Genomic DNA, 72,089 nt, shown 5'->3' with positions numbered 1-72,089 from the left:
GAGAACAATTTTGACTGTACTATATATCAGCTAAAAAGATGATATTTCTCAAGTTTAAATACCCTGAATGGGTGCTCGAAATTTGTCCGAAATCCTGTGCGGACTCAATGACGCAGCCAAAATTTTCATATGAGGTTGTTATGACTGAAAGTGGATACCATACCCAGGGCCATTGTAAGCCAAAATCCACAGCAGGCCTTAGGATTAGACCAGAAGCCTCGAGAAGCAAACGAAGGGTCGTTCGAGATAAAAATCGATATTTTGGAACTAAAAACGCTATCAGAATTTTCATCGATTGTTGACTAAAGTCAACTATAGGCCAAATTTCAAAGACAAAACTACCAAATGATCCAAAACTCATGTTGATTGCCTCGATACTCATGCAGACCACACTACTAGCCTAATTTGGCCATTTTGGAGCAGATGGATCCACTAAAATTCCATTCTAAGCTCGTTTTCCTAAATTTATGACCGAAGTCAACTTTTCAAGTTATAAACACTCCAAAATAGGGAAACTGGCCTAAAACCCAAATGAATGACTAGGCGACCAAACAGTCAGTGCCAGTAAGTCATAAATAACTTGGGCTCACTAAAGGAATGCTCTAAACAACGGAATGAATGCTTAAATTCAAAAATGGCCTAAAGGTCATTACAACATCTACTACTTAAAGAACTTTCATCTGTGAAAGTAAGAGTTAAAAAGTACCTGAAGGCTCAAATATGTCGGGGAATTGCGCCCGCATCTCATGCTCGGTCTCCCAAGTAGATTTCTCGATTGGATAATGCTTCCAACGGATCTTAACCACAGGAATGGCTTTGGAATGCAATTGCCTGACATCTCTGAACAAAATATCAACTGGCTCCTCAATATATCTCAAACGATCATGCAAGCCAACTGTGTCATACCGAAGCATAAGGGACTCATCTGGAACATATTGGTACAGCATTGAAACATGGAAAACTGGATAAGTAGATGAAAAGGCCAGGGAAAATTTAACTCACATGCGAACTCGCCAAGTGTCCTTAATATCTCGAAAGGGCCAATATACCTGGGGCTAAGCTTACCTCACCTCTCAAATCTCATCACGCCCTTAATGGGCGATACATAAAGGAATACTCTATCACCAATGGCAAACCTCAATGGTTGACGCCTATGATCTGCATAGCTCCGGTGTCTACTCTGAGCTATCTTGAGCCTATCTTGAATCACCCTCACATAATCTAAGGCCTTCTGCATCAAGTCTGTACTGCACGGCCTGGGCTCCATAGACTCAAACCAACCAACTATAGAGCAACAACGCCTACCATATAAGGCATCAAACAGGGCTATTTGAATACTGGAGTGTTGTTATATGCAAACTCTGCCAAGGGCAAGAACTAATCCTACAGACCTCCAAAATCTATGATATAAGCCCACAACATATCCTCAAGAAACTGTATAGTACACTCCGACTGACCATCTGTCTATGGGTGGAAAATGTGCTAAGGTGGACACAGGTACCCAGCTCCTCCTAAAAAGTCCTCAAAAAGCTAGATTTGAACTATGAGCCTCGGTTTGAAATAATAGAAATAGGCATGCCATGAAGGTAAACCACCTCCCGAATGTAGATACGAGCTAGCCTCTCAGCACTGTAGGAAGTATGAACGGGAAGGAAGTATGCTGACTTGGTTAATTGATCCACAATGACCCAAATGCTATCAAGATCGTAGAAAGTGAGAGGCAACTCCACAATGAAGTCCATCGTGATCCGTTCCTTTTTTCACTCAAGAATGGGTAATCTCTGAAGCTCTCCACTTGACCTTAAATGCTTGGCCTTAACTTGCTGACAACTCAAACAACGCAACACATAATCCATAATATCTCTCCTCATGCCACCCTACCAGTAATATTGCCTCAAGTCATGATACATATTAGCGGTGCCCTGATGGATAGAATATCTGGAGTCATGGGCCTCTCTAAGGATCATCTGAATCAAACCCCCAACTCTCAGAACACAGAGACGGCCACCAAATCTTAAAACCCAATCTAAATCTAAGGTAGCCAGACCGGCGTCACCTCTCAAAACCCAATCTCTCCAGTGCAACTAACTCTTCATCCTAAAATTGATGGCTACGAATCCGGTCCAACAGAGATGAATGAGCTCCCATGTAACTTAACATACACCGAGAATCAGAGATATTAAGTCAAAATATCCTGTTAGATCAGGAATGGATGTCCAAAGCTAATGGTCACTCCATAGTATAAAGCTAATGGTCACTTACCACCTTCTGACTCAAGGCGTTCTCTACTACATTCGCCTTTCCAGAATAGTAGAAATTAGAGAGGTCATAGTCCTTCAGGAACTCAATCCAGCAGCGTTGCCTTGAATTAATATCCCTCTGGCTCATAATGTACTAAAGGCTCTTGTGATCAATGTAAATCTCACATCGAACTCTATAAAAGTAGTGCCTCTAAATTTTATGTGCAAAAACTACTGCCGCCAACTCCAATTCATGAGTGGGGTAGTTGCGCTCATGCAACTTAAGCTACCTCAATGTATAAGCAATAACCCGGCCCTGTTGCATCATTACACAACCCAAACTAACATCGGATGTGTCACAATAAATGTTGAATCCCTCGCCCTCATCTGAAAGAGTTAATATAGGAGCGGTGGTAAGAAACTCCTTGAGCCTAAGAAAGCTCCTCTCACACTTCTCTGACCACACAAATGGGACATCCTGGCGAGTTAATATTTTAGAGGTGCCTCTATAGTAGAAAATCCCTCAACAAACCACCTATAATACCTTGCCAATCAATTGAAGCAACAAATCTCAATCACAGAGATGGGTCTGGCCCAATCATGAATAGCCTCAATCTTCACCGGATCCATCATAATGTCATCCTTTGACACCATATGCCCCAAGAATTCTATGGACTCAAGCCAAAACTTGCACTTTGAGAACTTGGCATAAACCCACTAATCTCTCAAAATCTGGAGCACTACTCTCAATTGTTACTCATGCTCCACCCGGCTCTGCGAGTATACCAGAATGTCATCGATGAAGACTATGAAAAATGAGTCTAAGTACAACCTAAACACCTGGGTCATCAAGACCATGAACACGCAACGGACATAACAATTCCTAAATACAATCTTAGGGACATTGGCTTCCTTAATCCTCAACTGGTGGTAGCCGAATATCAAATTAATCTTAGAAAATACCATGACACCCTGAAGCTGGTCGAAGAGGTCATTAATCCTACGCATGGGGTAACAATTCTTCACTTTCACCTTGTTCAACTACATATAGTCAATGCACCTCCGCACAATACCGTCCTTCTTCTTAACAAATAAGATTGGGTCACCCCAAGGCGATATACTACATCGAATGAATCCCTTATCCAAGAGATCCCAAAGCTGGACACTGAGCTCCTTGAGCTCTGTGGGGGACATACAGTATGATGGGATGGAAATAGGATGAGTACCCAACTCTAGATCAATAGTGAAGTCAATATCATGGTTAAGAGGAAAGCCACGCAGATCGGCAGGAAACACATCTATAAACTCTCAGACTGTAGGTACTAAACCAACTATAGGGCCCTCCCTACTCATGTCTCTAACAGAAGCCAAGTATGCCAAACACCCATTGAATAAAAGAGATCACACTAACCGGCTTACGACTATAAGAGTCCTGCCACACCATCGGTGAAATACAAGGCATGGCTAAGGTAACAGTCTTAGCATAGCAATCCAAGATCGCACGGTGAGGGGATAACCACTCCATGCCCAGAATCAAATCAAAATCCACCATATCAAGCAAAATAAGATCAACCCTAGTATCATACCCCCAAATAGTCACCACAGAGGATCTGAAGACCTGATCCACTACTAAAAAATTACCTATCGGGGTCGAAACACGCAACAGATCAACTAAAGGCTCTATGCTCATACTCATTCAAGGGGCATAATATATAGATACATAAGAATATGTAGAGCCGGGATCAATTAATGCAAATGCAGGATGATGGCATAATAAAATTGTACTTGTGATCACATCGTTTGAGGCCTCATCCTCTGCTCTAGTTAGAGCTGCTTAGAAGTGGGTCTGGGCTCCTCCACCCTGTGCATCAACTCTGTCTCCTGACCTACCTACTCGTAGACCTCCCTATGCTTTTTGATGACCATACATGCAGTTTTGGCCTAGGCCTCCACCTCAAATTGGAGGTATTGGTGCTAGCGCAGGTCTACCTGCCTATGAAACTGGTAAGGCTAGCCTAAGGGAGGGCACTCGCAAGACCAATGATCTAGCTTCCCACACTCATAGCACCCCCATGAATATAGGCTAAAAGCTAGAGGTTGGCCACCTTGGCCAGAAGAACCTATCTTTGAACTACTTCGGCCCGACTCGGACCGACACTAGAGCCAACCTAATGGTGTTGACCACTCTCTGAAGTCTAAAGAGAGTCATGGAAGGGGTGGATGGACTGACCTGACTAAAATCTCTGGCGAGATCTATCATAGAACCCCCGAGGTCTAAAGTGATGCCCATCATGGCTATCCTCCTAGCTAGATCTCTTATTGCTGACCCCTTGGTCCTTGTGATGGAGCTTTTCAAGTGTGCGGGCATGGTCTACCACCTCCAAAAATGAGTGGCCTACTAAGACTAAAGACTTGAGTCTCGATCCATAACTGGAGACTCAATCCTTTGATAAGGCACCAAACTCTCTCCTTCTCTATGGGTAAGATCATGGTGGCATGTTTAGAGAGCTCATGAAAGCAGGCCTCGTACTCTAATACGGTTATGAAGCCTTGCTCCAATCATGAAAACTAATTTTACAGCTGATCTCTAACGCTTCTAGATAAATTAGGCCAAGAAGGCCTTTGATAAATCAGCCAACATCACCGATGGGGACCTAGCTGGCCTGGTCTATACGTATGTATGCCACCACTACCAGGAGAGACCGTCTAGCTAATAAGAATTGAAGTCGGCTCCTCTCGACCCTACTAGACCTAAGGTCTGCAGCCATTCTCGGCAAGTGAGTAGAAACTCGTGGTTATCCTCACCCACAGCCCTAGAAAACCTTGACGGTGATAGTCTAAGGAATACCCTGAGCATTTTCTGCTCCCTAAATGGCATGACGCCCTTTAAATCATTCGACTGAGTGGTAGGTGATGATGGCAGCTGAACAACTGGTGCATCTATTGTAGGGTGGTCCTGTGGCCTGAAGCTACTGGAGCTGGGGCCTACTTCATACCCCTAATAGTAGTTAAAATCTGGGCGAACATTGCCTGTAATTTCGGAGCTGCACCTGGCTTGGGTGTGGCTGGATTAGTCTTGGGTCCACCGGCTGCTGATGTACTGGAGCTACTAGTGGCTCCATCTCCAGCTCTGTAGTCTGATATCGATCTTGGGCTAATGTTGTAGCCCTGGCACGACCATAAGGTCAGCCTCTCCTCCTAAGTACATGCGAGCCACCCTGTAAAAGAGTAGAACAAGTAAGATTCCCAGAAACCAACAAGATAGACACTGCACAATAGTAATACAAAAGAGACACATTCCTAAAGATATCCTGTAGCCTCCCAAAGATAAGTCATGGAGGTCTTCACGCCGATCTGCAGGACTCTACTAGACGTTAGCTCTGCACAAGTGAGATCGGTGAACCTGGGGCTTTGATACCAACTTGTCACGACCCTATTTCTCATATCATGATAGTGCCTACTACGACCTACCAGTAAGCAAGCCTACCCATATCCTATAATTGTGAGTAATGGGATATCAGGGTAGAAAACTAGCAATATAATCTAAAACAGTAAACTAATAACAAGAGCATAGATGAACGAGTGAAAGCAACTAAATATATACAAATAAAAAGGATCCCTCCTAGAACTTGGAAATCAGATGTATAGTGATACTAGTAAAAGAGTACAACTTCCAAAAGTGGACCACAGAAACAAAGATGTCTCAAAAGACAAAAGACAGAAAAATTGTATATATAAAGGGAGATGGGTAAATCAATGATGCAATGTGCTTACCCTCGCCTCCGATCACGACCGCATCTAGCTCGAATCAATACCGGTAGCTAGTACTCAAACCTGCATTAGAACACAGATATAGAGTGTAGTATGAGTACCAAAACAACAGTTACACAGTAGGCATCATAGTCCGACTGAGCAAGATAAGCAATAGTAAATTGAAATGCAAGTAAAAGATCACCACCAAAGATAGGGCAAGAAGTAAATGTAGGTATGTACATAAGCATACTAACAACAAACAGAAAGTATCTAACTAAATCCACCCAGATCCCATAAACTTAACGGGTACGCTTATGCATAAGTAAAAAGTAACTATCTGCACGGACTCTCATAAGCCCGAAAGATGCAAGAATAGCTAAAGGAAAATGAACGGATTCAAAAGGATTCTAATAGTATCTCCATCTCCCAGACTTGAACTGAACCTTTCCCAACTCTAATACCTCAACCTAAAGTTGAGAGTAGATGAAGACATTGGATCGAAGATCCATTGGGAATTGAACTACGTGTAAGCTGGACAACAGACTTAGACCGAGTAACTGTAGCTAATGAGTCCATAGAGTAAGATAGACCATGAACTTCGACCAGGTAACTATATCCAAGAGTCGAACACGGGTAAGCTAGACTACGTACTTCAATCGGGTAACTGTAGCTAAGGAGCCTAATCACAAGTAAACTAGACCACATAATTCAACTGGGTAACTATAGCAAAGGGAGTAAACCGAATTAGAATTAGCGACCAACCATGCATCATGGAGAGTACTCCCAAATTGAGTGTCATTAATACACCACTCTAGCCCGAACCAAATTTAACCTGAATCGTCGAGAAGACTGCTAAGAATCAAGAATCAAGCGATACAGAACCGATAGGAGAATAGCGCATTATAGAGGTAAGGTCACAAGCTTTGTTACGGCCTAGCTAAAGCTCATACTATCAGACTCAAGTCTTCTATATCATTTTATAGGGAGCTAACAGTCTGAAACTACACCAGAGAAGTTCTAAGTCCCAATGGCACCAACTCACACAAGTCTAAGGCAATCACTAGTCTAAGCCTAGACTAAGGCCCAACATGCTTCCAAACATATAACCACAGGCACGGCATTTACCACAAGGCATGGATGATCAACATTAAGAGAATTCATGCTTGCACAGTCCAATAATTTCTCAAAAATAACATCTAGGGAATGGAATCTAGGAATTTAGCATGCTCAACACCAAAACCCCTCCAAACTCATACAATACAATATACAATTGCATAAACATGCTTAGTCTAATGAGGGGAAAAATGTAGCCTACTTGTAGGCCGACCATGTGTGTTCCAACTCACAATACAATCACAATTCTAATACGGTCCTTTTAACAATAAAATTATCGAATTCAGAGATGGGTCAATTTCGGGGTCTAAAATGCGAAATATGGGACCCACAACAAGAATTTCGAAATTGACCCCAAAACTAGTCCAAAGAAACACCCCAAGCTCATAAATCAATTTGATAAATAGTACGAGGTTGGAAACAACATGAAATGGGTATGCAACGAAAATCCCACAATCAAGCTAAAAGAGCATCTATGGCACTTCTAAAAGCAGAAAGTTTAGGAAAACCAAAACCCCCAAAACCCAAACCAATCAAACTATGACATTCCTTATGGAAAAACTTGCAAGTTAGCCTCAAGAATCACTAAAAATGGAGCTAAGATGATCAAGTTACAATCCCCCAAAGTTCAACAAAAATTCACTCCGAAAATGACTAGAATAATAGCTAATTACGTAAATTTACCTCACACGAAACTTCCCCTAAAGTTTTCAAGCTCACCACTAGATTCTCCACGAAATTCTCTTGCATTTAGACCCTTAAATCATCAATTTTGGTTAAGAAATGGAGGAGAAATCGAAGTTGGAATTTTAGAAGTGATGTTGAAATCGTCCTTGGTCTTTTAATAAAAGATCAGGACTTTGGCCTTCGTGAACACAGAGGTCAGCAAGCTTGGCCTTCACAAATACGGCTAGAGGCCCGCGAATGCGAAGGAAAAAGACTTACACATCCACAAATATGGCAAGGGTCCACAAATGAGGAGGCAAAAGAGACATACCTTCGCAAACTCGGCCATGGCTCTGTGAACGCGCAGAAAAATTTCCTGGACCTCCACAAACGCGTTCAGAGGCCCGCAATCATGGAGAACATTTTTGGTTGCACCATATATCAGCTAAAAAGCTGATATTTCTCAAGTTAAAATATTCTGATGGGGTGTTTGGAATTCGTCTGAAATCCCCTGCGCGCAAATGAGATTTGCTACCCCACCAAATTTGACATTTTAAACTTAATGCCGCAGTCAAAATTTCCATACAAGGTCGTTATGATTGAAAGTGGTTCCCACACCCAAGGTCTATTTTGAGCGAAAATCCACAATGAAACTTGGGATTAGACTGGAGCCTCGAAAAATGAATGAAGAGTCATTCTAGACCTAACTCGACATTCTGGAACTAACTGTACTGTTAGAATTTTATTCGGGCACATGAATATTGATCAAAGTCAACTATAGGCTAAATTTCAAAGGCAAAAGCGTCAAATTGTCCTAAATTCGTGTCGGCTACGCTAATAGCCTAATTTGGTCATTCCAAAGCTGATGGAACTGTCAAAATTCCGTTGAGGTTGTTTTCCTGAAGTTATGACTGAAGTCAAATTTTCAAGTTATAAAAGCTCCAAAACATGGAAACGGGCCTAAAATCTAAGCAAACAACCAAAAAATGTAACAGTTAGTGCCAGCAAGTCATAAATGACTTGGGGTCTCTACAGGAATGCTCTAAACAATGGAATGAATGCTTAAATTTAAAAATGATCTGGAGGGTCATTACAACTCCACTCTCGAAGCATGCTCAACCTAACAGATGAACACTAGACACTATTCCCAAAACCAGAACAATACAAACGAAGCCATGTGTTCCTGAACCCAACTTTCCACTTAACTACGTTACTCATCAAGTGGTAGTTAGATACTCGCAAGTCATCATAATCATATTGGATCCCCTTAACCAAAATCCATTACCACATAGTTGAATCCTACTCAGATTCCATCTTGAACTATAATTACCATGCTCAGCCACCCTTGCCATGATCACGGAATTAACCTTATTATCCACGTGATACCTCAAACTTGCTATACTTTTTAATCTCGTGAATTAACCAATTTCCATATATATTTTATTGATGGTACACTCACTTGCCTTCACGCAAGTATACTTTGACAGAACTTTCTCCACCTATAAGCTTATCTTTTCAATGTCAATCTACTCCTTTTGGCTTATAACGAACTCACCAATCCCCAATTAGATCCTCAAAATACATGTCACCATTCAAACATATTAATTCCCTACAAAAGATCCAAGACTATAATTTTCCTTATAAATCATACCTAACTCTAACATCTGTAGTAACAACCAGTTAGCTTTTCAAATGTAAATGCAACATCGAACTTCATTGCCTGAGTAGGTGTAAAAATTGATAACACCTTAATAGCTAGTATTCCGCTTGCCAACCAAAGTCTCTGTTCCGATATATCACTAGTACCATACCATAAGAGCCCGACAGATCCACCACTAAGATACTTCATTCTCATTAGAGAAATCATTACCAGAGGGTCTACATCTTTCTACCCATTACGTAACCGCCATACATAACCAAAACATTTCAGTCTCCAGCCAAAAATGATATGCACTTTTTTGTAGGCTAGGTCGATAGCAGAAGCAACACAGCCCATAACCTCACCCAAGTAAACACAAGTATCATGGCAATAGACTTATCATAACCCTTCCTGATATACACCTACTCTATTAAATCACCGTAGAAATTCTAATCTCGGTTTGCGCAATGTTATTATCATAATACAATACATAACACGTTCTTTTATGATAAATTTTGTAGTTTGTAGTCCCCAAAGTCACAGTGCTCACCGCATACTCATTCCCCTAATTATACCATTCTTCATTTTCAAACCACTTCAAATGCTGAATAAGCCACACCAATGCTATTTTTTGTAGCTGAATAACTAACCAGACAGGATGAGATGTTCATAAAGTTTCTTAACAATTGTTCATCTTTCAATGTCATAACCTTGAAACATATCATTGAACCACAACCATACTCATCCCTTTCGATTCGTAGAGCATTCCATGTCTGACTACACATTATTCCCATAATTATATCACTTTCGTCTCAATGTCAGATCCGACACTAACACCAAGTGACAACACCTCAATGGCTCACATGCAGGATAAATCATGAGTCATCGCTATAAGAGAGAGAATAGAGTAAAATGATAGGAATTAGATCGGATCAAGGACACACGATAGAGAATTAAGAAGTGAAGGTATTTCCTAATAATTTTTATAGTCTCTCGAAGATAAGTACAGACGTCACCATACCAATCCTCAAGACTCTACTTAGACTTGGCTTGTACATATGAGACCTATGAACCTGGGGCACTTATGCCAATTTTCATGACTCGAAATTAGCCGTGATGGCATTTATCCTTTTCCACCAAAAAAATCAGCCTAAACCCACTAAATGCGGAAGATAAAAGCAAAAGATAGTTTAGATAAATAAATATAGATAAATCGATAACTTAGTCAACTACAAAACCACATGGACTAGTTATCACATGTATGAGCCTTCTAATTACAAGATATGAAATAAATACAAGTATTAATCTTTGTCTCTCAAATAGAACAAAGTAATAAGTAAAGAGGAGTAGAAAAGATGGTCGGCGTCAACAACTACCTCTCAAATCACCTGAGAAAGCCTTGGATGAAAGTAAGAAAAGTTGGGTCACTATCCGGGCTCTTAACCTACACAAGTGTAGTTAGCAAGGAGTGAGTACCAACAACGCGATACCCAGCAAGTAAACAACTAATACTAAGCAAAGCTAGTAAAATACACGTACTCCTGCCACACCATCCAACCCCTAAACTACAACCTACATAGAAATCAGTCCAACCTAACAGTTCTAGCAGCACGGTATTCTTATACAACAATAACAGTACAATTCAATTCACAAGCAATTTAGCACAATCAATAATACAAATCAAGAGAATATCAGGGATAAAATAGTCCACAAGGGCATAAGATGTATGATGCAATGCAATGTCTGACATCATGATGTATGTCTACCCAAATGATACACATCCACTGATAACCTCCGACTAGAACCCATGGGGCTCACATTGACCATGTATCTATCGGAAGAGATCCCGACTATAACATTTGCCAGAAAAGACCTCAGCTGCAGAAAAAGACCTTGGCCATAATATCCATTGAAAAAGACCTCGATCACCGAAAAAACCTTGGCAAATCACCTCGAATGATAGAAACCTCGATCCCAATATCTAGTATCTCACTCATATCACTTCCTCAGCCATCACAGATAAGTGTATGCACAAGTAATAAGTGAAAACAAAATAGATTTTCACATATAATGCCATATAGTCTACAATCACCCAATTAATCAATATTATATCAACAACATATAAATATTTGCAACAAGCCCAAGGCTCTATCACATCAAATATCACATGTAATATCATCTTAATTTTTCTATTTATTACCCCACTCATTATCATCACGTTCATTTGAATATAAATAGTTCCTAACACCACTTTTTATTAATCCTCAACACATAAGAAACGAATACATGATCCTACAAACTTAAGAATAGGTTTAGAAATTTACTTGCCTCGAATTCGATCCCACTAGTCCAAAATTTGAACCTTTCCCTTACGTTGGCGCTCCAAATCAAGATGGTTTATTCAAATAGACAATCACAATAAGAACACGACTCTAACAATACCCAAATTAATATTTTTGAAAACCGGGTCGAATTTAACCCGAAAAACTCAATTTCGTAAACAAAAATAAAATCCAAAAAAAATTACATGAAAATGATCATTGAAATATTTAGAAACTAATGTTGAAAATCAATTTAAATTTGGAGTTGAAATCAGCCCTCAAACACCAACTTTATTAAATTTCATGTTGTTGAGAAAACCCTAATATTCGGATCTGAAACCCTAACTCATATCTGAAATATTTCTTGCAAAAATATCTTATCCATATTTAGATAAGTTTAAATATGAAATTTCATCAAAAATAGAGTTACAATCGACCTTGAAATCCTCAATTTAGCAAGCTTTAACTTTACTGGAAAAATTTAAATTATACGCGGTTAATATGACAAAAATAATCGATGAATCAATAAATTTATGTCAAAATCAGGTTACCCATAACACAAGGATTCTAAATATATATTTTTCATCAAAAATGAGTCCAAATCGATAAAACCTCAATTTTTCTCAAGAAATTTATGAATAAGAAAAGAAAACCTGATGAAGCAATAATGAGAAAATGTTGAATTGAGAATTATATACTAACCCCCATATTATATCGAGAAGAAATCTACAAGAATCACTCCATTCCGAGCTATGGAACTCCTGATATGCTCAAAATACCAAATGAACATAGTCTGAAATTTATATACCTATTCAACTCTATTTTCATCAGAAAATCTGCAACTTATATTTTCATAAAAGAGCCATAAATCCCTCATAAGATTGAGAAATGACCTGATTCTTTTTTCTAAATGTCTTAAATAATGATACGGACATGCTCCATCAATCGAAACTCAATTTTGAACTCGTTTGTCCAGTCAAATATCATTTCTGCTTGGTAAACAATTATTTATTATTTTACGATAAATGTCCAATTTTGGCTTAGCAAAAATGTACCAAACTTTGTAGATAAATCCTATAATTCATGCTCAAAATTTTAGAAGTTTCAGAATAATTTTTTGATCTTTAAAACTAATAATTAACCTTTAATTGCCACAATTTGCTGAAACAGCTCCAAAGCACTGAAGAAGCTTAAATACCTACGTAAGCTATCAACTTAGAGGTCTTACATACTTGATCTACTTGAGGACATACTAAGCTTTCGTTCAGAACTTCCCGAACACAAACCAAATATGCTAATAGCTTGAAAATGATATTTTAAACTCAATGGAACTGACGGAATTCGAATTCGAGATCTCCTTGACCCAAAACTCAAAAAGTCACAACTAAATTAATTTAGGTGTCCAAAATACCAAAATGAGCTCGGAACTTCAAAAAATTACAAAGAACCCTTTTAGAGAGTTAGAATCACCTTCCAAAACCATTGGAATCATCAAAAATCCAATTCAAACACCCGAACCCCAAATGTTGACCAAAGTCAAACTTGAATCAAACTTTAACTCAATTTCCAACTTCAGACCTAAATTCCTTGTTTCAACTCCAACTTTGATTCTGATAACTCTCCTAGACCAATTTCAACATTTCAAAACTGATGGAATCAACAGAATTCCATTTTGAGACTCCAAATTCCAAATGACTCTAAAACTCAAAATTTGACAACTTAAGCCTTAAAACTCATTTCTCTAGCAAAACCTCAAATTTCCATAAGATTTCAAAAAATTAACGTTCAAACCTAATCTAAAATGACTCGGGAAACTGACAGGAGGGGTAAAATGGTAATTTTATTAAAAATATCAAAAATGACCTTCAGGGTCATTACAATGGTGTGGCATGAAGAGGGACATTATTGATTTTGTGGGTAGGTGTCTAAATTTCCAACAAGTGAAGCATGAGCATCAGAAACTAGGTGGTCCTATGTATAGGATACCCCTTCCTAAGTAGAAGTAGGAGCGTATTACTATAGACTTTGTGTCTGGATTACCTATGGCATTGGGTAAGTATGCTTCTATTTGGGTGATTGTGGACTGATTGACCAAATCAGCCCATTTTTTTCGGTGAAGACTAGCTACAATGCGGACAGTTAGCTAGGATCAATCTTTATGAGATTGTTAGTTTACATGGGGTGCCTATCTCTATTGTGTCGGATCGGGGTTCAGTATTCACCTATCACTTTGGAGAGGCCTTGTAGCGTGGTTTAGGTACGCGACTAGAAATGAGTTCAGCATTTCATCCCAGACCGATAGCTAGTTTGAGAGGACTATTCAAGTGTTGGAGCATATGCTTAGAGCCTATATGATTGATGTTGGTGCCCGATGGAACCAAAACTTGACTTTAGCAGAGTTTACCTATAATAACAGTTATCACTCCAGCATTCAGATGGCATTATTGGAGGCATTGTATGGTCATAGGTGTTGATCACCCATTGGGTGGTTTGATTCGTAGTGGTTAATGCATTATATATTGACTTACTCAAGGATGCTATGGAGAAGTACGTTTGATCCAGGGTCTACTATTGACAACTTAGAGTCTTTAGAAGAGTTATGCTGATAGGAGGGTTAGGAGGGTTCGTCCCTTAGATTTCATAATGGGTGATTGTGTGTGGCTTAAAATATTTCCTATAAGGGTGTGATGAGGTTCAGGAAAAAGGACAAGCTTAGCCTAAGGTTTGTTGGTCCATTCGAGATTCTGAGGAGAGTGGGTGGGGTGGCTTATGAGTTGGCCTTATGCTCTATACTGTCAGCTGTCCATCTGGTGTTTCATGTCTCTATGCTTCGCACGTATATACCGGACGATTCCCATGTGATCTCTTATGATGCGGTAGAGTTGGATGTGAATTTGACTTATGAAGAGGAGCTGGTAGCTATCCTAGACAGATAGATTCGAGGATCATAACCAAGGAGATTGCTTCAATCAAGGTGTATTGGCGATATCGACCTGTTGAAGAGGCAACTTGGGATTTAGAGTCTTATATGCGGCTCGATACCCTCAGCCTTTTGAGACTCCAGGTACTTTCCTTTATCTTATGTTCGAGGATGAACATTCCTTTTAGTGGTGGATGTTGTAATGAGCTTGAGGGTCATTTTTAAAAATTCATACAAAATTACCATTTTAACCCTATTAGTAGTGCCCCGTGTATTATTTGTTCAATTTCTATGGTTGAATGTATTAACGCCTTAATAGTTAGTGAATTGGGCAATTCTTGAGTTTTAAAGAGTTAAGATGAGAAAAAGTGGTTTTCGGTACCTAAAAGAGCTATGGATCTCAGAAAGGGATTCCGTCAGTTCCATCAGCTCCAAAATATAGAAATTGTTGTAGGAGAGTCATCGGAAATAGATCTGGGGTTGATATGTGAATTTGAGGTCTTAAGTAGATAAGTGAGGTTTAAAATGAGTTAGTTTGACTTTGGTCAACGTTTTGAGATTCGAGCGTCGGATGAGAATTATGTCAGTTCCATTGTGTTTAGAACATTGAGTTTGGTCTAGTTAGACATTGATTTAGAGCCCCGGGACCTTAATCGTAGTTTCGCATTTTTAGGAAAATAGTTGAGTGTTTAAGGCCAATAAGGGATATGGGAGGGTATTTTGGTCAAAACAACTTCTTTTTGTAAATCTGATAATTCCATTGAGTTCAAAATGTCGAATTTAGTATAGTAACATATCCAATTTCTTTTTATTGGACCCTAAATGATTTCTGAGTGTCCTACTGAGAGAATTTTGGATTGTGTTTCACCTATTGTTTCTGGTTCTAGTGTAGCTCTCCATTGTTCATCACGATCACGACCTTAGGCCACGCGATCGTGATGTGCCAAGGCTTTTGTCGTCACAATCATGAGAGGGGTCCACGCTTTTCGCGATCGCGATGGGTTGTTTCTTTCCACGCTTTTCGCGATCGCGAGCTTTAATAGATCGCTATCGCGAAGGTCTTTTTTGACCTGAACAGTGTTTAATCAGGAAAAACCCCATTTCCACCATTTTTGAGTTTCTTGAGCTTCTTGAGAGATTTTGCAGAGAATTCTTCAGGTAAATTCATGGGTTTAAGTGTAATTTCACTAAAATCTTCCATATTCCATTATCTATATCATGATTTCAACTCCTAAATGTTAGTTTCAAACCCCATAACTTTTTGTTTCTTCCCTAATCCGAATTTATGGAAATTGGTGATTTCTAACTTATTTTGTACTCTATTTTTATGGGTTTTTCAACCATGAGTTCCTTATTACTAGTAGAACGTGAATTTTCAATAAAATACAAAATTTGACCCTTTTCAGAATTAATCAATTTTTGGATTATTTTATCCTCGATTTTGAAATCTATTAATATGGGCATCAATTGACTCCTTATGACTCGTATGTTTCATTCTTGATAGTGGGTTATCCTTTCAAGCGTTGAATTCAAAGGTCGTTCATCTAGTAGAGCGTTCGAGTGCGGTTTTGGCAATTCAGGTTGGTTTGGATATCCTTCTTAGGGCTGAGTTGGGGTAATTAGTCAAATTCTATATTCTAGACTTTGGGATGGAGTCGTAGTGTAGTTTAGGACTAATAATAATATTATAATGCCCGTATGGGGGCTTATATATATTGCGTAGCCCGTGTGGGGGCTTATATGTATTATGTAGCCCGTGTGGGGGCCTTATGTGATATTCTATCTATGATTACGACTGTATAACCTATGACTTAACTGAGTAAACATGTAAAGAGGTTATTTGACTTATAATACCCACCTGAGAGGTAGAGTTGAGGGTTTTGAGCATGCCTAAGCATTGAGATATTTTTTAGAAAGAGGTAAACGCTTAATTTGATGTATTTCCTTCCCATTACTGTCTATTGAGGGTAAATATCATGCTTAGGTTAAGTTTTGAGAAAATTGAACCTTGTACAACATGTTGAGTTGAATATTACCTCCATGCCTTATATATTGTGATTGCATTCATCCTCACTCCTACTATCATTAATCATTGGGAAGTTGAGAACTGTGGAAATCCTTTTGAGAAAGAAAATGTGACATCTTTTGTATCCTTGACCACAAGATCGATGGCAAGCGAATGAGGCACTAGTATCATGAGTCCTTGGTCAAGATCTAGGTGGCGAGGTAGTTGATACATTGAGATTGTGATAACATATATGGTCTGCGAGACCCCCATGGGTCCTGCTTGGTAGCATAGCTTGGTAGGTGTATACGTCAGGTTGTGAGACAGCCTTGATCCCACCATACCATCATATCATTACATCATCATAATGCATTGCATTGCATTGATAATTGTTCTATCTTTTAATTCTGATATTGAGTTGTATTTATGTGTTTACCTTATTCGCGTCGTTCTATATAAATTGATGGCAACGTAGCCGGAGTGGGACTTTTCTGCGTGCAGGTGGAACCGTTCCTTATCTTATTTCATAGCTTTTGGTTAATTTCTTATACTCATTCGGTTAAACCTACTAAGTACATGTGGATTGTACTCACCCCTACTTCAGTGCCCTTTTTTTATGTAGATACTAGTCAGGGTATCCTGCATGGTAGTTGATCCTCTTCTCTCGCATCCATTTTATCATTCAGATTAGTGGTAAGGTTGTCACGCCTCAGGAGGGTACCCTAGACGTGGCTGACACTCGAAAGCCATTTCTGGCCTTCAAGCGAACCACCTAGTACAGTCACACTTCCATTCATTCACATTTTATCAGCGGAAGACTCAATCATAAGGGTACTATTCATAATTTAGGGCCAAAGGCCAAACAAATACCCAATCAATAACAAACTAGAATAAAACTAGTCAAAACAGACAATTCAACACTTCCACACTCTAGTCTATGAAGCCTCTATCAATAATCCATGAGGTTCCAATGAAAAGTCCATGTCTACCAACAATCAAAATAAAGGAAACAAAACAGAGCTATAAATATAATCTCGGAATCCTCCGGAAACTGAGAGGACTCACCAACTAGCTGGAAGTGAGAAGATCTTCAACGGTGCGTTGGTTGATGATCTTTAGTACCTGTCTCTGCATCATGAAATGATGCAGGCCAAAAGGCGTCAGTACATGGAATATACGAGTATGTAAAATGGCTGGATGAAACAAATATCAAAGAAGAATCAAATCAACTCGAAATCTCAACTCAAGAGAAAGAACAACTCAATCAAGTGTCCTAAGTCTAAACAGGGATATGATTTAGACTGGACCAATCACATACAATTCAACCCAAACCGACTCAGAGTACTATCAAGACCTATATGGGAGTTTCTCTTATCCGACAACCATCACTTATGAGCCAATGATAGTACAACAAGCCGACGTTGTTGCCACATCCGTTCATACCTTGCCAGGGTATGAACGAATCAACCAATCATGGATTCATATCCAACCAAGTCCTATTATGTCAGGATAATAATTTGGGAAGCATCCGACTTTAACGGTTCAATCCCCTCCTACATTTGGCGACGTAATTATTGGATTCGAGTTATTATTTACTCTTACCCAATTCGGTGCTCGATACTCCTCTCAAGACTCAATGCTCATAAAACTCCATCCAATCAACTCAATCTAATCATATCGACAAGTCTCATTTAGAACCTTGTCAAATCATCAACTCTATCACAATCAAACCTATTCCAATCATACTATTCGATCAATCCCAATTGTATCTTTCAAGAGTATTTTAAATATGCATTTATAACATCATACAATCCTATCAAATCATTCCTCTAATCATTTAGTAAATCTTTCCGAGACTCATCAAGACTCCAAGGTTCTAAATAGATAATTTGAGATAATCAACATATTTAAGAAAATTAACATATTTAAGATCATCAATAAAATATGTTTAACAACTCATATCAATCAACTCATACCAATATGAAGAATTTAGAAATTTCTTGACTCAACAACATCAACATAACAAAAATTAAGATAATAGATGAAAAGACTCATTTGGACATAAGCCTATCAAGAAACTCCATTCTTATGAACATTTAACCTCAAAGAAGGTGTAGGGCACAAGGGTGGACTCAACCCATGCTTTGAGTAGCCTTACATACCTTGGTGAAGATTTTGAAGGAACCTTGATGTTAGGTCTTCAATGGAAAGCTTGAACCTTAGAAATTCTTGAAAGCAATTTCTTATTGGAGATGGATTGAGAGAGAAGAGAGGATGTCTAGGGATTTTTGAGAGAGGCAATGGACTAAACATTAAGGTCCATATTGTGACCAAATCAATGTATATATAATTAGGTAAAATGTCCAATTTGCCCTTCCTCAAAAATCTGGAAAAATGGGCTAAAATCCTCCTGGCGCGATAGTGGTGCGCTGCGCCACTACAGCAGCAAGTCGAATATAGGCTTAAAACCTATACATCTGATAGTGGCACGTTGCGCTAGGACCAAACTACTAAGACTTGTTCCTGGTGCTATAGTGGCGCATCGCGCCCTTGCAGCGCCAAGCCTAAATTTCCTGGGTTCTAAAAAATAGGCTTAAAAACCCTTCACATCTAATAGTGGCGCGTCACGCCAAGGAACAAACTACTGAGGCTTGTTCCAAGCGCTATAGTGGCGCGTCGCGCCACTACGGTGCCAAGCCCAGGTTTTCCTGAGTTATGGTCCAAGCCTGAAATTCCTGCAGCACTAGTTCGTCATAAGATAGTCATAAGATCCTCAAAAAATTAATTTCTCCACAAGACTTTGACCGAGGCAATCTCCTTATTCCTCAATTTGCGAACCTGGCGATCAAGGATTTAGACCAGAACCTCTTCATATGACAAGCTATCCTTAACTCCAATACTATCAATGGGGACTCCTAATGAGGGATCGCCCAAGCACGTCTTCAACATCAAAACATAAAATATCGGATGAATAGCAGCTAGCTCCTAGGGTAACTCCAACTCATAAGCGACACTCCCAATCCTCCTCACAACCTGGTAAGGACCAATGTATCGAGGGCTAAGCTTTCCCTTCCTTCCAAACCTCATGACGCCTTTCATAGGTGACACTTTCAAGTACACCCAACCATCCACCTCAAACTCTAAGTCTCTCCTCCTCACATTGGTGTAAGATTTTTGATGGCTTTGGCCTGTCTTTAGCCTATCTTGAATAACTCTCACCTTCTCCATAGCTTGGTGAACAAAATTAGGCCCAATCAACTCAACTTTATCGACCTCAAACCACCCAATTGGTGATCTGTACCTCCTCCCATACAAAGCTTCATAGGGAGCCATTTGAATACTTGCATGATAACTACTATTATATGAAAACTCTATGAGAGGTAAGTGATCATCCCAATTGCCTTTGAATTCAAGTACGCATGCCCTCAACATATCCTCCAATATCTGGATAGTGTGCTCCGCTTAGCCATCTGTCTGGGGATGAAAGGTCGTACTAAGATTCACCTTTGAACCCAGTCCCTTCTGAAAGGATCTCCAAAATTAAGAAGTGAATTGAGCTCCTCTGTCTGAGATGATAGACAAGGGGACCCCATGCAACCTGATGATCTCCTGTATGTATAATTTTGCATAATCTTCTACGTTGTCGGTAGTCTTAACTTCTAAGAAGTAAGCCAATTTCATCATCCTATCCACAATTACCCAAATTGAATCATGTTGTTTTTGGGACCTCGGCAAACCTGTAATAAAGTCCATATTAATCATCTCCCACTTCCATTCTGGAATTTCTATGTTTTGAGCTAACCCACATGGCCTTTGATGCTCAACTTTAACCTGTTGGCAATTCAGGCACTTGGAAACAAATTCCGTGATATCTCTCTTCATTCTACTCCACCAATAAACTTCCCTCAAGTCATGATACATCTTTGTAGAGCCATGATGAATAGAGTATCTGGAACTATGCACTTTGGCCATAATCCCTCCTCGAACGTCATCAACATCTGGGACATACAATCTATTTTGGTACCTCAACACACCATCTCCCCCTTTGGTAAAAACCATCACCTTTTGCTTGTGAACAACTTCCTTCAATTGGAGAAGGACGGGATCTTGGTCTTGGTTCTCTTTTACCTCTACCATGAATGAGGATGCAGACCCATTTTGAACATTAACTTCGCCTTCATTATCCTCTTTAAGCCGAACTCCCAATCGAGCTAGTCTATGCACCTCTTTAGCCAATTCTTTCCTCTCCTTCTCTATATGGGCAGTTCTACCCATAGACAATCTGCTAAGAACATCAGCAACAACATTAGCTTTACCTAGATGGTAGAGGATGCTCATATCATAATCCTTGAGTAGCTCAAGCTATCTCCTTTGTCTCAAGTTGAGTTCCTTCTGGCTGAAGATGTATTATAAACTCTTATGATCGGTGAACACATCAACGTGCACTCCATATAAGTAGTGGCGCCAAATTTTAAGAGCAAATACCACAGCTGCCAGCTCAAAGTCATGAGTTGGGTAATTTCTCTCATGAATCTTAAGTTGTATTGAAGCATAGGCTATCACTTTTCCCCTTTGCATCAACACACAGCCCAAACCAACTCTAGACGCATCACAATAGATTACAAAATCCTCTGTTCCATCGGGCAAAGTTAGAACAAGAGTAGTGGTCAATTTGGTCTTCAATTTCTGGAAACTCTCCTTGCAAGCATCGGACCATTGGAACTTGGCCTTCTTTTGGGTCAGCTTGATCAATGGTGATGATATGGATGAGAATCCCTCTACAAACCTTTGATTATAGCCAGCCAAACCTAAGAAGCTTCTTATATCTGTTGAGGATGTGGGTCTGGGCCAATTTTTCACTGCCTCAATCTTCTGAGCATCAACTTGAATACCATCTCCAGATATAATGTGGCTGAGAAACGCCACTGATGCAAGCCAAATTTCACATTTGGAGAACTTTGCATACAATACCTGGTCTTTCAAAGTTTGCAAGACGACTCTAAGATGATAGGCGTGCTCCTCTTCATTCTTGGAGTAAACCAAAATATCATCAATGAATACAACCACAAACATATCAAGACATGGCTTAAATACTCAATTCATGAGGTCCATAAAAGCTGCAGGGGAATTAGTCAACCCAAAGGACATAACCAAGAACTAAAATGGCCATAACGGGTCTGAAAAGCTGTCTTTGGAATGTCACACTCCCTCACCTTTAACTGATGGTAACCCGATCTTAGGTCTATCTTTGAGAAATAAGTGGCACCCTAAAGTTGATCAAATAAATCATCTATTCTGGGAAGAGGGTATTTGTTTTTTATGGTGACCTTGTTTAGTTTTCTATAATCAATACACATTCTAAGGGACCTATCTTTCTTTCGCACGAATAGGACGGGAGCACCCCATGGTGAGATACTCGGCCTAATGAATCCCTTATCTAACAAGTCCACTGTTCTTTCAACTCAGCATGAGCCATTCTATATGGAGGGATAGAGATAGGTTGGGTACCAGGAAGGACATCGATGCCAAAGTCGATCTCCCTATCAGGAGGGACTCCAGGCAGATCTTCAGGAAAGACTTCAAGAAACTCTTTGACAATTGGGACCGATTCAAGGGATGGAGACTCAACACTGTCATCTTTCACTCAGATGAGTGATAAATACACCCTTTAGAGATTAGTTTTCTGGCCCTAAGGTAGGAAATAAACTTACCCTTAGGTACGACAAGACTACCCTTCCACTCTATGACAGCCTCATTCGGGAATTTGAACTTGACAATCTGAGTCCTACAATCAATAGAGGCATAACAGATATAAATCTAGTCCATGCCAAGGATCACATCAAAATCGACCATGTCCAACTCAACTAAGTCGGCCAAGGTATCCCTGTGATGGATTGACACAGTGCAATCTCTATAGACTTTCTCAGCTAAGACAGAATCACTGACAAGAGTAGCTACACTGAAAGTCTTAAGAAGATATTTAGGAATTTTATTGAATTTACTAGCCACGTAAGGAGTCACAAAAGATAGTGTGGCACCCGGATCCATCAAAACATAACAGTCAAGAAAAGAGACTCGAATCATACCCATCACGATATTTGGAGAGTTCTTCTGATCTTGGCGACTACCCATGGCATATAGACGATTTGTACCTCCGCTCGTACCTAAAGTAGTGCCCCTCTGATTATCTCTAGCTGGTGGTGCAGTGGTAGAATACTGGGCCCTGTTGCCCCATGTTGGACACTCCCTCTGAAAATGGCTCACCTGGCCACATTTATAACAACCCTTATCCCCCTCTCTGCTCTCTCCCAAGTGGAGATTACTGCACTTACTGCATGGTGGCTTTCCTTTTGAACCTCAACCCACGCTAGCCTAGGATTGAGAACCCTGGATCTAAAATTCTGGTGAATCTGTCCCTGCAGATCATACCTACTATGCGGCATAGGTGTACTTGCAGTGGACGAGGCATAGTTGGAAGACCTCTTCTGGAAGAAGGACCTGTTGCCCTTATTCTGCCTCTATTCATTCTCATGTCCCGCTAATTTTGCCTTCTTGCTCAGATGCTCTTCCCTATCTTTCCTTTTCTCATCCTCCACCTGTTGAGCATACACCATTAATCTTGAAATATCCATGTCGAAGATCAACAATGCCACTTTGCATTCTTTCTTCACATGTCTTCCCAATCCGGAGACAAATTTTCTCATTTTTGACCTCATGACTAGGATCATCTCTGGAGCATATTTGGACAGCTGGATGAACTTTAGACTATACTCCTTAACGGTCACACCCTTTTGTTTCAAATTCACAAACTCTTCCACCTTTGCTTTTCTCAATTCTCTGGGAAAGAAGTGGTCAAGGAAGGCTCCCTCAAATTCATCCCAAATAGTAGGCTCAGCATCTTCACCTCTACTTTATTCCCACTGGTTATACCAGATGTTTGCCAAATCCTTGAGCTGATAAGACACCAACTCAACCCCCTCGATCTCCGTAGCATGCATAGCTTTCAGAATCTTCCACATCCCATCAATAAAATTCTAGGGGTCTTCATCAACCTTAGAACCCGTGAATGCCGGCGGATTCATTCTGAGAAAGTCTCTAATTCTTGTGGCAGCAGACAGCTCTTAGGAACTAGAGCTAAGAGTTGGCGAACTCTGGTTACCATTGCGGGCAGCCACTAATTGAGTGAGCATGGCAATAGCTCCTCGAAAATCTGCCTCTGAGGTTGGTGCAAGCGGAGTAGTAGACACTTGAGGTGCCTCAGCATACCTTGCAGGTCGGCCCCTATTTCTCGATGGGCGCATTTTTGACTGTGGAATCTCTGTGTTATCGGCATTTCTCTAGCTAGCAGTACATTTAGGAGGCATTATCTGTAACGTATAAATGCACAAATTAGAAAGGAAGTTTTATAGAGTTTAACTCTATCGCACGAGTTTAGAGTATGAAAGAAGTGAAACAATTCTTAATGTCTTATAGCCTCCTGATTATAAATGTGGTGCACAACACACCCATAAGCAAGACTCTCTAGACACGGCTTCATAGACTCCCTAGGACTCTTGAACTCTGTGCTCTGATACCATGTTTGTCACTCCCCGGGAGGGTACCCTAGACGTGGTCGGCACTCAAAAGTCATTTCTGGCCTTCAAGCGAACCACCTGGTACAGTCACACTTCCATTCATTCACATTCTATCAGCGGAAGACTCAATCATAAGGGTACTATTCATAATTTATGGCCAAAGGCCAAACAAATACCCAATCAATAACTAACTAGAATAAAACTAGTCAAAACGGACAATTCAACACTTCCATACTCTAGTCTATGAAGCCTCTATCAATAATTCAGGAGGTGCCAATGACAAGTCCATGCCTACCAACAATCAAAATAAAGGAAATAAAAAAAAGCTATAAAGATAATCTCGGTATCCTCCGGAAACTAAGAGGACTCACCAACTAGCTGGAAGTGAGAAGATCTTCAATGGTGCGTCGATTGATGATCTCTAGTACCTGTCTTTGCATCATGAAATGATGCAGGCCAAATGACGTCAGTACATGGAATGTACGAGTATGTAAAATGGCCGGATGAAACAAACATCAAGGAAGAATCAAATAAACTTGAAATCTCAACTCAAGAGAAAGAACAACTCAATCAAGTGTCCTAAGTCTAAATAGGGATATGATTTAGACTAGACCAATCACATACAATTCAACCCAATCTGACTCAGAGTACTATCAAGACCTATATGGGAGAAACCATCACTTATGAGCCAGTGATAGTACAACAAGCCAACGTTGTTGCCACATCCATTCATATCTTGCCAGGGTATGAACGAATCAACCAATCATGGATCCATATCCAACCAAGTCCTATTATGTCAGGATAATAATTTGGGAAGCATCTGACTTTAACGGTTCAATCCCCTCCTATGTTTAGCAACGTAGTTATTGGATTATAGTTATTACTTACTCTTACCCAATTCGGTGCTCGATACTCCTCCTAAGACTCAATGCTCATAAAACTCCATCCAATCAACTCAATCTAATCATATCGACAAGTCTCATTTAGAACCTTGTCAAATCATCAACTCTATCACAATCAAACCTCTTCCAATCATACCATCCGATCAATCCCAATTGTATCTTTCAAGAGTAGTTTAAATATGCATTTATAACATCATACAATACTATCAAATCATTCCTCTATTCATTTAGTAAATCTTTCTGAGACTCATCAAGACTCCAAGGTTCTAAATAGACAATTTGAGATAATCAACATATTTAAGGAAATTAACATATTTAAGATCATCAACAAAATATGTTTAACAACTCATATCAATCAACTCATACCAACATGAAGAATTTAGAAATTTCTTGACTCAACAACATCAACATAACAAAAATTAAGATAATAGATGAAAAGACTCATTTGGACATAAGCCTATCAAGAAACTCCATTCTTATGAACATTTAACCTCAAAGAAGGTGTAGGGCACATGGGTGGACTCAACCCATGCTTTGAGTAGCCTTACATACCTTGGTGAAGATTTTGAAGGAACCTTGATGTTAGGTCTTCAATGGAAAGCTTGAACCTTAGAAATTCTTGAAGGCAATTTCTTGTTGGAGATGGATTGAGAGAGAAGAGAGGATGTCTAGGGATTTTTGGGAGAGGCAATGGACTTAAAATTATGGTCCAAATAGTGACCAAATCAGTGTATATGTAATTAGGGAAATGTCCAATTTGCCCTTCCTCAAAAATCTGGAAAAATGGGCTAAAATCCTCCTGGCGGTATAGTGGTGCGCTGCACCACTGCAGCGCCAAGTCGAATATAGGCTTAAAACCTGCACATTTGATAGTGGCGCATCGCGCCAAGGACCAAACTACTGAGACTTGTTCCTGGTGCTATAGTGGCGCGTTGCGCCCTTGGAGCGCCAAGCCTAAATTTCCTGGGTTCTGGAAAATGGGCTTAAAAACCCTGCACATCTAATAGTGGTGCGTCGCGCCAAGGACCAAACTACTGAGGCTTGTTCCTAGCGCTATAGTGGCGCGTCGTGCCACTGCGGCGCCAAGCCTAGGTTTTCCTCAGTTATGGTCCAGGCCTGAAATTCCTGCAGTACTAGTCCGTCGTAAGATAGTCATAACTTTTGACTCCGAACTCCAAAAAATGCAATCTTGGTGGCGTTGGAAAGAAGACTCAAAGACCTTTAATTTAATAGGTCATGGGCCACCCAGTTTGTTATATTCAAAAGGATAAGGTCGTTGGAGGTCGACCCTTATACAAACTCATTTGAAAACTTAGCCAAGACGAGTTCTTTGGACTTGGATTGGTTTTAGGGATCCCTTATGACCCTAAATCACATCCAAAACTCTCCAATTTCTTAGGAATTGATCCTAACTCATGCATGCACTTTACAATCGTCTAGTACGATCCTATACATACACGAAGAATGGTCCGAATCTTAGTGAAAAATTTTGGGGGTGTTACAAAGGTCTTGGGATTCAAACCGCCATTAGTTCTAACTTTCATTTTTAGTTTTTACTATTATTCGAAGACTTATGATGTATATCAAACTCAATCATTGTACTAGATGCTCTTTACACTTATGATATCAGGTTTTGGGAATAATTTCGTTGTTGTTGTCCTTTTATTGTATTTAATTGTGTCATGTCTTCCCATTGGGAGTATCGTATGGTTTTACTTTTTAGCTTACACATCGGGATGGGATTTGAGATGTGTGTCATCATGACCCCGATCTTTGGTTCGTGAAAAGAGGTTAGCCCGTGGGTTGTGAATTTTTTAAATATATATATATATATATATATATATATATTAAGTAGTGTTTATTTTGCCAAATCTTCAATAACTAGACAATTGAATTTATTATAACTATGAATATTTGACCTCTTTTAATTTTGCGTTTATGTCTAATTTTTCATTTCTCTTTTCTTGTCTAGTTTATGAAAAACATAATCATGTAATCTATGTTGTATTGATAAATCCTATAAATATTGATTGTTGTATCTTGCCTATTCTGTTATTTTATAAGTATTTCACTAAAATATATGCAACTCATAGACATGTGAATTTTCAACATATTGATGTTGTGTTTATCAATGTTCGATAGTATTTATCTTTTGGTTGAAGGATCAACCCATTCCAACCTGTAGCCCGCTTAGGACTTGGTTGGATTGCTATTTTATAGGCCTTTTAGTTAAAAGGGTCAGCCCGTCCTAACCCATTTAACTCGTTATCCCTTTAGGGTTGGATTGGGTTGAGTCAGCCCATTTTGACAGCTCTACCTATTTGGCATTTCTGTTAGAAGGTCAAAAACACTTATTTTTAAAAAAAAAAATGGAAAATCAAGGTGTTTGATCAATCTGTAAAACTATTTTTAAATGGAAGCAGAAACAATTTTTCTGTTATTGAAAAGAAGCTAAAAATTTATGCTTCTAAAAAAAATAGAAGCAAAAGTAGAAAATTTATTATTTTCAAAACTAAAATATCCTTATATATACATATTTACCAATATATCTCTAATATTTATTTATTTTTGCTGAAAATGTTTCATCTGTAGTGATTTAATTTGTGGAATAATTTTTAAATTTATTTTTCTTGATATTTTTAATTATATTTAAATCATCATGTTAATATTATATCAATATTAATATATTATTTATTTATTTATATATAATATTAATTGAAAATTTGAATATGTACATTTTAATTTGATAAAAAAAATTAAATAAAATTTTATAGTATACATTTAAAATAATCTCTCTATATGAAAAAATATTAATATTAAAAGTGCATTGATAAGCACTTTTTAGAAAAGATTGATCAAACACAATCTGCTTATCAAAAACACTTTTCAAAATAATTAGCCAAACACAAATTGCTTTTATTCAAAAGCTATTTTTAAAAAAGCGCTTCTAAAAATAAACAGTTTTTAGCAGCAATGCCAAATACCGAAAGAATTTGGGTGAAATTCTTCTAATTGCACCGGGAGGCTTTGGAAGACTAAAAGATTCATTAGTTTTGACAATGAACAAACCTGAATGAGTTGATGGTAAATTATTTGTGTGAACTATGATATTTAGGAGCCATAGCTCTTGTTTGTCTATAATTCTTAATACAAACATCATCATATAATCTAGTTAATAAATTCTTATTTAAAACCCCTATATGAAATAATAGTCATTATATTGGATTTATTAACAAATTGTAAGTTCTCTCGCCACACTCTGTGGAGTTTGACCCTAACCTTGTTTGGTTATTATATTTTGAAAATGATCGATTTATTCCTTTTTAAGGATGTAATTTGAGCGATATCAAGTTCCTCGCCAATAAAGACACTGAAACGGTGTTGAGCATATTTTCAATTACCTCTAAGAATTTTAATCTAATGGATTCAATTCATAAATGATTGATTATGAGGATGAAAGTATTGACACTCAATTTTGACCCTCCACAACGCAAATTAGCTATCGAGTTTCTTTAAATTTCTAACATTTTTAAAAGAACGAGCTTTTATAAAAACAAAGATATTTTCATGTTATTCTTAACTATTTTTATCTTTTTATAAATTTTAGTATAATATACATATTTATATTTAACTATATTTTTATTACTATTTATGTGGTTATTCGAAAATCATCTCAAAAGATTTTATTTTTAACTAAATACAATGTTAGTTAGGTTAGTTTAATTATAGTTTGTATTTTTGAAATTTTTAGTTTTTTCTAAAAAAAAAATCTCATTCGAAAATTCACGAAGAATTTGGGGTTTTTGGAGTCTATATAAAGGCTCGTATTCTCATTAAGAAGAGGGAAAGAAGTAGGAGGTTTTTTAGCCATCCCAAAGTTAGAAATTTTCTTAACTTGGCTAGGATTTTGGACTCTGTTCTCCAGCCTAAAAGTTGTGAAAAAATTTATAGCTTTCAATCTATATTTTTCTTCAAGGAAAATAGGAGATTGAAGTCAAAATTTAGGTTAAGAACGGAGTTCTTATAACGTCGAACCCACGAAGGTTCGAGTCTAAATTTTCAATTTTTCTTTTTGTGGATTGGAGTTTCGTCAAGATCTTGGGTGGTGGTGGTGAAGTCGTCTTATGCTCGTCGTCTTCAGTTAGAAAGAGGTAAAAAAAATTCTCATCTTTATTTTATTTAATTATTTTATGTTTTGTAATTAGTTGATTCGTAGTCTTTTTTTTTAGCATGTATTAAGAATAGTTATATTAATGATAGAAATTTCTTATAGTTAGCATGTATTATGATTAATTAGCTAGTATATGTTAGGATTATTTAAATGAAAGCACTTACTTTTGTTCATTATTTTTCCAAATAGTTTTCTTTAACAATATAGATTTTCATGTTTTCAATTTCTTCTTTTAACATGATTTAGATAAATAAAATATGTTTAAGTTATTATTTAGTTAGAACTTTCATGGCCTAATTGATTTAATTCTTCTTTAAAATTTGAGCTAGTATAGCGTATATATTAATTCTGTGTCCTTTAATTAATTGAATATATTTCTTCTTTCCATTTATTTGTCTACATATAATATATGTTATTAATCACCTCTAGGATGTCCATCAATTTGATACCTTAACATATCATGATATATTTCTTAGTTTAGCTTAAAATGAGTAGATGCTTATGTAATTTTATTTTGGTGCATGTAATATCGATTCGAGTCCATCTTTGGACTTCATCCTTGCATATTGTTGAGTTTTGAGTCTCCCATCATCTTGCTCAAATTGTTGAAAAGTTGATAAATGGAAAGGAAGTTAATATTCATTGTTTGAATATTGATATTGGGTTGTATACACGGAATACAGGGGAAAAACAGTGTCGTATACACTGATATATAGTATCTATGATATGCAAGAAAACAATGTTGTATACACTGATATACAGTGTATATATAGTATGATATACAGTGATATAAAGCAAATACAGAGAACAAACGGGTGGTATACGTGTGTATACAGTTCGATATACAGAACTAATGTTGTATACAATGTATACAGTGTATATGCAGTCCGATATATAGTGTATATACAGCTGCGATATACAGTGAAATTGTACTTAAGGCCCAAAACGCAGATAGCCGAACAGCTTAGTTCAGGCTTACAGAAACTAAGTTTCGAGCCATATTTTTATGTGCTATATATTATTTATTTATATTGATTCAGGTTGTAATAATTTATTTACTTATGTTATTTATACTTGATTAGATATTAATTTTAATTTATTTTAACTTAATTAGATTTTCCTAAAGATAAACCAATTCATGTTAATTTAGTCTTTAAATAATTGTCTACCTTTACTTAGTCATTTATAAACTTTTACTTTTTTTATATACATGTATATTATTTTCAATGTTTAAGTTTGATCATTTTTTTCTAAAAAATAATTTTAAAGTCTTCGTTTTCTTTTAAATTAATATTTCAAAAGTTAGTCAAATAATTTTTCAAATAGTCGGATAATCGCACATTAGCGGCCACTTTGAATGCTTAACACCTTCTCAGAGTGGAAATAAGAACCTCGTACCTTTTTTCTGAATTTTTAAGACTTAAATCTGTTAGGATCTTTTAAATTAAGTTTTCTTAATTTCTTTAAAAAATTAAGTGACAATTCTTCTTTTCTAAAATTGTTTTTTTCTCTAAAAAGTTGAAATTAATTTTAAACCGTTTTTTTCCGACATAAAAAAAGTTATTTATTTGGTCCACATAAAGCTTAGTCTCAAACATGTTAACTAATTATATGTGTATATACAACTATATCATGACGTTCAACAAAACAAACTTTAATTGTTACATTTTTAAATCATGATGAGATAATAGTAAGTGATGAAGCCAATCGAGAGTATATATATGATTGAGATCAATGACTCAATATATTTTATAATTATGTGGTCTTTATTTAAAAACAAAGACTCCAATAATATTATATGAAGATAATATTATTTGCATAGCGAAACTGAAGGGGGGATATATCAATTATCAAAGAAGATAGAACAAAATATATTTCTGAAATTCTTTTTCCACATTATCTTCAATTAAATGGTGAAATAGATTTCAGTAGATCCTTTGAATAACCATCGTGCAGATTTATTTACTTAGGTATTGCCAACACCAACATTTGAGAAGTAAATATAAGGTTGGATTGCATCTTCTCTAAGATCTCAAGTAAAGTTTTTTTCCAGGAGAGCAAAATACATGTTGTTCTTTTTTTTCTTTAACCAAGATTTTGTTCAATTAGGTTTTACTGTAAGGTTTTTAACGAGGCTACATTGAAGGCGTATTACAAGATATGTGTACTCTTTTTTCTTCTCTAAGTTGTTTTCACTAAATTTTTCTTAGCAGAATTTTAAAAAGAAACATTATCTATGGACATTCAAGAAGCGTTATAAATAAATTGAAGTGATTGTACATTTTTGGCTCACGAAAAAAAAAATTGAAAGAAGAAAATTTCTCTCCCCTTTCTACATTTTGTCTAATATATCTTGTTTTACATTATTCCATTTGCTATCAATTTGCAACAAGTCACCATGTATTCCGAATACAAAGATGTAAGCTCCTCTTAGATTTATCTAAGAATCTCAAAGTAATGATACTATTTCGTAGATCTAATCAAGAAATTTATTATACTTATAGATTCAGACAAGAATCCAGTTATCTTGACCTCAACAAATGAATTGCGTTTACAACAACTGATAGCTGGTCCAGAGTTTGACCTTCTCCTGTCCTACAAGGGTTCACAAAATTTTATACTTTATTTGTGCATGCATAATTATACCTCAAAATTTTATTTTGATAATATTATTATTATTTTACAAAATTGTGCAACATACACATGTCACTCACGTACCAAAAAACTATTTTATATATTTCAATTTATGTAATATCTTTTGCATTTTAATTTATCCAAAAAAATTAAAATATCATCTTTCTATAACTAAATACAACTCAATTTTAAAATTTTATTTTACCCTTACTAAAATAATCTATAATCACACAAATATCTAAAATTTATTTTAGATCATAAATTTAAAAAATCTTTTTTTTCTTAAATTTAGTGTTAAGTCAAACAGTTATATATAAATTGACACCGAGGTAATAAATAGCGTAAACAACCAACATTCCATTTCAAGCCTTCACAGCATATCAGACAAGTGCTGTCATTCTTCACACGAGGTTGCTAAATGCTTTATAAAAGTAATCACAATCATATGATCAAACGCTACTCTTGGCTGTTCTCACCATTTCCTTTTCTTTTCTTTTTTTTTGGTGGAATGGGCAAGTAATGACCTCGCCATTCAATAAAACCATTGTTTCTGTTTTGCCTCAACTTATCAAAGTATCAACAAACAACTTAGAGAAGTTTGATCAAGTTTAGAATTGTTTACACAAAGTAAAAAGCAGAAATATACAGGTACAACTGAATTTTCCACCAAATTGTTGCAGCTTGGAATTTTCAATTGAATACATACAACCACAAAATATAGCATCATCATCCGAGTTAACTCTCATTAGTGTCTCCATCAATGTTACCACCAAGTTCACCCAGATTTGAACAGAAGTACAGCTTTTGAATCCAAATAGAAGTAGACAAAGTGGTTTGTTTCATGAGTCACATAAGAGCCTACAAGAGACAGCACACAGATATCACCACTGTAATTGCAAATGAGTTGTAAATCAAGGCAGCCAATTATAATTAATCTTCTAAACAAACATATTTTTGGGAAGAATAATGAGCAGCACAAGTTTCATCCACTCAAACTCTATAACCTGTCAGCATACCACAAAATAATGACACGGCAGAGTGGCAACCCAGGAACTATCTTTCCATCTTCACATTGAAATGATTTTGCCGAACCTTCATGACAACCAAATTTATCATCCTCCACCCGATCATAACCCCAAACGGAAAAATGGAGGTTAATCAATTCAAAAACAAAAGCTAGATCAGACCAAAGAAATCTCCGCAACAGGTTGGTGTTACTACTGCATAATATCACTGTAGAACACCGGAATACTTGGCAGAACTTTTTTTATCACCATAAAACTCCAAATTAATAGTCATAAACATTCCTAAAGTTCATCTGCCTTGAACTTTACATGAGAGAGGGTTAAACTGTCTAGCGCAAAGAACCTAAGCTGACTAAACCACTAAACCTTAAACGATAGTAAGAGAGGTGAGACAAACATTACAAAGGTATAGCTTTATGGAAATTAACAAGCATGACAGATAGAAGGCATCTGATAGGTTGAAATTGCTTTGACATACCAACAGCACCTTACTTAAATTTGTAAAATCAGGTATTGACCATAGTGTAAATTTGGTCTACTCAAAGATTGAAAAAACAAATAGAGAATTCTTGCTTCTGCAATTGAACGGTCACTTCTACTTTTGGTCATTCCAGCTAATATCAACTTCCATGAAAAGTTCAATCAGTTTCTATAAGACACCTTGATAGAGATCAAATTTCTACTTTCTACATTTTAGATCCCTAAGACATTTCCACATTGATTTTCTCTTTCAAGCCCAAATCTCTAAAAAAAATATTTTTCAAACAGTCCAAGTAATATACAAGGTTGGTTTTTTCTGGCATTTGCTGAATGTTACTTGCCACTTGCAAACTCCTATGAACTAGGACCACTGACTCATTGAAGGTAGCACTGATCAAACGATGCATGGAAGGAAAAGTGATTTTTCTTTATCAAGGGAAAAAATATGATCTCCACTGCAAGCCAATAAAGAATAACTTTCTTATAACTGCAGATTTTTCACTCTAAACAAGCAGCACAATTTACAGCTTGGAAGCACAGACGTGTTAGAAAGGTAACAAGAAACAGTCAACTATAGGTTAAAATCATAGTCTTAGCACTTAGATAAATGATGACTCGGTCAAAATATGATAGATCAAGAAATGAAAGAAGCGTCTGTTAGTTTGTTACAATTGTAAAATATATTTAACTTTTACAATGAGGCGTGTGATTAGCCCATTGTACTAGTGTACACATAGTTGCAACAATCTTCTGTTTTGTCAATGACAATTCTTCAAAAAACAGTAGGTAAACACAAAGCCATGACACTTTTCATATGCTACTCATAAATACGAAAGAAATAAGATACTTGATAAGACATATCCAACTAACAGTCACTGCATCATCCACTGTTTGTGCTTCTTTAAAAGAGGCAGCCCGGTGCATAAAGCATTTTGCATTCACGTAGGATCCAGGAAAGGGCCTCTCCTCAAGGGGTGATGTTAGGCATGTACCCTTTCTTTTAAATAAACACCGTTTGTGCTTCTTTCCAGAGCAAAAAAAAGGGTACATGGCTCACATAGTTCCTACGCTTATCATTAACACTCATTCTTGCAAGACCATTTCTGATCACAAGGCATTCAAATAAACACTAGTAAAAATTCATGATAAGTGGCTTCAATCCCACTTTTTGACTACAACATACCTAGTGTACACTCACACAGTGAGGTCTAGAAATGGTAGAGTGTACGCAGATCTTACATCTACCTAAGAAATGAGATAGAGAGACTCTTTCCGATAGACCCCGACTCCAAATAAAAAAGGTCTAGAAAAAGACATAATGAAAGTGCAAGAGACAATAGATAGTAACAAGAACAACAAATAGTAACAGAACAGTATTACAACAAAATAATACTACAAACGAACTACAAAAAATAATAGATAGTAACAAAAATCGAAGAACAAGAAACTACAAGAGTAGCCCTACAACTACTAAAAGGAGTAACAGACAAAGTACGTCCTACGACTACTAAAAAGGCAAGGCTTGGAAAGCTCAAGTGACCAAATCGAGCCAGAACCACCGAAAAATATCACCTCATGCGCCGATCGGAGGTGAAAGTTTTCGATGAGATCGTCGACGCATGAGGATTGTTCTAATCGATTTTTTGAGCTATTTTTACTGTTGGTTTATTCAGCCATTCCAACCAAACCGCTACAGATTTGTTCAGATTCGATCGCTGGAATTAGAGTTTCAGCGATTTCTAGGTTGTTTCCGATCCTAGCGAGATCTGGATTTTCCGACAACCAAATCTATGAAATCAAGTGTTTCTTGTTGTTTTCAAGTCAAATTTGAAAAATGCCTTTTGGGTGTGATGTTTTTGATTCCGAAAATACAGGGATTGGAAGTTCAAGCCCTATAATCACTTCGGAACCATTAATGGAAAGTTCAAATTATTTAGCTTGGGCTTCCTTGGTTGAGTTGTGGTGCAAGGGTTAAGGTGTCCAAAATCACTTAATGGCCATTGGTTGTGTGGTACATGAAAAGGCAAAGGCTGGTGAGGATAATGCAAAAGCAAAAGCACCATGGGAGAAAGTGGATGCTCAATTATGTAGTCTCCTATGACGCTCTATTGATTCCAAGTTGATGCCTTTGTTTCGCCCATTCCAGACATGTTATTCAGTTTGGAAAAAGGGATATGTTTTATACACTAATGACATATTTCGATTGTATGATCTGATATCTCATATGACCAACTTAAAGAAACAAGAATCTGATATGTCTACTTACTTGGGATAGGTACAGGCAATCATGGAGGAATTTGAAACATTGATCCCAGTCACTACGAAAGTAGAAAAACAACAAGAACACAAGCAGACATTGTTTCTAGTTCTTACACTTGCTAGACTTCTCTAGTAACCTTGTATGTCGATTGCGTACGTCACTCTATGGTCTGACTCCTCGAGCCTGGTTTGAAAAGTTCAGTACAGTAATTTAGTAGTTTGGCATGACTCATGATAGAGCTGATCAGTTTGTGCTTTATCGACATTCTGCACCAAATCTGTGCATTTATTTGGTTATTTATGTTGATGATATTGTTATCACCAGCAATGATCAAGTAGCCTTGTATGTCGATTATGTACGTCACTTTATGGTCTGAAACAGTCTCCTCGAGCCTGATTTGAAAAGTTCAGCACAGTAATTCAGAAGTTTGGCACGACTCATAGTGGAGCTGATCACTTTGTGCTTATCGGCATTCTGCACCAAATCTATGCATTTATTTGGTTATTTACGTGTTATTACCGTCAATGATTAAGATGGCATCACCAGTGTTGTGAAAAAGCGTTGAAGCGCTCGCTTTAAGCGTGAAGCGAAGCGAGGCGAGGTACTAGCGCTTCAACATCGTGAAGCGAAGAGATTTCGGAAAAGCGAGCGCTTCACGGGAGAAGCGAGAAGCGCGCTTCATCTAAAAGCGAGAAAAAAGCGAGCTTTTTTGGAAAAAAGCGGCGCTAGGGTTTTTTTTTTAAAAAAAAACTGTATAACTTCTGTGACTTCTCCAAGCTGCTCTTTCAGTGTGACTTCTTCAATTCGACAGTCCAACTTCGACATTTCAACGTCAACCAGGTTAGTTTTTCTTCTTCTCTTCTTCTCTTATTCTCTTCTTCTGTTCTTCTCTTCTTCTGTTCTTCTCTTTCTATTTCTATTTTTATTTTCATTCAGCGCAGCACTGCTCTCAACTGCTGCGATCTTCTTCTCTTCTTTTCTTCTTCTCTTTTTCTCTTCTTCTCTTCTTCTCTTCTTCTCTTCTTCTCTTCTTCTCTTCTTCTCTTCTTCTCTTCTTCTTTTTCTATTTCTGCGCAACTGCTGTCTGCGAAAGAATTATTTTTTTCAACTTTTATTCAGCAGTTTGGCCTTTTTTTTAAGATAAAGCATATGCTCTATTTTTTTTTCCAAAGTGGCTGCTTTATTATTTTTTTAAAATTTTGCTGCAGCTGCTCTTTTAATTTTACTGCAACTGCTCTGTTATTGTTTTGACAATTTGACTTGTGTGACTGAATTATTATTCTATTTTTTCTTTGTAGTAAGTTGTATTTTCTTAATGGCACAAAAAAGGGATCCAGCTTGGGCATATGGAATTGCCATGGGAAGTAACACAAAAATCAAATGTGTTTTTTGTGATATAACATATAATGGCGGAATATTTCGTCACAAGAAGCATCTTATTGGTGGTTATAAAGATGTTAAAGTGTGTCCAAAGGTCCCGAATAGTGTGAAGGAAGAAATAAAAGAGTATTTTACGAAAAAAAATGAATTTAAAACTCAAATGAATCCTGAAGCATCCATGGTGAATCTTGTTGATGATGATGAAAACGTATGGTTGTTCCATTATGATGGATAAATGGACAGCAAGGAATGGGAAAATGATCATCAATGTTTTGGTGAATTCTCCAAAAGGAAGTGTATTCCTTGAATCTCATGATGCTAGTGACTCTTCTACTGACTCTAATAAGATGTTTAACTTGTTTGAGAAGACTATCTTGAAAATAGGCAAGGAAAATGTGGTACAAGTTGTGACTGATAATGCAAGTGAGAACAAAAAAGCGGGTGACATGTTGAAGGGAGTGTTCCCGCATATTTTCTGGACTCCTTGTGCTGCTCACTGTATCAACTTGATGTTTGGTGACATTTTCAAAGAGGCCCCATATTCTACAGGCCCCTGACCCCCCATCTCCATCCCACCTACACCCAGGCCAACACCTCCCCTAGCGGCCTCCGGCGAAGACTATTTCCGGCCAGATCTCCCCCCTTCTGTTCTCTCTCTTCATCTCTTCCTTCCTTCTTCTTTGTATTTTTTTTTCTCTTCTCCTTTTTCCTCTTTGACTGCGATCGAAAATCCTCCACCAGTAGATTTTCGGGCAGTTTTTGCACAGGTATTTCGGTATTTCCGGCGAGTGAACAGTATTTCCGGCACGTGAACAGTGTTTCCGGCGCGTGAACAGTGTTTCCGGATCGTGAACAGTGTTTCCGGATCGTGAACAGTGTTTCCGGCGCGTGAACAGTGTTTCCGGCACGTGAACAGTGTTTCCAGCGCGCGAACAATATTTCCGGCGTGAACCAGGTTCTTTTCAACTGGAGTTGGTACCTCCGGTTTCCAAATATTCTTTGTTCATACACTTGTCGTTATATTTTGCTGACTTTAGACCATTTAATACTTTAGTAGTTCATACGCGTTTTCGTGGCTTTGGATAGTGATGGTGGATTAGGGTCATGTTCTCATTTAGGGTCGGGGACGAGGGTAAGGAGGGGTAAATGGGTTAAAGGAGAGTCTAGACTAAGAGTAGGTTCTTGGAACATTGGGACGTTAACGGGAAAGTCAATAGAGCTAGTTAAGATTCTTAAGAAAAGGAAGATTAATATAGCTTGTGTCCAAGAGACCAAATGGGTAGGTACTAAAGCTAAGGAGGTAGATGGGTATAAGCTTTGGTTCTCTGGTAGATCAAAGTATAGGAATGGGGTAGGCATTTTAGTAGACAGTGATCTAAGGGATCAGGTGGTGGAGGTTAGGAGAATCACTGATAGGATGATGTCGATTAAGGTGGTCATTGAAGGGACCACTTTGAACATTATTAGTGCTTATGCGCCGCAAGCGGGCTTAGTAGAGGAGGAGAAGAGGCGCTTTTGGGAGGATTTGGACGAGTTAGTAGGAAGCATACCGCCTACTGAGAAGCTTTTCGTGGGAGGTGACTTCAATGGGCACATCGGGTCTATTTCGGGAGGGTATGACGATGTGCATGGAGGCTTTGGTTTTGGGGACAGAAATGGAGGAGGAGTTTCACTTTTGGAGTTCGCAAGAGCTTTTGGGTTGGTGATAGTTAATTCGAATTTTCCAAAAAAGGAGGACCATTTGGTAACCTTCAGTAGTTCGGTGGCTAAGACTCAGATAGACTTTTTACTCCTTAGGAAGGATGATAAAGGTCTGTGCAAAGACTGCAAGGTCATTCCGATAGACAACCTTACAACCCGACATAAGCTCTTGGTAATGGATTTAGGGATCAAGATGACGAGGAAGAAGAGGGTCGGGAATGATCGACCTAGGATCAGATGGGGGAGTTTGACCACGGCTAGTGCTCTAGAGATGGGAGAGAAATTGAAGGACATGGGGGCCTGGAATAGTAGTGGGGATGCGAACAGTATGTGGGATAGGACGACTAGTTGTATTAGGGTTGTAGCAAGGGAAGTGTTGGGAGTCTCGACAGGCAGTCGTAGTCGACATCAAGGGGACTGGTGGTGGAATGTAGAAGTGCAAGGGAAGGTGGAAGCAAAGAAAATGGCATACGCGAAGTTGATAGAAAGCACGGATGAGGTGGAGGAGTGGACGAATAAGGAACTTTATAAGATGGCGAAGAAGGAGGCGAAGTCGGCTGTTTCGACGGCAAAAACGATAGCTTTTGAACGCCTCTATGCTGAACTAGAAGAAAAAGGTGGGGATAGAAAATTATTCAAGCTAGCCAGGGTGCGGGCGAGAAGGGAACGCGATGTGGACCAAGTGAAGTGTATTAAGGACGAGCATGGAAAAGTATTGGTAGAAGAGACTCTCATTAAACAGAGGTGGCAGTCATACTTCCATAAACTCTTGAATGACGTAGGGGACAGAGACTTTGTGTTGGGAGATTTGGAACATACAGAGAGGCGTCGCAATTTTGGATATTGCAGGAGTATTAAGGTCGAAGAGGTTAAGGGTGCTGTTCGTAGGATGCGCTGGGGAAGAGCAACCGGACCTGACGAGATTCCTGGGGAATTTTGGAAGAGTGCCAGCTTGGTAGGTTTGGAGTGGCTGACTAGGTTATTTAATGTCATCTTTAAAACGGCAACGATGCCCGAAGAATGGAGGTCGAGTGTAATGATCCCTCTATACAAAAACAAAGGGGATATCCAGAGTTGCAACAACTATAGAGGTATCAAGTTACTAAGCCACACTATGAAAGTGTGGGAAAGAGTGGTGGAGATGAGGGTGAGGAGAGGCGTGTCTATTTCAGAGAACCAGTTCGGATTTATGCCGGGACGCTCAACTACAGAAGCCATCCATCTTATGAGGAGACTGGTGGAGCAATATAGGGAGAGGAAGAGGGACTTGCATATGGTATTCATCGACTTAGAAAAGGCCTACGATAAAGTTCCAAGAGAGATACTATGGAAATGTTTGGAGGCTAAAGATGTACCTGTGGCATACATTAGGGTGATCAAGGACATGTATGAGGGAGCCAAAACCAGGGTAAGGACAGTAGGAGGGGACTCAGAGCATTTCCCAGTTGGGATGGGGTTGCATCAAGGATCAGCTCTAAGTCCATTTTTATTTGCCTTGGTAATGGATGCATTGACGCGACAAATTCAAGGTGAGGTGCCATGGTGTATGCTTTTCGCGGATGACATAGTCCTGATTGATGAGACTCGTAGTGGAGTTAATGCTAAGATGGAGGATTGGAGACATACCTTGGAGTCTAAAGGGTTTAAGCTGAGTATGACCAAGACAGAGTACTTAGAGTGCAAGTTTAGTGAGACACCTCACGAGGTTGGCGTGGAAGTTAAGCTTGGTGCCCAAGCTATTCAAAAGAGAAGTAGTTTCAAGTATCTTGGGTCTATCATGCAAGGCAGCGGGGAAATTGACGATGATGTCACACATCGTATTGGGGCAGCGTGGATGAAATGGAGGCTCGCTTCCGGAGTGCTATGCGATAAGAAGGTGCCACCACAACTTAAGGGCAAATTCTACAAAGTGGTGGTTAGACCGGCTATGTTGTATGGGGCAGAGTGTTGGCCAGTTAATATCTCTCACATTCAAAAGATGAAAGTTGCCGAGATGAGAATGTTGAGATGGATGTGTGGTCACACCAAGAGCGACAGGATTAGAAATGAGGCTATTCGGGACAAGGTAGGAGTGGCCTCGGTGGAAGACAAGATGCGGGAAATGCGACTGAGATGGTTTGGGCATGTGAAGAGGAGAGACACAGATGACCCAGTGAGAAGGTGTGAGAGGTTGGCTATGGATGGCTACAGAAGAGGTAGGGGTAGGCCGAAGAAGTATTGGGGAGAGGTGATTAGACAGGATATGGCTCAGTTACAGCTTACCGAGGACATGACCTTAGATAGGAGGCTGTGGAGGACCCACATTAGGGTAGAAGGCTAGTACATAGTATCGTTATTCTTCCCTATTCATAGGCGCACTAGCACATTACAATTCCTTGTACTCTCATTTCTGCTATTTCTGTTACTATTTATTGCTTTCAGTACTTTTGATTACTCTATTTTATCTGTGATGACTTCGTGATTTATTTTTCTATAGCGCTTTGAATTTTTTTAACTTTATCTCCCCCCCTTTTCCGCTTTTTTTTTTTTTTTTTTTTTTTTTTTTTTTTTTTTTTTGAGCCGAGGGTCTCTCGGAAACAGCCGTCCTACCTTGGTAGGAGTAAGGTCTGCGTACAATCTACCCTCCCCAGACCCCACGTTGTGGGATTTCACTGGGTTGTTGTTGTTGTTGTTGTTGTTGTAATCTTCATGTTAGTTTTCTTACTTATTAACTATTAAATTTTTTTGAATAGTTTTTGGTAAGGCTGTTAAGATACATTCTTATATCAGTCAAAGGGCACTGTTGTTGAATATGATGAGGAGATACACAAAGCAAAGAAACTTGGTAAAACCTGCTAAGACAAGATTCGCAACAGCTTTTTTGACATTGCATAGTTTTTATATGCAAAAGAAAAATCTGAGAACCTTGTTTATGTCCACTGAATGGAATGAAAGTGTCTATGCGAAGGAAACTCTTGGGAAAAAAGTTGCGAGACACATCATTAGTCCATATTTTTGGAATGACACTGTTCAAGCACTTAAAGTTGGTGGTCCTTTAGTTAATGTACTTCGTATGGTGGATGGGGAGAAAAAACCACCAATGGGCTACATTTATGAAGCCATGGATAGGGCAAAAGAAAGTATTGAAAAGGCATTCAATTATGATGAAAGGAAATATATGAATGTTTTCAAAATCATTGATGTAAGGTGGACGGATCAACTTCATCAACCTTTACATGCAGCAGGACATATTTTGAACCCGGGGCTCTATTATAAAAATAATGAGATGAAGACTTTAACTGAAGAAGTGTGGTTGGGATATCATGCATGTGTTGAGAGGATGATCCTAGATAAAACTTTGCAAGACAAAATAGGGGATGAGCTTGGCGTGTACATGAAAGCTGATGGGCTACTTGGAATTGAGTCGGCCATTAGAGCTAGAACCTTAAGGTCACTAGGTGAGCATTTCAACATTTAACTGTTTGAGCTTTAACTTTTAAGTTATTACATATTAACTTTTAAAATAATTCTTCTACAGTTGAATGGTGGATGCAATATGGTCATAATGTCCCAAACTTGCAACAATTTGCTATTAGAGTGCAAAGTTTAACTTGTAGCTCATCTGGTTGCGAGAGAAATTGGAGCGTGTATGAACATGTGAGAACCTATATTACGTTATTACTAAATTAAATGATATCTTAATTGTCCAAAGTCCTCCCATTAATTACTTTCTACGAATTCTATGCAGATTCATACTAAAAAGAGAAACAGGCTTGAGTTAAAACGCCTGAATGATCTAGTGTTCATCAAATATAATAGAACATTGGTGCGTCGCTACAATGCTCGCAATACCATTGATCCAATTTTGTTGGATAATATTGATGATGCAAATGAATGGTTAACTGGAGCACCCCAAAATCATGAAGATGAAGAAGTATATGAAGGAGAAGGTCTCACTTATGGTGATGTTGCTACGGCTAGTGGTGTGGAGGAGAATATTTATGGTTTTAGGGGGAGTACTTTAAGGGGCAAGGAAAAAAGAGTAACTACAGGTTCAAGTTCATGTTCAAATAGAAGTAGAACTCTTGTTGATGAGTCCTCCGATGAGGAAGAAGATGAGGACCAAGTAGAAGTAGAACTCTTGTTGATGGCACTTCAAGAGTTTGAGGATCTTGTTGAAGAATAGGATTTTGCTCTCTTTGTGATTTGGTTATGCATTTGCTTTATATGTTGTTACTTATGAGGATTATTGACTATCTAGTTACTTTTTAATCTAATTCTTTTGAGTTCTTGATTATTTATCTATGCATATTTTATATTTTATATTTTTATACTAAATAACGCTTTTTCTGAAAAAAGTATGCGCTTCGCTTCACGCTTCTCGCTTCTGTGAAGCGAGCCCCTGTCGCTTTTTTCCGCTTCTCGCTTCTCAAAACACTGGGCATCACTAATTTGAAGCAAACATCTCTTTCGGCATTTCCAGACCAAAGAACTCGACAGACTGAAGTATTTTCTACGTATTGAGGTTGCTCAGTCTAGATCAGGTATTGTTATTTCTCAACGCAAGTATGCTTTAGACATTCTTGAAGAGACGTGAATGATAGAATGTAGACCCATTGATACTCCTATGAATTCGACTGTAAACTCCTTCAAGGACAGGGGGAGCAACTTAGTAATCCTAAAAGGTATAGACAGCTGATTGAAAGTTGAATTATGTCACAATGACTAAACTTGACATCTCTTTTCTTATGAGTGTTGTAAATCAGTTTATGACTTTCCCTTGTGATAATCATTGGGATGCAATTGTTCGCTTTCTGTGATATACAAAATCAGCTCCTGATAAAGGAATACTCTTTGAGGATCAAGGTCATGAGCATATCACTGGATATACAAACGATGATTAGTCAGGATCACCCTCTGATAGACGTTCTACATCCGAATATTGTGTTTTAGTAGGAGGTGATTTGGTATTGTGGAAGAGTAAGAAATAGAGTGTTTGCTCGATCTAGTGCAAAAGCAAAATATCGAGCAATGATTGTAGCAACTTGTGAGCTAGTTTACCTCAACCAGTTGTTGAGAGAACTAAAGTTTGGAGAAACCGGTCATATGGAACATAATCAAGCGGCCCTTCATATCACATCAAATTCAGTCTTTCATGAGAGGGCTAAGCACATTAAGATTGATTGTCACTTTGTCAGAGAAAATATACTCACAGGAGATATTGTTACAAAATTTGTGAAGTCAAGTGATCAACCTGCATATATCTTCACTAAGTCCCTCAGCGATCCTCGTATTAATTACATTTGTAACTAGTTATGTAAATATGCTTTGTATGCGTCAGTTTAGAGGGAGTGTTAGAATAGGAATAGGTATACACAATCCTACTTAGAATAGAAATAGTATATAGTATCCTACTTGGTAAAGGATTGTATTATAGTGTTTATAAATAAGGTCTAAGTCTAATAATTTAGATACACAATTCAATAATATTTTTCTCCTATGTTTCTCACATCTTCAATCACAGTTTTTTCAAATATATTTTTTAGCCATTTACTTAAATAAGCCAATAAAATCCATGATGTAGTTTCTCACTTTAAGTATATAATATTTGTTTATGACGGTGGTATTCAGGAGAGCTTGTCCGCCTTGATTATTGCATTGGATACTTGCTACCTCACACCAACACAAGTATCGGATAACACTGTCCACCATGATTTAGGCAGATGAGAAGAAATCACATAGTACTTTGTTGCCTCCACCAAATTTGAACCCTAGAGAGCTCATTGTTCTCCGAAACAAATTTATAATATCAGAGACTAGAGATTTATAATATCAGAGACTAGAGATTTATAACACTTTCTGGTTAGAATCAACACCAAAGAGAAGACAGTGTCCCCCTCCATTCTAACTCCCTACATAAGCTTTATCATAGACCTTGAGAAGATCACCTAATAGAGGAAGATCAGATCCATCCACATATACCTTTTTAATAACAGAAAGTGTCTAGGCCAGTTTGGGCAAAACCTCATACTAATTCACCTGGTACTTGGTACTACTACTAGTATAGGTATCAGATAACTCTATGCACAAGGCCTAGAACTCACCTAACGCTGCCTCTTTGATCCATTCACAAATCATCCAACATGCATAAGTATTAATCTCTCGGGAAACTCAAGACAAGGTTTTATGAAGTGCTAGATCCACATCATTCTGAATATGAATTGCATATCATCCCATCAGATCACGGGGATACAATAAATTAAGTTTCACGGGGATACAATAAATTAAGTTTCGCTTAACATATAAATTTTAAAGCTACCAACCAATACTAGTACGAATGAAAGATTGATATCTTCTATAGAAATTAAACTCTGACATACCGAAGTTTTTCCCGACGATGCAATGCCAAGTAGGACCGTACTTCTTATCAAACTCCTTCTTAATCAGTTCTGCTACATCCTTCTCTACATTATGCTTCTCAAATGCCTAATCACATACACAGAAAAGCACAAAAAACACATTAATTCATCGAATAATAACAGAATAAGTCGGAGAAGAATACATAAGCAAATAATCAAACATGATGGTTGTAATCTGCAAAGCAGAGAGAGAAAATATACAGCAATAGCAATGTCGACTGCCTCCTTTTGGACATCAGGTTTCATATCCGCACTCTTTATGGTAACTTTTGTACCGGTAGGAAAAGGAACGGAACCTGAGGAGATTCTTTGATCATCGGAGGTAGGCTTGGCTGCCGGAGCTCCTCCGGTTCTTTTCGCGTCTTCGCTCATGTCTTCAGCTCTATATCAGGTTTGAGCTGTCAAATCCTTCGCCGGAACTGTAGTACAGCCCCTCTCCGGCGGCGGGTGGTGGTGTGAAATGAGTAAGAAAGAGAAAAACAGAGTTAGGAGTGGGGCGGGGGGAAGGGGCGGTGGGTGAATGATGTGTGTGGTATTTTCTGATTTCCAAGAGATTTGTCTTTTGGGGTAAGTTCTTTTTATTTTGCTTTACGCGACAGGGAAAAATTGTTACGAGTTGGTGAAAGCGGGTGTGTGTGAGTACAAATTTAACTTTATTACTGTCGCACTGCTCAATTGTCCTCCACTTTCTTTCTTCACAAAATATACTTCCTCCTAAACAATGGTTTTTACTTATCTAATTTCCTTACAATTAAAAATTGATTTTCATTTGGCGAAATGACCTGAAAGATTTTTGTATTTGGCTTCGTTTGTAAGTTAGATTCTTATACTTAAGACTTTGTCAACTGAACTTTTAAACTCACTGAAACACAATATTTTAAACTATTTTGATGATATGTCATTCTATGTGGTATTTTTTGTCTTATGTGCATGTGATGCACATATTTTATACGCGTGAGGCATCCTAAAAAATCTATTTTGGTCACTTTTGACCTTTATAACATGCATCTTCTTTCCCAATTAGTCCAACACTATTGTTGAACAAAATTTGAGCTCAATTTGGTCTTTTCTTCAATTTTTCTTTCCAAATTTCTTCCTCATTAATTTTTTTTTGTTTTTGCTATTATTCTTTTTTTTTCAGGTCCGTTTACTTGTGTAGATCCTTTATTATCAGTCGATTTTCTTCTTCAATTTTTTTATTTTATCTTTGATGCTTGTTTAGCTGTTTAGCTTTATTTATCTATCTCACCATTTATATAAATATCTCTTCAATAATCACTCTTCACAAAACTTTCTCCACCACCTTAATCTGATTAGATCCACAAATTTCAACATCTTTAATATAACAATTTTGTCCAATTTCATCAAACACCAAGAAAAGAAATTTTTCTCTTTCTACAATTTCATCAAACACATAAGAATTTTATTATTATTATTTTCATCAAACACCCAGCAAAAAGAAAAAAAAACTAATCTTCCATCATACTTCATTTTCATCAAATATCAAGAAAATAGATTTCTACTTTCTTCAATTTTATCACACACAAAAAAAATAGTTTTCTCCGATTTCATCAAACACCCAAAAAAGATAAGCAAAATTTCAAAAAATCCCACGATAATTTTTAAAAAATCCCTAAATATTAAAATTCGACATGCACAAAAATCAAAGACCAAAAAAAGAATAAAAAAAACAGATATTATTCTAGATTAAGACAAGGTTAATAAACATACAAAGAGAGACTGAAAATCACACTCAAATACCATCAATAATCGACAATATCATGGGAGCAAAAGAACAAAAATTAGGGGGAGAAAATTATGTGGATCTATTTGAACAAAGAGAAAATGAAATATGAGATTTTATACTTTTAATATGTAATTTTTCATGTGGCAGTTTTAAATGACATGAAAATTGATGTGTAATCGGTTGTAATTCGCGCATCACTGAGTTGTCCAAAAAGGGTTTAAAATGTTGTGTTTTAGTGAGTTTAAGGACTCAGTTAGCAAAGTTATAAGTATAAGGGTACAACTTACAAACGGAACCAAGTACAACGGTCTCCCAAGTCATTCTGTCTTTCGTTCCATTTTACATGTTTAGGAAATGTACAACAAATCGAATTTTTCATACTAAAATGTTTTAGGAGAAATCATAGTAATAATAACCGTTTGTTTAAAGAATATTTCTTTCATCTCAATTATATGATATTTTTAGCTTGTACCGCATCAATTTAATATTTTAAAATTTAAATATTCAAAATTATATAAAAGCACTATAAGCTACTCTCAATCTATGAACAATGTTTTTTTAGGATTTAAACCGACAAAAAGAATGCTTACATTAGAAATCAATGCATGCATTAATTAGGTGTATTGGCAGTACTTGTTTGGTACATTTTTTCATGTTATGTATAACTAATATTTGCATTAATTAGACACTCTATTGTATATTAAGGCGTGTATTACTAATATAATGAATTTCTAGGTATTAGTAATACAAGAAGATTTAATGCATGCATTAACATGATTAAAGACTCAATTACCCCTCAAAATCTTTTTTACATCTTTTCCACTATAATTGTTGAAGATATTTTTGTAAATAAATATTTTTATGCAATGCATGCTATTTTAAATACACTAAACCAAACAATACATAAGAAATATTCTATCTATAATTAATACAAGCATTACTAATATCAGCATTATTAATACACTCTATTTAACATTATTTTTATACACTCTCCTTTGTTGAAACAATAACTATCACTTCAAGAAGCACAGCTAGCTATCCCCTGAACATATGTTAGTTACATGGTCACTATAAATCCCAATAGTAATAATATGGAATTTGTTTCTTTCATCTTTTAGATCTTTCGCCATTACTCCAGACTTCTAACGCAGAAAAAGTAAAACTATACATAATCAAATACATTGTTCTTCACCAAAAACTACTAAGAAAATTCTAAAAGACCACTACAGAAAAGAGAAATTTAAATGGTGTTGGAAACAGGAACTGCTGGCTGGCATCTCCCAAAGACGTAAAAAACTTCAAACCTTTTCTTCAGATTTACATGTCTTTTTTATGCTTCTTCATCCGAGTCCTCAACAACTCTCCTCATTTTTGCTCTTTTTGCCTTAGGAAGATCAGCAGCTTCAGCATCATTCTCAGACTCTGAAGCCACTACTGCTGGTGGACTATTGTATGCCTCTTCCACTTCATTTCCTTCATCAGCAGCAGCAGCAGCGGTCACTGAATCATCTTCTACTCCACGTGGACTATTGTATGCCTCCTCCACTTCATTTCCTACAGCATCATCATCAGCACCGGCCACTGAATCATCTTCTACTCCATGTGGACTATTGTATGCCGCCTCCACTTTATTTCCTACATCATCATCAGCACCAGCCACTGAATCATCTTCTACTGCATGTGGACTATTGTATGCCTCCACTTCATCTCCTTCATCATCATCATGAGCACCGGCCACTGAATCATCTTCTACTCCATGTGCTTCATCACGAGGGTCTTCTGATGATTCTCCCTCACCTCTTGCTGCACCATCATTGTCTGCATCTTGGATTCCAGCATCTTCTTCTACAGGAAAACTTTGTGGTTCTATTATCTTGAAGTCCCTGGAGGTGCTTCTTTTTGCATGCCTCAGCAAATTTATTTTTGTTGCCTTGCTAATTTGTATGAGATATTTTTCACAGTCTTCTATTTGATAAATCAAGTCCGGGATGCATCTGTTCTCCCTTTTGATTTTGCTGACGAGTGCTTTCGATTTCGTGCTGTCTAGTTGTTTCTACAAGTCAAGCAAGTAGAATTAAGAAACTTACTTGAACAAAAAAGGTGATACTTTAGCTTAAACAAGAGTCCCCAAAGCTTTTACCCTTTGCATCAGTGGCACAAAATTGTAGATAGGAGTTGTTAGCTGCCTGCAAGTTATTTCCACAAGCTTTTGGTACTTGAGGCTTGGTAAAGGCTGTTGCACACCTTTGGAAGCAATTAGAAGCTTTGACATTCGCGCTAAGTTCTTGTAAAACCTTGCAGCTAACTTCACCAACTGCTCTGCCTGAGGATCTGCTATTCATCTTGGAGTTAAATGATTAACATATAGTATATATTAATTAATAAAGAGAATATCTAGATTCCTTTTAACATACCCTTAAGGTCCATCTTTATAAAAGAAGATAACACCTTTACAACAGCTTCTGCTCTTGAATAAACAGTCTCTTCAAGCGCCAATCGTGTATCCTTTTCACCATTCTGATTAACCAAAACAGCTCTCATATTTGGAAGAGAGTATATCTTCAGTTTCATTATGACCCATTCAGTGTCAATAATAACTGATTCGACTAAGTCCAGTATTAGTGAAGCTAGTGGGGCACTAGTTGATTTGTTTATAATTGAATACGCATCCAGTGTCACTTGTGAATCTCCCATTTCTGATTCTGATCCCACCATTTTTAAAAGCTCTGCAGCCATGTCTTCGGCAATAATTAAGTCGTTTGGTGGTGAACTTAACAATATAGCAATAGATACAATACTTTTAGCAAACTTGGGATTTGATGCTTTACTAGTCTTGCAGATGCATTTAGCCCAATTACCAACAAGATTCCTTCGTTCCTCTGGCAGTTTATTGCTAATTAACATGATAATATCACAAAGAACCTGACAGCAAACATAACATAGATGGTATTAAGTAAAAAGAACAACACAATACATCATGCAAAAAACTCATGAGCAAATCAAAGATTCCTAATCGTAGGCATTTACCTCAACTTCACGGAAGAAAGAACGTGCAAGCAGCATAGAAATCAGTGGCCTTATGCTGTTTTTGATGAATAATTCTTCACTTGTATATTTGTAAGGAATGTCATCAGCTCTTTTGCATTCAGTATCAAGATGGCCATCCATAGTATTGCCTCCTTCATTCCCAGGACCAGAAACTGCAGCCAAGTAATCTATAAGAACAGAATAATCCAACTCATGCAACGTTACTGCCAGCAATTCTTTCAAGGAAAGAAGTCCCAAATGAATATATTCCTTCCTGTCATCAAGATCTTTTTTCATATTTGCATCTTTTTTCCTACTATCAATCATAGATTTTGGTTCAGAGAGGAGGCGCCAAATTATTTTCAGCAAAGGGGAGCCCAACTGCTTGATCTCCCCATAGATCAACATTTTTAGAGGATCTTGCTGTCGCACAACAGAAGCTGCTTTTAGCTGACGAAGGCAAATGTTAAGAGTAAAAGAAAGAATTTTATAATACTGAGTCGGTGCCTTTCCAGATGATAATTGGCTATGCTTTTGAGAGGCCACGTTGTTGTTAAAACCATCACATCTCCATGATTCTACAGTGCTTTGCAATAGTTGATAGATAATTGAAGTTGCTAACAGAGGGACTCGTTCCGGGCATAATTTTCTGCCACTAAGTTCAAGTTCCTCTGAAGCATTGCTTGAAGTGGACCATATAGAACCTCTTTGAGTTGAACCACCACCCTGCCTACATACATTTTGGTCCAGAGATTCAAAAATACCAATAAAGTCAAACAGCTCTTTTTCCAACTCCAACTTTTTCCCATCAGTTGTTTTCCCAAACTCAGTCCCAACTATATTCAACATCACCTCAATTATTCCTAATAAAATTGAAGAACAACATTTCCGTTTTTCCTCTTCCAAGGAACTAGAGTCTGTATCCTGAGTTTTGCTGAGTAAGCCTGATCTAGCGTGAAAATAAACAACATCAAACAAACATCAGCTTCACATAACAACTAGCAATGAATTTTCTGCAATGCAAGGAAGGAAAATATATCTGTATCTCGAGAGTGAAATAGACGATCAGAGTCAACAACACCCAATTTGATGTGGAGTAAAAAAAACTGGTCAACTACTACTGTGTAGTGTTCAACATAAGCTTCTTAAATCAAGAAATATCAACAATAGCAATGTTAACTGTATCACGTTAAACTTTATTCAACCTGAATCAACAATCTCACACACCTTCCATATCTGCATTTCGCAGGTAGTTCCGAATCTTTGATAACGCATTGGACAGTGACCCTTTGGACCATGCTTTTCCAGCCTGCTGCAATTTAATCAAATGCCAAAATGGTATGTAACAAGCTTTGAATCAGTGGAGATATCTTGTGTGTTTAACTAACGTACCTCATTCTCTTGTGTCAGAGAGAAGCCAAAGCAAGTCCATGAATCTGAAGGATGGTCAGTTTTCCCATGTGGCTGAAGAAGAAGCATCCAGGAGATACAGGAGAGAAGGCAGTCTAGTGGCTCTTGAATATACACTTTCCCACTCTCTGATTTAGTACATTGGTTAACATCCAGTAGAAAATCTGCATCCTGAAATAAAACAACCAGCATCAGAGGTAAGGCAATGACAACATATTGACGTGAGGAAAAACTAAAAGGTTCTTCCTCAGAGTAATATTGTAAGAAAGACAGATTAATAGTTAGAAAAATATCCATACCTCTCTGTAAAATCGCAAGAAATGAGGGAAGAGAAAATCAAAAACAGCCCCAGAAGTTAAAGGATCCACCAAAACAAGCTTAAGAAGTCCACGATATAGAATCTCTCTGACCTTTGCCTAAAAAAGAACACTTTTCCATGAGGACTATTTTCGCCACTTACACAGGAAGCTCATGGTTCAAGATATTCACTGGGGAAAACAAAGAAAAGAGAGGGAGAGAAAGTATGTAAAATGCTACCTGTTGAAAGAGACACCTCTGTAACAAACCATTTAGCTCCTGGAAAAGACTAGAACCAAGTGCACGGAAAACTTCAGCTTGCTGGCTGCTACTAGCTTGACTGCTTGAGTCTTGATAAGAAAATGGTCCATCTTTCGTTGATTGTTTTTCAGCCAATATCAAATTGACAATTGAACTTGTTGCAGCAAGACGGATGGAGTCTTCTTGTCTAAACATCGCTTTACGCAAGACCAAGATGGTATAGTCCTTCACCATTAACAAGATAGGATAAATAACGATGGAACAAAGAAGAAATAGAAAAGGATGAAGACATTAACCTCAAAGTATTGATTCTAATGAAGAATATGGAGGTAACTATTCACTACGGCAAGAAAAGAGAGGAAATACTGATGAATTAGGAAGCAAATTTTGCTATGTTTAGTTTTAAAGTTCATTGAAAGAGAATAGTAAACAGCTTTATTAAGCTTCTTAATTGATTTTGAATCCTGCTCAACAGGCACGATTAGTTAGTTTTCCTGTAACATCCCTAAGGTCCGGTACACTATCTAAGTTTTTCAATCTCAGAAAAGTAACATGTTCAATAATATGAAGAAACTGTAAGATATCAATGAGTACCTGAAGATCACGGCTTAATCTGCTTAGAGGCAAAAGGGCAGCAACAAGATGAGATGAGACCTTGTCATTCATGAATGTGAAATAATCCAACAATTCCTTCAGATGTGAAATGTGCTCCAACATTGGGTATTTATAAGTATGGATAAGACAACCAAGCAGTCTGTTAAGTTCAAATAAACTGATTATTGGTAAACAGCATCAAAAAGTATGGACCAAAATCCTTTGATAACATTTGCAATCACCTTATTACAGGAAAGCCTTGTTCAGGCTTTAAAGAGAGGATACGTAATTTGCATTGCTCTATTATCTGCAAGAATCAGCAAGTGTGATTATAACTTGCAGCGTCATGTCCTTGTACCTTAGATACAGGAAGATCTACTAAAACATATCAAAACCGAGACTTTTTTAGAAAATAATGCCAAGGTTGGATGAACATAGACCTCATACTAACCTCATTTCTTGCCATATCATGAACCTCAAATAAACTCTTGAGAACCTGAGTACCTAGCTCATCAGGACCCATCACATCATCAGACTTATCAAAAAATTTACTTCCTTCTTCAATTCCTTCAAGCAACACAAATCCAAGTTGTACAATACTTGGAACCACATGTTCTCTACCACAGTTGCTCTCAGCAACCTATGGATAAAGAAGAAAGACATAATAAACCCACACATAATCCTCTACAGAACAGTCTATTTGCAGCTATAAACTCCAGCAAATAGATGTTGGTCAATTTGTAAAAGAAGGCTTCCAAGTTAATAACGTGAATAAGATGTCATATCTTACATTCTTATCATCTTCTTGTATATCAAAGAAATCATTTAGTCTTTGTTCTCATACTTAATTTTGATCAGGAATGTATGGAATTATGTATGATTGTTTAATGCATAGGGGAAGAACCTATGAGCAATCTCCTCTCACAAATCACAAAGGCATGTAGAGGAGTAATTATATAATTACATGCAAGACACAAAAAAGCAAAAGGAACTTACAGCTCTTAGCACAGCATTCTCCATGTCTTTGTAAGTATGCAAATAGTGTTCCTTCAAGTCACATGATAGCCACTTACAGCTCCTGAAATGCAATAACATTACAATGGAATGCGGCAGTAGTGTCGAGCACAACAGTTTTAGAAAACTAATGATGGCGTTAGGGTACCATTCTTTCAGCAAATACAATATTGATGACTATGGAAAAAGTCTTAAAGTACGGCAACAGCTTGCACTTTAATGGAACATAGGTTCTCATACATTCTAGGCATGGACCCGAATCGGGCTTAAACTTGGACAAACAAATAATCCCTCATCAAAAATAATGATAGAGTATGAAATATGAGGTAACACTATATCTTTTCTGGTCTCAATTGGGACACTGAGTCCATAATTTTCGTAAAACAAAATAAACATATTTAGAATAAATCGCAATATTTTATTACAAATATTTAAAAGACTGTTTGAAAAACTTACTTGCAAAGACAAAGCTGTTTATATGGTAAGAGAATTATATTAAATGGAAAAAAACAGTATTAAATCTACTTAGATAATCGATGAATAGGAGTAATGACAAAGAGAGACCCAGCAAAATGTACCTGGCAAACTTCAAGTCTTTATAAGCAGCAAAAAGTGATGTTTTCAGAACCCCAATAGAGCTCTCAGTGAGCCTCTTCACTCTAGCAACTGACAACAATATAGCAACAGTAAAATGATTAAACACCCGATAATCAGACCTCACTAGCCCTAACACCTCTTGTCCCAAAGAAGGATTTTGCTTCACAGCAAAATTCACATGAAGCAACACAGTCCCTTCAACTTGCCTCATTATTGAACCACCTGACTTCACCCCACCAAAATACATCACAATCCCTTCGATAACGTCCTTCTTACCAAAACCTTTTGATCCCAATACCAACAATTGATACACCAACCCAGGCAAATCCTGCAAGTCCACATTCCTCATTCCACTAAATACCCTCTCCAAAAATTCCTTCCTTTTCCCCTTCCCAATAAAATTCAAATCCTTAACAATTTCTACCAATTTTAACAACAAAACCTTACTCCAATCACAGCTAAGCATTTTATCAAACACCTTATCAACGTATTCCAAGGGTTTACCGATCTCATTAGAAAATCTGATCAGTTCAATACATTTAGCAAATATAGCCAGAATATGGGTATCCTCAGAATCAATAATCCGAGGTAAATAAGATATAATCAAATCGACTATTACCGGTAATTCTTGAACCTGGACTGTTTGAATATGGGTCACGAACAATTGGAAAATGGAGAGAGAGGATTTGTCATGGGGGATTTTATGGGATGTGAAAAGGGAAATGTAGGAAGAAAGAAGAAGAGGGACGAGGGGGGAAAGTGAAGTGTGGAGTTGGGTAAGGGAGAGAATAGCTGAAAGGTATTCGGAGACGGCGAGTGTGGAGTTAGGAGAAGAGGCGCGTGAGTGGAGATAGGATACAAGGGTCTGGTGAGAGTCCTCGGAGAGAAGAAAAGCGGGTAGAGGAGTGGAGGATTGCGGGTGATATAATTGAGCTAATTGAACTATGTCGGCGTCAGTCAACGCCGGCGTCAGCGGTGGTTGTTGATGGTTTTGGGCGGCGGACGGGGGCTTGGTTGCGGTGGAGGTCATGGCGATGGCATATGTGCGTCGGAAGTTGGTGGCGAAGAAAATGAAGTTTTACTGGCTCGTTTTGCGCGGGAAATTGAAAATGCGTGGAACAATCTCCTTTTCTTCGCTATTTTCTTTTGGGAAAATTATGGCAAAATGTTCATTCTGTTATAAAATAAAAATGGTGTTCTAAAATTAATAAGAGCAAGAAGAAAAGAGAGAGAAAGAGTAGTAATAATAGATCTCAATTATTGTTTTTTTTCTTTTTCAAATTTGCATTATTATTATGTGAAATGCATAATTTATAGGCATAGTATGACTTGGAGAAGTCAATACTTCTACAATAGCAATAGTGGGGCCATTACATGACATTCACATATTATTTATAACACTCCCCCTTGAATGTCCATGTGTAAAAAAAGTATACATAATTATTTGTAATACACATTGTTTGAGCTATTTGAAACCTCTCTGCTTAAGCTACTTGCAAGTTGACTACTTAAGTAAAGTTCATCAATTGCTAATGTGCCTCGTTAAAACCTTACTAGAAAAAATCTTGTATACGTTTTGATAACTGCCTCATTAAAAACCTTAACAGAAAAACTCAATGGGACAAAACCTTAGTTAAGAAAAAAAAAGTGCAGTGCGCATTTACTCCCCCTTGATGAAAACATCACTTAATTCTTGTAAAGGATGTCTCCCGATCATATACTTAGCTTTCCAAATGTTGATATTGGTTGTGTCTTTGTGATCAAATCACATTCATGAAGATGTTGCATTCTTGAGTTTATTGTGATATATTATTTTCTCGTCTCTTGAATATGTCGAGTTCAGCAAAATACATCCTTGATAATCACTTAGTTTGTGGCCTTGTCGGGTAGAAAAATTGCTCATTCAACTTGTTTGTAGAAATAGCCAAGTGACAGAGACTTTTATGATAATAAAATTAACTGTCTTGTAGAATAATATGATATGACAATATCTCCACATGAAAACAGATAGCTTTCTTGAAATCAAACTTCATATAAATTAAATGATTTCCTGCAGATTTATAATCAATAAACCTTGACATGATTGGTTAGAATAAATAATTTATAAATTAATATTTGATTCACTTTGATATCTCTATGATACTTTCTAACCATTTTTAATGAGATCGAAAGTGATCTTTATTTCTGTTAAATGATCTCATAATTATTGGGTACTCAATAGTATCACTTTAAAACCTTTTAAAACTTTCAAGGATTGTCATACTATCTAGTTAGACATGATCATCATTCATTATGCGTATTCAAGTTTTTCATATATCGTCAGACTGAAAGAAATTTTATTGCATCCACCATAGGAGAACACATCTCCATACAATAATGTCAGGACTTTAGCGTAAAATCTTTATGCCCCAAGGCGCAAGCCGTACTTTATATTTTTACGATTTTCATTTAATTTTTTTTCATAATCGTTCATTTGTACCCACTCACATTATATCTTGGTATATGGACTATAGCTCTAGAACATCGCTTTTCCAAGTGAAATATAATATATTTGAATTGCGTATTTTCTTTGGCCAATTATCGATACTATTTGATAGATTTGGATTCAAGATCCTCGTCATCATTTATAATTTTGAGCACTATATTATATTAAAGATATTGTCGACGGTTATTTGATATCGATTCTGATATGACATAACTTGTTGAGCTCTTTTTATTTTTCATCATTTTCAGATATCTGAACCTTTGCCAAGGTTTTATGAAGTGTTATGTCATGGTGCTCTATTTAAAGTACTTGCCTCATTATTATGACCATCTTAATCATTTGCTCTTCTTCTTCTTCAAGAAGTTTTATCTTTCAAATCGATTTATATAACCCACTTCAGGCGTGCCATAAATTATGTCATTTAATGACTTTTCATTGGAGTATTTATAATTGGATTATAACATAGGGTTAGGCATGCGTCTGACAATTGACTTATATTATCTTTTAAATGAGGATCATAACAATAATTCTTCATATATATAACTTATTTTTCAGTTGCTTATTATACCTCCCCCTAATGTTAGAAAATTGAACATTCACTCCATTTTATTTGGGGACTCATCTTTGTGCATTACGTAGTGATGGAGCATTTGAATTTTATATCGCATATTTAATTTTTTATTTTTTTAAGATGAGAATTATTTGATTCCTGACCCTGAACCAATTATGATAGGGGAACCTTGTTGGCTTGATACATACAAGCATTGCTACATTTTAATATCTCATACCAAATTTCTTTTGGGAGTTTTGTTCTCATAACCAATGGTTTAGCCATAATTTGAGGCATATAATTTCTACTTAAACCCACTTCGATATAAACTTGCATCATCAATATAATTTATAAATTAAAATGTGCTCTTGATTAAACAAGGCGAGCAACAACCTTGCAAAAATCAAATTGTAGGTTGATAACAAAGCACATGTGACCATAATATAGATGCATCTTCTAAAATCATTTAATAGTAAACAGTCTACATGGTAGGTGAATGGGCCCATATTCACCTTTTTATAGATTTCACAATTCAGGGGATACAATCTCAATCTTAACTGATACACTTATTATTTTATCATGAGAACAAACAACACTAGAGAATTCTTTGAAGAATTTGTCATTTCTTCAATATATATATAACCAGATGAATTCTCAATTATCTTCCCATCATATTTGAACCAGGATGGTCAATCGATCATGCCAACTGATATTTATTGTAGTAAACTTCTAATTTACTTTTGCAGATGATTTCATCATCATATCCATGTTTATGTACCACATACAACATAAAAAATTGATGATATTTCATATAAATATTTATAACCCATTTTTGATTGTAGTAATATGAAGATCTTAAATCTTCTCATATTTTATAGTCTCAATAAAAAAAAATTGACAATTTTTTGAAACTTAAATAGTTTCTTTCGAGACTTACTATAATTTCAATATCATAAATAATTTTATTTCTTTGGGTAATAGCACATTAGCTCACCAAAGATCACAATTAACTTTGGATACTACCACATATTTCATAATATTGTCTGTGTAGTGAACATCTCTTCAATGAGAGATTTATATCATCATTGTCATGGTCAAAATCATTTCAAGTAAAACATGGCCACAATCTTATAGGCAAGAAGTATTTCTTCTTTTGTTCTTTTGATAGTTCATAATAAAATATATCACAATATTTGTGATGTACTAAAAGTACTTGATCAATGACCATTTATATCAAATATTTTTTAAACCTCCCGTATAAGTGAGTTGTGATATTTATTCAATGAGCATGTCATTATTCATAATTTTCATCATCTCTTGACACATTCACTTTCAAGAATGGTTGAGCATTCACGATGCTTATCACAAGTCACATTCTCTTCAAGAAATGGACTATAATCATATGTATGTGCTTCATAATTTTCATTAGAAGTTCATTGTTATGCTTTGAAATTTATCATATATTTGTATGACACACCTCAACATCATCTTTTGAAAGGTCCAGTATACCACCACTATATATTTCTTTATTTTAATGGAGGATTTATAAAAACAAACTAGGTAGCATAGCAGTCGTCTGCCCAATACCTTTCATACCAAATTTGATGACAAAAATTACTTTTACAGTTTGAAAGTCTATTTTGAAAACTCATAGTTTTCTTCATTTTTACTACAACTCCACAATGATAATTATTATATTATCCTTTGTCATGCCCATGTTCATTTGCACGACCACAATAATCATTATCATCTTTCAAACTTTTAATTTATTGCTATCACAATCTCTTATAAGAATGGAGCATATTTAATAGGAAGGGCTCACAATTTTTTTTATCAACAACGTATCAATTTGCTCAGTCATTATTTTATCATAAATGTACCGCATTGGGACTTTAACCCAATGACTTATCCATATAAAAGCGTATTAGTCCAAAATATGATGGGACTTGAACCCAAAATCTTGTCATTATGGTGCATCAAGACTTTAATCGATGTCTTACCCTTTTGGTGCGATGAAACTTGGATCCACCGCTTTACCCTCAAATAATGACATTATATACAGTCCAACATAAAGTAAAATTCACCCTTGAGTCTTTTCAAAATTAACTTCACTAATTGTCAATTAAGAAAATTTCTTTCTTAAATCGAAATTCAAAGATAAATCAACTGGAGGTAAACATAATCATCACAATAAACAAAATGATACTTCAAAATCCAACTTATGAGAATAATTATTTGGTTCATGAGATAAATTTTATCTTATTTTATGATTCAAGATATATCCAAATCACTTATAATTATAAAGATTATTGCTTAAAAATTGACATAATAATTCATATATAATAACAAAATCCTTCTAACTTTCCAAGATTAGAAATCATTTAAATACATATTTCTAATGAAAAGAAATCCATTATCCTAATTCTTTTTTCTTTTTTTTGAAACACAATGACAAATAAAATAAAATCTTTTCAGGATGTTGAACTATTTTTTTATTCCAGTGACATGATGCCTTCATGTTAGAAATGAAATTTCATAGTGTAGATGAACACTCTATGATGGCCACTTTATCTTCTTGTAGATTAAAGTGGAGCTCAAATAATTAAATATTTATTTTTATTTTTATTTAATATGTAGTTGAGCTAAAATAAAGCATAAAGAAAAAGAAATATACCTTAAAAGAGAGTGATAGAAAATCACAAATTTCAAAGTGAATATGTCATAGTTAATGCTAACTGAAAATCTTATTTCGGTCAACTATATATTTCAAAACTTACCAAAATCAAAGTTCACATAATATAAAGATTCATTTTTACTAAGATATAACAACTACACCAACGGTAATGCAATATAAACATCTTTGACATAGTACTAATAATACTAATAAGTTTTAAATAACTTTTTAAGAATTCTTGTTATCAAATCAATGTTAGATTCAAACAGAGAAACATGAAGGTGATATGTGGAATAAACCCTGCTCATAATTAAATGATTGATAAAATACTTATCCAAATGCTTACCGTACCGAAAGATTTCTCCAATTTGGCATGCATCCTTTCTCCAGATCTCTTATATGGAGATTATCTGCTTCAACTTTCATGTTCAGATCTGTGTAGAACGTTCATCGATCTACATTTTGAGTATGGATTTGCCGTGTATCTGCAACGGTGATTTACCAACTGAACAGGGTAACGGTTTGATATTCGTCGACTGTGACCGTCGATTTACGGAGAGATAGTAGATCTGATGCTTTCATGTTGATAACGTGTTATAAAATAAAAATAGTGTATTAAAATTAATAAGAGAAAGAAGAAAAGAGAGAGAAAGAGTAGTAGCAATAGATCTCAATTATTATTTTCTCCCTTTTCCAAATCTGCATTATTGTTGTGTGAAATGCCTAATTTATAGGCATAGTATGACTTGAAGAAGTCAATACTTCTACAGTAGCAATAGTGGGGCCATTACATGGCATCCACATATTATTTACAACACATTTAATTCTATTTCTTACCCCAAAAATATTCTTTTTTAAAATTTAAAATAGCCAACCAACCATTGTTTTTAACTAAATATAGCCGCTTGGATATTTGTAAGGGTGAAAAAATTAAACTCAACCTGCCCAATCCAACTCAACACATTTAAGTTTGGGTTGGTTATTGACCCACCCATTCATTAGCTCAATCCTTTTCAATCAAAAAAAATTAGGTTGATATGTAACTCAAATTAGCTCATGAAAAATCTTGTAAAAATATTTTTAATTTATTTTTCCAATTTGATATGTTATATATAATCATAAAAAAGAAATAAAATAACTTTATTAGATAATAAAATAGTTTAAAAGAACAAATAAAAAAGTTAATCTTGGTAAAAATTGAATTGGATTGGATATTGGCCCGTTATATAACCCATTACCTAACTCATTTTGACCCAACTCATTTTGACCAAACTAATTTGGGTTGGGTTGGGTTTTGATCCAATTGTTGTCTTAACCCATTATGACCCGTCCAAATTTGATCCAACCTGCTCAATTGTCACCCCTAGCTATTTGATTTGTAACAAAAAAAATGACAATTTGCTATTTTTGGCGGGCAATATTAATTTGGTCATTTGACTATTTTCTTTTAAAAAAATATGTCTGGCATGATAATTTTCGTGAGCCGAACATAGATAGCCTTTTTGACTTTATTGGGGCACATGTGGTCTGCCCGAGGACGAAGAAAATGAAAAGGCTCATGCCAAAAGCATTTTGTTGTGGTTCTCATTGATTGAGTCAGAGAGTTGTCTGACAACCTTCCTAGTTCCCGCTTCGGTTCAAAGAGAAAGAAAGGGAGGAGGGGATCTGTTTTCTTTTTTGTTGTGCTATTTTTCATTGTTTAAATACTTTTTTTGCTCTTTTTTTTTTAAAAAATCTTTTCTAATTGTTTCACTTCTTTTGTGAAAAAAATGAATATTTATGTCATTTTATTATTATTTTTTATCCTTTTATTTTATTAAGATGAAAATATATGATAGTCAAATAAAGATCGATATCAATATTGATACATTATATAATTATTTATATAATATCGATACACAATAATACATATTTATACAATGTCGATACATTACATTCCTAGTTATACAATATCGATATATTATATGTACATTACATTACAATTTGTACATCATATATAAATGTTTGTACATCATTTATAAAATTTTGATACACATTTATACACTATTTATACAATATCGATATTGTCACGCCCCGAGAGGGTACCCTAGGCGTGACCGACACTCGGAAACTATTGTTGTCCCCAAGCGAACTACTTGATCTGATCACTTATTCAATCACTCAACGGAAGACTTAGATATACCAAATAAGACACTCAAGTGGGATAACAGCTCAACAACTCAATAAATGAATAGTTTTTAAATAAACAGTTTTAAAAGTCAACTCAATCTCATAAATAATAGTATTTGCAAAAACAGACTCAAAAAGGGACATCAACTCCAATCTACTCAGTCTATGTCTATGAAGTCTCTATCAACTATCAAGAGGGTGTCGAGAAAATTCCACGACTGCCTCAAAAGAAACTACTCATGAGCAACAAATGAAATAATTATGATTCATCTGAAAGCAAAAAGATCTCACTACTATCAGGAAGGAAATGGATCTTCAACGGTACTCCTATCGAGGATCTCTAATACCTGTGTTTGCATCATAAAATAATGCAGGTCAAATGGCGTCAGTACATGGAATGTATGGTATGTAAAATAGCTAAAAGAAAACTTACTCAAAGATACTCAACTCTGAAAATAGCTCAAGTCAATAAAACATGCAATATATGTAAAAAAATGATTTATTAAACATAAGTAAGTGAATGCAACTCACTATATAAAAATATAATGCTTTACTTCTTGGAGAGTTTCTCTAACCGATAACCATCACTTATGAGCTAGTGATGATAAAACAAATTGTTGTCATTGCCACAATCGTCCAATACTTTTTCAAGGTAAGGGACGCAAATCATCTCTGCATCCAATAAAAGTCCTCTTTTGAGATAATGAAGAGTCGCTCGAATGAACAGTATGATCCTATCATACGCTGACTATGTAGTTTATGGGGTTCGAGTTGTTCTAGGAAACCCTCATCAAACAGAGATGGTAGTCGTACATCCATAAACTCTTGAATGAAGAAAGGGACAGAGAGATTGTGTTGGGAGATTTGGAACATACAGGGAGGCTTCACGATTTTGGGTGTTGAAGGAGTATTACGGTCGAAGAGATTAAGGGTGTTATGCGTAGGATGCACTGGAGAAGAGCGACCGGACCTGACGAGATTCCTAGGGAATTTTGGAAAAGCGCGAGCTCAGTAGGTTTGGAGTGGCTGACTAGGTTATTTAATGTCATCTTTAAGACAGCAACGATGCCCGAAGAATGAAGGTCGAAAGTAATCATCCCTCTATACAAAAACAAGGGGGATATCCAGAGCTGCAACAATTATAGAGGTATCAAGCTTCTAAGCCATACTATGAAAGTGTGAGAAAGAGTGGTGGAGATGAGGGTTAGGAGAGGCGTGTCTATTTCAGAGAACCCATTTGGATTTATGCTGGGACGCTCAACTACAGAAGACATCCATATTATAAGGAGATTGGTGGAGCATTATAGGGAGAAGAAGAGAGACTTGCATATGATATTCATCGATCTAGAAAAGTCTTACGATAAAGTTCCACGAGAGATACTATGGAGATGTTTGGAGGCTAAAGGTGTACCTGTGGCGTACATTAGGGTGATCAAGGACATCTATGAGGGTGCCAAAACCAGGGTAAGGTAAGTAGGAGGGGACTCATAGCACTTCCCAATTGTGATGGGGTTGCATTAAGGATCAACCCTTAGTTTGTTTTTATTTGCCTTGGTGATGGATGGATTGACACAATAAATTCAATGTGAGGTGCCATGGTGTATGCTTTTTGCGGACGACATAGTCATGATCGATGAGATTCGTAGTGGAGTTAACGCTAAGCTGGAGGATTGGAGACATACCTTGGAGTCTAAAGGGTTTAAGCTGAGTAGAACCAGATAGAGTACTTAGAGTGCAAGTTCAGTGAGACTCCTCAGAAGATTGACGCAGAAGTTAGGCTTGGTGACTAGGCCATCCAAAAGAAAAGTAGTTTCAAGTACCTTGGGTCTATCATGCAAGGCAGTGAGGAGATTGAAGATGATGTCGCTGTTATGTCGAAAAATAGATGAGGGTTTAAAATTAATTTCACCTTTTTAGGAAAAAATCAATTTTAGTAAAAGAGGAGTCGCCACTTAATTTTTTAAAGAAATTAAGAAAACTTAATTTAAAAGACCCTAACAGATTTAAGTCTTAAAAATTTAGAGAAAAAGGTACGAGGTTCATATTACTATTTTAAGAAGGTTTTAGCACTTAAAATAGCCGCTAACATGCGGTTGTCCGACAATATAAATCATTTGACTATTTAAAAAATATTTAAAGAAAAGACACTCGACTTCGTTTTGATTTGAAAATACTTTGAAATATTTTGAAAGTAGAATTTGTGGTCAAAATGACCGAGAAAAGAAAATAATATTATGTATCATTTAGGTAAAATCATTTTTTTTAAAAGGGGGTAAATTAGTCATAAGAGAAATGTCTCTTTTTAGGGGGATTTAATAAGTTAAACCTATCTACAATTAACATCTAAGCAAAATAAATAACATAAATACATAAATAAATTATTACAACCCAAATTAAATATAAATAAATAAAAATAGTAAAAATCTGGCCAACACTTAGTTTCTGTACGCCTGGACTAAGTTGTTGGACCACCTGCATTTTTGGGCTTTAGGCCCAATTTTCTTTGTATACAGTGTATACAACTTCTGTAGAATGTGTATACACCAAGTGTATATCTCTGATTATCTTGTATATTAGCTTCCTTTTCCAGAATATCCGAGGCTGACTCGATAAGAGAAATTTGAGCCTCCATGGCTCAAACTCGGAAATGCATAGAGGAGGGATAATCCACAAGGGACTCGGGTAGAGTTCACATGTAACAAAATAAAATCACATTAGCTAAGCAACATGAGATAGAATTATTCTAACACATTTTAATAGAATGAACAATCACTAAACCACTCAATACATTCGAATATAGTCGAACATAAACAATACTTGATCATTCAAAATTTAATTAACTAATGAGACAAATTAGGTGTTTCATTCAACAACTAATGGAATGTTATACCGAGAATAAATCATAAATACAATTATTAAATTTACATGGCAAGTAGGAGCGGTAAGATATCCTAAACAGTGACATTTATGCATGAAAGACTCAAATAAGGCTAAATCAATTTGCCGAAAAAACAAAACAATTATATGACGAGGTAAAAAAAAGGAAAAAGTCAAATGAATACTCTTGAATACCGCTTCTAATAGAGACTAGAACTAGGTGATAAGATATAGATTAACACTTTCTACTAATAAAATGGTTCAGCACAGAGCTATCATTATCAAATACCATATTTTAAACCAAGTTCAATTTCATTACAAATAGTAAATCATTTAGCAAGTTTAGCATTACAATGACTAAAAAAAAATCATAATTTAGTTATCAAAAGGTTCACAGTAAACATGTGCGTAAATAGTTATTATCCTTATCTTCACAACACATTTTGATAATCTACACAGGACATATTTAACCATTGTTTCTTCAACTTAGCAAGTAATTAAAAGTAGGAAGAACAAAAAATAGAGAAATTGATAGTTTATATATTTGATTAAGATACCCATTAAAATTCTGAACTACCACAATGATAATCAAAACATGCATATCATTACAGAATGCTAAACCAAACTAAAATCAAATAAATCATACTCAACAAATAACTTCATGATTTAAATAGCTACTAAACTAATGATAAGCAAATGATATGTGACCTTAGGTTCGACATTATGAGATTACATTCAAATTGTTATCACGGTAAAATGGCAAAATAGAGTAAACGAGTATGTAGATCAAACTTTAGACGAGCATAAGGCTTAAACGGATTGGTCATGACAGAAGAAAAAATATTAAACCAATTTGAACAAGAATCCGGAGTCATTAACAAAAGCGAGCTTAAACAGCCACAAACTCAAGACAAATTACAATCTAAAAATTTAAACTTGAACTGCAACAGTAACATAGTAAACTCAAGACATACCATAATCTAAAATCTATATAAGGTAAGAGCGGAATCATACTATAGCGAATGAAGCTGGAACTAAGCTCGAAACAACAAGAGAGAGTGGAGATTTAAATACGAAACGAGATACTTAACACTTCCTTATGACAGCAACAAGAACAACATACATAATTTATATTCAACTAAAATATAACAATAAGCTAATGAAATGAAAATCTCTAAGGAGAAAGACTAAGACTTAATTCAATCTTCAGTCCAAACCCATAACATATTTACAAGCAACACAAGAATAAATGTAACTAGAACGAACCTAGAACAGAAATGAGTTTACCTTTTTCGGAGCAGCGAACTAGAAACGAGAACGAGCTAGCCGTGTTTGAGCTTCCGCCACCACAATATCAACTCGAGGAGCAGAGAATAACGAACAAAGTTTTCAATTATCGTCCTTAGTTTTTTCTAAATTTTTGTTGTTCTATCTTCTGTAATCCCCCCCAAAAATCCCCCTAATAAAGAAAAAGTGCACGGTATTTATAGAAGGAATTTTGGGGTCAAAATTAGGGATCTCGGATGAAAAGATTTTTTATTCAAAATTTGAATTCCTTCGAGTTGTCCCCTTTTTTCGGATTTGGTTTTGAGGAAGAAGCCCTGTATAGGGATGGGTATATGCATATTTTATGTTTTAATGTGTTAGTGGGATTCTGGGATATATTGTATTAATATATTATAAAGATAGAAATTAACGTGGGGAACAAAGGGAGGTGGAAAATGGAGTTTTGTGCGCAGTATCAGTAAAGTGGGAGAATGGTGGTGGGGCAATGTGGGATAGGTTAGGGGTACATATAATATATATTAATAATTGACAGCTTTTCTCTTCTTCTTTTTTTGTTCACAAACTTAATTAGTATATATACGATACAAGTCTTATTCCCAAGCAATTAATTTTCTTATTCCTATGCAATTGATTTTTTAACAGTGAAGCTTTTGGTTATAGGACGGATGATTTAAACCATATAAAAAATTATAATTCTTAAAAAAAAATAAAAAAAATAATAAAACTATTAAAAAAAATAACTTGAAGATATTTTAGTGTTTTACTAAAGTAATTATTTTGAATTGTTTAAAATTGAAAAAGTTCGATAACTAATTTACATTGCGGGTGGTTAAAATTGAGTGTCAACAGTCGCACATCGTATTAGGGCAGGATGGATGAAATGGAGGCTCACTTTCGGTGTGCTATGTGAAGGTGCCACCACAATTTAAGGGCAATTTCTACAAAGTGGTGGTTAGACCGCTATGTTATATGGGGCGGAGTATTGTCCAGTTAAGGTCTCTCACGTTTAAAAGATGAAAGTAGCCGAGATGATAATGTTGAGACGGATGTGTGGGCATACCAGGAGCGATAGGATTAGAAATGAGGCTATTTAGGATAAGGTAGGAGTGGCCTTGGTGGAGGACAAGATGCGGGAAATGCGACTGAGATGGTTTGGGCATGTGAAGAGGAGAGACACAGATGCCCTAGTGCGGAGGTGTGAGAGGTTGGCCATGGATGGTTTCAAAAGACGCAGGGGTAGGCCGAAGAAATATTAGGGATAGGTGATTAGACGCAGGGGTAGGCTGAAGAAATATTGGTGAAAGGTGATTAGACAGGACATGGCGCAGTTACAGCTTACCGAGGATATGACCTTAGATAGAAGGGTGTGGAAGACCCATATTAGGGTAGAAGGCTAGTACATAGTCTTGTTATTCTTCCGTATTAGTAGGTGCATTAGCGCACTATAATTTCTTGTGCTCTGACTTCTGTTATTATCTTTCTATTACTTTCTGTACTTTGATTACTCGATTTTATCTATGTCGCTTTCGTTATTTGCTTTATTCATTATTTGCTTTTTTATAACGTTTTGAACTTCTTAGCCTTATCTGACCTCTTTTTATGCTTCTTTTGAGCCGAGGGTCTCTCGACAACAGCCGTTCTACCTTGGTAGGAGTAAGGTCTGCGTACACTTTACCCTCTCAGACCCCACGTTGTGGAATTTCACTGGGTTGTTGTTGTTGTTGTTGAGTTGTTCTATACTCTTACCTAAATTAATGCTCAATACTACTTCCAAAATATGATTTATTATACTCATAACTCAAACGAGTATATTTACTCAAATAACTCATTTATGCTTGTTTGGATTTAGCTCAAAACTCATCTCATCTCAACTCATCTCTTCTTTTTAAAATAGGTATAATCTCAACTCAGTGAATGCATTTAAAATAAAAATATAATTTAACTTCTTAACTCAATCTCAAAATAAATGTTTTAATGTAATAATGCTCAACTCATTAATACTCAAAATACTCATGCTCAAAATAATAAATAAGAGACTTCTCAAACTCATTTAAACTCAATGCTCATGATCTTTCAAAAATGAATAAATATGCATAGACTCAATTTAAATCATATTTTGTTTAATGCATGAAAATCATTCTCATCAACTCAAAATAAATACATGTTAATATAATGATCATCAACTCAACTAGGATTCATGGGAAAGTAGCCATAAACAATAATCCTAACCAAATGAGAGATAGAAGACAATGATAATCTCAAATTCTCAATGCATAACTATACGAAACTCAATAGAAGAAGAATTAATTCATTCGGAATTTAAGAAACTAGGTTAGACTCAACTCAACTCATTTAAGATGAAATTTAGATATTGGGCGAGTGGATGAACTCAATCCAACGCTATGAATAGCTTTACATATCTGGAATGACGATTATCTAAACAAAACTTTGAAAAACTTTGAAGAACACAAACTTTCTTGGTGGAAATCTTTGATCTTGAAATCTTGGGCTTGATTTTAAGGGAAAAAATTCTTTTATGAAGTTCTTGAGCGGAAGAGCTTGAGAAAACTTTGTATGAAAAGTTTCTCTTCGTATCTTGAATTTTTGGTATGGAAGCTTTAGGGTTTTGATGGAGAAGACGAACTCTATGTGAGTTTTGAGAGAGCTTCTAGATACTTGAATGTTTAGATTGATGATTTTGAGAGGAAAACTAGTTAGTTGGATGATATACTCAGTTAAAACACTCAAAAAGGACTTAGAATAGGACTAAAAAGCTTGGAAAAGGACTAAAATAGCCCTGAAAGATGCATAAGAACTTTTTGAGAAATAGTCTTCTATGATTCGTAGCTTTTCCTATGGGTCGTAGCTTAAGTAATTGCTATTGATCCTAAAATTTCTGACCTGGTAGTTTCTGGTAAAATGGTCATAAACGTTTACTTCCAACCCGAAATGAGGCAAACTTAGTGGCATTGAAAAGAGGACTCAAAGACCTTTAATTTGTTAGTTTATGGGCTACCTAATTCTTTATATAAAAGGAGATATGATCATTTGAATTTGACCTAAGTAAAATCTTTTACCAAAACTCAATCGATAAGGAAGCTTTCAACTCGACTTTTTGCTAGAGGATCCTTATGACCTTAGTTCATCTCCAAATCTATTCTTTCACTAAAGAATTAACCTCCACACATGCACATAATTATGAATCATTTGGTACAATCCTATACACATATAGAGGATGGCTCGGTCTTAGCTTAAAAAAATTCGGGGTGTTACAATATCTCCCCATTGAGATCATTCACCCTCGAATGATGACCAAGCTAGAAATTTCACAAGGCACGAGTACAATGCAGGAATCAAAATACTCAAACACATTGACAGACACTGAATCTGGAAATGAGAGGATGGCTATAACCTCAAATACTTTCACCAAAATTTCTCATAACTTTGGGAAAGAGGATTAATGGCTTTATATAAGAATAAGAGCACTATGTATTAAGAGATATGACCAGTAGCTTTCAAGATTAGCAACTCTCTTTAACCACATTTTTCTTTCTAAATACTACATCTCATTTTCTAAAACTTATAACTCCCATCAAAGTTTAAGTTTAACTACATTCTCTCACCATGTTCAAGCCTAACTCAAAGTCACGAGGTGCTACACATAAGATGATCATACTAATCTGAACTACAAGATTCATGGTCTATGCCTCTATAGGGACTTTCCTTTAAAGGATATTACTCCTTCTTACTCTAATACACTTAATTGAAACCCTCAACAAGAAATCATCAATAGCCTACTGTAATCACTCACATAATGACCACCACACATGCAAGCCAATCATTCTAACTACTTTATGGATTCTTTGAAGTCAACATCTCTTAAGAATTTTCATGTGTACCTTAGCATCTCTACACCCTCAATTGCATTGACTCCTACTAAGAGGTACACCAATATACTCTTACCTATCTATCGCACATAATAAAAATCTAATTTCTCTCTTCCTTCACGTCTATAACCTTAAGTAGAATAAGCACACCACAACTATCACAATAAGAAACAACACCCACTCTCTTCCATTTGCCACAACTCAACTACTATCAGCAACATCACTATTAGAAAGGATCATTGGAAGGCTTAGAGCAAAATATCATAACCACGATTCATTCAGAAAATCTAATCTGAGAACATTCATGGTTGAACATGGTTTCTCTAGCCCTTTAGGGCCTATCATGAATTCATGGAACTGTACATTGGTGTTAATCTATCTGAAGTGTATAAACATAGATCATGGACATAATGCAAATATACGAGACATCAACAGGACATAACAATTAAAATTTGAGGAATGCGCTAAAATAGGAATGGATTGATATAACACCATAATTTTTTCTAGACATATCACTATCTGATCTTCAGCACTCGACTTGGTTCCTTAACTTATCATCTCCCCCTTAGGTTTGAAGCCAACACTCTAAGGTTATGGACCTATTCCACATTCTCTAAACTGGTCTATATTCGCTTTACTCTAATACTCAAAAAATTCTAATCTCATGTCTACTAAACTATCCAAGTGCAGGTACTAAGATTTCTTCTAGAGCTTCTTTCTGAGATGCTTCTCTTAACTTCTTCCTATTTCTGTAGAAGTTTTTCTATAATCATCACCCGCATCACCTTATAAAGTCACATTACTCAACTCTTAATGGTTTGAATTCTCCTTCTTAGCCCGCTAACATTTATCTGTTAGGTTCACATATACCTAAATGAAGAAAACTTGAACTATCATAGGAGACTCACCATCATCTATATGTAACTCCTTCAACCTAATTAGGGTTACTATAAATCTTACTTCAGCCTTCTCCACATTGACAATTAAAGATACTAACTAGGCACATATAACAAATCATAAACTTAGAGTCCCATACAACTATATATACTATCTCAAATAAATATCTTAAGCCTCTTCTTACCCAATGACTTAGCCACAATTCACTATTTTCATCTACGGGTCACCCACATCATATTTGGGACATCATACTCCTTGCAAGTTAATATCTTAACTTCTTGCATACGTTATGTCAAGCCTACTAGAGCAAATCTCAAAACTAATATTATCACACTCATAATGCTATCCCTCTTTTTTTCAAAATACTCATCAAAATTCAAGCCTGGGGACTAGTACTAAACATGTACATCAACACACTTCTCGCATACTATACTCAGTTACGACTACTAGATAAGATTATGAAACATTAAACCACATAAAACCTCATGACAACTAATCGATCATCGTCTCACTTTCTGTCTAATTATAATTTATCACCCCATCTCCTTTCATAACCTAAGTACTATTTACCCATTCACTATACCTCAATGCCTAGTTATATTCATATCCCTCTAAATAACATAGGTCTCTCTCTTCAAAATCATATGCCTAGCTTAGATCTATCATCTCATGACTACTCTTCCCTTCCGTTCAATACCTATACTAGGTATTTACTAACACAAAGACACCTTAACATAAAACTCATCTTTTGATTCAAGTGTACTCTAACTCATTCTAACTAACAGCTCTTCCTCTACCTTCTATCATGAAAGTTAGATGATACTTACTACTCTTTAGTCAAAGTCAAAAAGGACTTCACTTATGACCCCCATCACTTACCTTATAGATGCATAACTCTAGTTACATCCTCAACCAACCACCCTTATTACTATTTGGTTTGTACTCCTCTAACTCCATCTTTCTAGCTCTAGGATAATTCTACTAATTATAGCTTACAATTTCTCAAATCACATTCTCTTATGTGGTAACACTAATCAATTTAGGACATAACTTTCCTCTCAAAGATAATATCTGAAGCAAGGTTTAAGGAAGAGAGTCTGGGAGTACATCTTGTTTTGTCTCAATGCATGATTC

At 36.4% G+C, this 72,089-nt stretch overlaps 2 protein-coding genes across 3 annotated transcripts; both read right to left on the bottom strand.

Annotated features, from left to right (window-relative positions):
- Nucleotides 1-32,512: 32,512 nt before the first annotated feature.
- On the bottom strand, nucleotides 32,513-45,788 carry LOC129887306 (uncharacterized). Its single transcript, XM_055962355.1, has 3 exons — nucleotides 45,384-45,788; nucleotides 45,144-45,249; nucleotides 32,513-32,796 (listed from the first exon to the last, which is right to left on the bottom strand). The coding sequence occupies exons 1-3, from the start codon at nucleotides 45,552-45,554 to the stop codon at nucleotides 32,714-32,716; spliced, it is 360 nt and encodes a 119-aa protein (XP_055818330.1). The 5' UTR covers nucleotides 45,555-45,788; the 3' UTR covers nucleotides 32,513-32,713.
- A 2,045-nt stretch (nucleotides 45,789-47,833) lies between these two features.
- On the bottom strand, nucleotides 47,834-55,311 carry LOC129887305 (uncharacterized). Of its 2 annotated transcripts, none has more exons than XM_055962353.1 (13): nucleotides 54,111-55,311; nucleotides 53,515-53,596; nucleotides 52,970-53,158; nucleotides 52,761-52,825; nucleotides 52,519-52,678; nucleotides 51,904-52,149; nucleotides 51,666-51,782; nucleotides 51,349-51,537; nucleotides 51,184-51,268; nucleotides 49,957-50,900; nucleotides 49,344-49,851; nucleotides 49,070-49,260; nucleotides 47,834-48,982 (listed from the first exon to the last, which is right to left on the bottom strand). In XM_055962353.1, the coding sequence occupies exons 1-13, from the start codon at nucleotides 55,157-55,159 to the stop codon at nucleotides 48,260-48,262; spliced, it is 4,548 nt and encodes a 1,515-aa protein (XP_055818328.1). In that variant the 5' UTR covers nucleotides 55,160-55,311; the 3' UTR covers nucleotides 47,834-48,259. The 2 variants fall into 2 exon arrangements, with proteins under 2 accessions (XP_055818328.1, XP_055818329.1); XM_055962354.1 differs by having other exon boundaries at nucleotides 51,184-51,265.
- Between the last annotated feature and the right edge of the window lie 16,778 nt (nucleotides 55,312-72,089).

Source organism: Solanum dulcamara, chromosome 4, assembly GCF_947179165.1.
Source record: "Solanum dulcamara chromosome 4, daSolDulc1.2, whole genome shotgun sequence".
In the NCBI taxonomy this organism is placed as follows: Eukaryota; Viridiplantae; Streptophyta; class Magnoliopsida; order Solanales; family Solanaceae; genus Solanum; species Solanum dulcamara.
The sequence above is the reverse complement of the archived record's forward strand: the minus strand, read 5'-3'. Positions and strand labels throughout refer to the sequence as shown.

What these genes read in the sequence shown, in the direction of transcription:
- LOC129887306 (XM_055962355.1), bottom strand. Translation starts at nt 45,554, where the DNA reads ATGAGCGAAGACGCGAAAAGAACCGGAGGAGCTCCGGCAGCCAAGCCT. An exon ending in CAGTCGACATTGCTATTGCT is followed by an intron (nt 45,250 to 45,383) that starts GTATATTTTCTC and finishes GTATGTGATTAG; the next exon opens with GCATTTGAGAAGCATAATGT. An exon ending in CATCGTCGGGAAAAACTTCG is followed by an intron (nt 32,797 to 45,143) that starts GTATGTCAGAGT and finishes TGTCTCTTGTAG; the next exon opens with GCTCTTATGTGACTCATGAA.
- LOC129887305 (XM_055962353.1), bottom strand. Translation starts at nt 55,159, where the DNA reads ATGACCTCCACCGCAACCAAGCCCCCGTCCGCCGCCCAAAACCATCAA. An exon ending in AAAGACTTGAAGTTTGCCAG is followed by an intron (nt 53,597 to 54,110) that starts GTACATTTTGCT and finishes ATTGCATTTCAG; the next exon opens with GAGCTGTAAGTGGCTATCAT. An exon ending in AGAATGCTGTGCTAAGAGCT is followed by an intron (nt 53,159 to 53,514) that starts GTAAGTTCCTTT and finishes CTTTATCCATAG; the next exon opens with GTTGCTGAGAGCAACTGTGG.